Source organism: Budorcas taxicolor, chromosome 11, assembly GCF_023091745.1.
Source record: "Budorcas taxicolor isolate Tak-1 chromosome 11, Takin1.1, whole genome shotgun sequence".
Lineage (NCBI taxonomy): Eukaryota > Metazoa > Chordata > Mammalia > Artiodactyla > Bovidae > Budorcas > Budorcas taxicolor.
In genome coordinates this window covers 45,251,203-45,322,360 of record NC_068920.1, presented here as the reverse complement: position 1 = coordinate 45,322,360, position 71,158 = coordinate 45,251,203, and the positions used below count along the sequence as shown (strand labels likewise).

The 71,158-nt window shown below is 50.2% G+C and overlaps 1 protein-coding gene and 1 non-coding gene across 2 annotated transcripts; one reads left to right on the top strand and one right to left on the bottom strand.

Annotated features, from left to right (window-relative positions):
- Positions 1 to 13,936: 13,936 nt before the first annotated feature.
- On the bottom strand, positions 13,937 to 56,747 carry LRFN2 (leucine rich repeat and fibronectin type III domain containing 2). The gene is made up of 2 exons (XM_052649390.1): positions 55,348 to 56,747; positions 13,937 to 14,900 (listed from the first exon to the last, which is right to left on the bottom strand). Exons 1-2 carry the CDS (start codon positions 56,745 to 56,747, stop codon positions 13,937 to 13,939), a joined length of 2,364 nt encoding a protein of 787 aa, XP_052505350.1.
- LOC128057047 (U6 spliceosomal RNA) lies at positions 30,261 to 30,367 on the top strand. The gene has a single exon (XR_008200240.1). It is a non-coding gene; the product is annotated as a U6 spliceosomal RNA (small nuclear RNA).
- Positions 56,748 to 71,158: the final 14,411 nt, after the last annotated feature.

Genomic DNA, 71,158 nt, shown 5'->3' with positions numbered 1-71,158 from the left:
GGCTTGTGGGAATCAAGGGGCTGGGCAGTCACCCAGGCTCCCCCAAAGCCTCTCAGACCACTGGTAATGTGGAGAAGTTTAATAAAGATGTCATTACTTCTTGACTGTTGTAGCTTGTGTTCAGTGTGCTGATTCAGAAGTGAAGACTCATAGGGATCCTTTTTATCCTTCCCACTCAAACCAGGTGGAAGGTGTTGCATCCCCAGGGAAATGAGCAATGAGAGGTGGGTGGAGGGGATGTTATAATGGGCACCCCAGCCTGCCCACCCCTGCCTTTGAATAAAGCTCATCACTGTCTCCTCTAGGGACCTGGAATTACCTGCTTTACTAGACACCTGGCAGAGTTTTCTGAGCATTTGCATTGTAACAGGGCAGGAACTAAAAGGGAACAAATTTATCCACCAGAAAGTCAGGTCAGAGGAAGCAGGTAAACAGTGATTCATATTAAGGCCCTAGAATTTTATTAGTTGCTATTTTTATAACTTTGTTCTTTTAGTCCTTGATTGAGGATAAAGGGAGAATTGTAAAGGAACAAATTGCCGGTGGGAGAAGGGTGGAGGAGGGGGTCGTTGTCCTCATTTGAGCAGGGATAGAAGAGTGCAGGTGTCACATCACTGGCCTGTGATGTGCACCTGGGAGGTGTGGGCAACATCCCTGGATCCCGCAGCTGGGTCCCAGAGCACAAACATCTGCTCCCCAGGGCCTCAGAGGTTGCCCAGTGCCTCTGCCTCTCCCCTGCCATCTTCCCCATGTACCACGGATAGCAGAGCTGATGTGGCAAGAGAACGGACCTCCCTAAGACTTTCCATCTGGGGCCCTGGTACTATGTTTTTCTATGTCAGTGATGATCACAGAATATTCTTGGAGTTGTCTTCTGTAATGGCTCTGGGCACCTTTTAAGGAGGAGAAATGGTGGAGTCTGTATAAACCTGGAGCTCCTTGAAGCACAGAGTATGTGTTCTTCACCTGTTCTGTTCCTTGGTGGACTTAGGAATGAAAGGTATGGACCTGTTAGTAATCATGCCACCCAGCAGGAATACTGGTGAGTGGAGGAGGGCTTCTTTGGAAACCTCTGATCTCTCCAGCCTTGAGACTCTGGGCCTCATGTCCAACTCTTTGCGACCCCATGGACTGCAGTGCACCAGGCCTCCCTGTCCATCACCAACTCACAGAGTCTACTCATTCATGTTCATTGAGTCAGTGATGCCATCCAACTATCTCATCCTCTGTTGTCCCCTTCTCCTCCATCAAGGCTATGGTTTTTCCAGTAGTCATGTATGGATGTGAGAGTTGGACTATAAAGAAAGCTGAGCACGGAAGAATTGATGCTTTTGAACTGTGGTGTTGGAGAAGACTCTTTGAGAGTTCCTTGGACTGCAAGGAGATCCAACCAGTCCATCCTAAAGGAGACCAGTCCTGAGTGTTCATTGGAAGGACTGATGTTGAAGGTGAGACTCCAATACTTTGGCCACCTGATGCAAAGAACTGACTCATTGGAAAAGACCCTGATGTTGGGAAAGATAATAATCACTAGTGGCCTGAAATCTATAACAGTGTTACCATTGATCCATATCATTAATCATCATGAATCTGCTACTGCTGCTACTGCTGCTGCTGCTGCTGTTAAGTTGCTTCAGTCATGTCCGACTCTGTGCGACCCCATAGATGGCAGCCCACCAGGCTCCCCCATCCCTGGGATTCTCCAGGCAAGATCACTGGAGTGGGTTGCCATTTCCTTCTCCAATGCATGAAAGTGAAAAGTGAAAGTGAAGTCACTCAAACGTGTCTGACTCTTAGCGACCCCATGGACTGCAGCCCACCAGGCTCCTCTGCCCATGGGATTTTCCAGGCAAGAGTACTGGAGTGGGTTGCCATTGCCTTCTCCGCCATCATGAATCTGTAACTTCTCAAATCCTATGGGTTATTTGTGCTGTAGAGAGCTCTGTGATTTGGAGGTAGATACTATGGTCGTTTTACAGATGAGCATTTCTGAAATGGGAAAAAGACCCAACTCCTTTGAAGGGAGGGGTGTGCAGTGTGCTTGCCTTGTTGTTCTATATTACTTCTCCCCTCTTTCTAACACTTACACTTTAGAAAGTGAAAACAAACAAGCAAAAAAAAAAAACCAAACAGTGACATGGGGCTTATTTAGTGCTTAGTTTGTCAGGACAAAGTTTGACTCAGGAAGCACAGGGAAAGGCATGGAGAAGTCACCAGATATTTGCTCAGTGCATCTCTCCATGTCTTCTACTTTTTAATGTCAGAGTCCCTCTTCATTGCTCACCTTCCAGAAAATACACGGAAATTCTAATGTCATTAGCTGTTGCATAGGTTACTTTGGGGGCAACTGCAGTTATTGAGTGATTAAATCTCCAGCCCTCTCCCTAACTGTATGTCCTGCAGCCAGTCATTAACATCTCTGTGTCTGTTTTCTCAGAAAATGGATGATCTAACCCCTAGGTCACCAGGATGGGTGAAGACTATGAGGAACAATACATGAAGTATATGAGATGCTTACCACACTGTTTGGTAAATAACACTAGTTCCCTCTCTCCTGCTTGGACAGTCCTTTGTATTCTGAAAAGAACTAGCCTATTTAGGGTGTATCACAACCAAAAGGAAGGCATCCCAAGTCCTCCCTCCCCAAGCTGGTTCAAGGCCAACCCAGATTCCATAAAGCTTTCTGAAAGATTTCCATCTTTCTGTGCAGCAGCCCTCTTCCCAGAAACTGGCTGTGGCAGGTCAGTGCTTTCCGGAACAATCTGAAAGGCCTGGGCTCGTCACCTTCCATCATTCTCCACTCATCCAGTCTCCAGCCATCCCCTCGTGGAGACCTGGAAGAGGCAAGTGGATTTGATGGTGCAGCTGTGACCCAGAGCCTCCAGCAGCATGGAGAAGCCAGCCCTTTCTTCCTTCAGTAGACCTTGAAATGCAGGTGTAGACATAGCCACGACTTTTCAATGGGCTGCTCTTACTACATGGGCCAAGAATCTTTGCCAGACTGGTTCCTTTGAGAAATCAGAGCCTCAAAGCATACAGCACACTCACTCAAATCCTAAAAACAACCAGCTCCTTGGTGGGCCCTGCTAGCCTCCTGGCTTCACTAGGTAGAGGGCCCTCAAGGGCACTCCTTGTGGAGGGCACCCCAGCCTTCTGCTCCTTCCGCCTCATCTAGATGAGGATGGTGGATGGCCTGGATCTGCACCTTGGGCCTGTACAGCTGTCCTCCCACCTGCTCTTCTGATCCTGCCTTGCATTCTTGTCCTACTCATCCTTGCCTGGACCCCTCTCACATCCGTTCTTTTTTGCTTATCCCAAGATGGATTAGAGTCTATGACCCCTCTCCCATCTGGGCTGTCCCCAGAGGGCCAAGCCTCATATCCACATAGAATTCCTGCAGAGCTGCCCTTCTCATCCCCATCTCTCAACTCCCTAGAGTCCTGTAGCCTTTGTCTGCCTCTCCAAGACCTGCCTGTGTGGTTCTCTTTCCTACCTCCGGCTGCCTGCCTTCCTGTTGCGGCAGCCAGCACTGTGATGGCTGAGTGTCAGCGGGTGTCATGTGAAGGGAACTCCAATTGTGGGGTCAGAAAACTTAGTTTGAGACCCACTCTGCTTCATAAGCTCTGTAAGAACTTGGGAGGAAATGGGCAACTTTCATCCTCAGTTTGGAAAATCTGTAAAGTGGGGAAAGCAGTAATGTATAAATTGGAGTTTTTAGGTAAGGAATGGAAGGAATGATAATCCACGTGAAAGAATTCATTTTTGATAGTGAGATGCCGTACAGTCTCTCTAGCTCTGCTGCTGACTTTATGTATCATGAATGTCTCCAGTTACATTTCATCCTCCACCATGCTGCAGACAAAGTTGGATGTAGGGAAGGAACATTGGTTGACCACCCCTGGAATTGGATACTCTTTAATTAGAATTTTATTTATTTTTCCCCTAATTATAATTTTATTTCTCTTTCCTCAATATTGTATTATCAGTGTTATATAGGTACCTTCAACATGTTATGAACCCCATGATACATTGAAAGTACTATTGTTTTAAACAGCAAACAGTCTTTTAAAGAGTATGAAATGAAAATGTTGGAATTTTGAAATTTTACCATTTATACCATATCAAAGTATCAAATTCCTTGGAATAAACCTAACAGAAGATATACAAGCCCTCTATGCAGAAAGTGGAGGAAATATTGGAAGAAATTACAGAGACCTAAATTAGTGGAGTGAGACGCCATGTTTGAGTTATGAGTCAATATTGCAACGATGTCAGGTCACTGCTGCAATTTGGTCTTCAGATTCAGTGCAATGCCAATCAAAATCTCAAATGTGTAGAAGTGTATGTGTATGTGTGTGATTTTAAAATCTTAGCCAAGGCACCCGAAAAAGAACACAGCTCACCAAAGAAGATGGTGTGAGTGAGTGCTCAGTAGCGTGCAACTCTTTACCACTCCACGGCCTATAACCCACGAGGCTCATCTGTCCATGGGATTTTTTTCCAGGCAAGGATACTGGAGTGGGTTGCCATTTCCTCCTCCAGGGTAGAACTAGATACGCTTGCCTAGGCCCCCTCCATCTTGTATTTTACTCCAAACCAAAGACGGAGGCAGCTCAGGCAAGGGGATTTTATCATGCCTGGCACAGACCCCCATTTTCCCATAAATCTCAAGGAGGACGGAAGGCCCTAGAACTCAACAGAAAAGTCCCAGGAAAAGTCCGAGCCTCTGCTTCCCTAGCAGGTCAGGGCTGAATTAACCTACAGCGTTTGAAGGATATCTCAGAAGGCAGAATCTCAACAGAAGGCTTGAAAGTGTGAAGATAAAGGAGGAATGAGGCCCCGCGATTGCTGTTGCGGTACTCCCTACCTCTTCCCAGAGCTCTAGGGTGAGCCACAGTTGTCTCTATTCGTGTTTCGACATGGAAGCCAAGCTCTTGGGGTGTGGGGGTCACTGATCCCCGGAATTGTGTCCCGTTGCCCTTCCTGAAGCACCTGTGTGCTGGTAGCTCTCACGAGGGGCCTGTCCAGCTGTGCACACTCCAGCCAGCCCCTCCACCTCCAGAGTGGGTGAGATGTTTCTCTAACATATTTTTTTCATTCAAGCTGGGACCAGTGTGATGTTTCACAAGTAAAAACCAAACTGGAGCCAATTATGATTCTTCCACCTCAAGCAGATGGATGTTTTTGCTACAGGAGACCTGGATGTTAAGGAGAGGCAGAGAGGGCTGGTGAGAGGGCTGCCTGGGGCCATCCCACCACCCCTTGGAAGTACTCGCCATCTGACTCCAAAGAGGACCCTCTGGCCCCTCTACTTTCTTGAACAGAGCCAGCCTCTCCCTGGGTGGTTTACCTGGCACCTGACAGAGTCTTCCTATAAGTATTTACATTGTAGAAGGGTCTTTTCACCCAAAGGAATAAGGAAAAGCCAGTGGGAGGTTTTTAGTGGTAGCACTTGTCATTCCAGAGCCCTGATGGTTTGATTTTCATCATTATGTCAGACCTGGGACAAGGGTGAAGGGGGAGCAGGGATTGGGGAATCGATGAGTGAAGGAACCTAGGGGAGAGGTCTGGAATCTTCCAGGTCCTTCTAGCTGCTGGGACAGTGGATCTCAGAAATTAAAGGAGCGTCAGGGACTGCAGTGGAGAAGGCAACGGCACCCCACTCCAGTACTCTTGCCTGGAAAATCCCATGGACAGAGGAGCCTGGTGGGCTGCAGTCCGTGGGGTCACAACTGAGCAACTTCACTTTCACTTTTCACTTTCATGCATTGGAGAAGGAAATGGCTACCCACCCCAGTGTTCTTGCCTGGAGAATCCCAGGGGCGGTGGAGCCTGGTGGGCTGCCATCTATGGGGTCACACAGAGTCGGACACAACTGAAGCGACTTAGCAGCAGCAGCAGGGACTGCAGAGGCCACCATGTACTTTCTGCTCCTTTTCTGCCTCCTTCCTTCTCTCAATGGCATGACCAGGGTTGATTCAGCAAGGAAACAACAGCTCCTCCCCTCCCCTGACTGCACCCAGGGGAGATTTTCCCTGCAGGACTGTGGCTCTATACCTGGTTTCCTACCACTGTTGGGCCACAGCAGTCTCTCTGAGCTACTTTTTCTCTGGGCTCTGGATTTCTTGTGAAGGAAGGAATGATGGCTCTGCAAGGGCCCAACAGGAAGCACAACCATCAGGCATTGGTCTGACTGGAGTACAGGGAGCCACTCCTTGTCTGGGGTGAATGCTGAAATTCATCATGCACGAGCTTGCCGTAATAAGATTATTAACAGTTTTCATGGATATTGAACAGGTGATTCTAATGCCCATTGAGGGAGGCTAGCATGGATGACCTCTAATAGCTCTGTGAGCCCTGAGATTCTGTGAGCCTGAGATCGCTAATATTATTGCTAATATGCTGTAACTTATAATGCTGTTTTCAATGATGCATATCATTAATAATAATGACCGTTATCACTCTGCCTTTCCCAACCCGATGTGTGATCTATATAACTAAATGGTAGCTCCTCAGGCGTACTTACCGGAGATGATACTTACCACTGTTACTTTATAAGAAAGAAAACTCGGGCCAAAAAACAGACTCTGAAACCAGCTCCTCGTGCTGGATGCCCCTCCTCCTCCAGGAGCAGGTGCTCCTGCCTCAGGCTATTCAGGACCCTCCAGTTCTTCGCAGCTGTCCATCTGCCCTCTTCCAGGCCTCCTCCCAGCCACCTCAGAAGCTCCTGGGATTGCCACAGTTGTCATCCTTCTGACCCTGTTTGTCCGGTACAGGATTCTAGTCCTGCCTGGGTCCCTTTGACCCAAAGCTGGTCACGTCACCATGCTGGTCCCTTTGGAACTTAAAATCTAGTGAATTCTTCCAGTCAGAGGTGCCATGTGGGCTTGAGGCCAATCCATCCACCCATACGTCTCCTCCTGGGTAGTATATCTATAGGTTATCTTAAAAGGAGTGAAAATAGGCCATCTCTGTAACACCAGCTTAAGCCCTGCCCCTTGAGGAAGTGTGTGAGGCCCTCCGGTGCACGCCCAGTGTCCTTCACTTTTATTTTGATTTCTCTCCATACTAGGGAGTGCTCGGCATGCAGTAGGTGAGGAAATGCTTGCCGGAAACACCTAGTGCTGATTGCTCCCACTCTCTCACTTTCTCTTCTGGATCATTTTCTCAGATTCAAGGTTCACATACCAAGATTCAGGCTCTGACCTAAAACACAGCAAGCTCTGTATCTCTAATGGTCTCTGCAGGTCTGTAGGTAACTTCAGTGTAAATCAGTTTATTGAATGTTTACCCAGCTCTGCCACTCACTAGCTGTGTGACCTTGGGCAAGTTACTTAACCCTTCTCTACCTTAGCTTCCCCAGTGGGGATGATAATAGTAACCCACTTGATTGGATTGTTTTGATGATAAATTGAGACAATCTATAGGAAGCTCTTAGAACAGTGCACGGCACATAGGAAACTCAATGAGTATCAGCCATTATCAATGTAATCTTGCAGTTCAACATCAGCTTGGAAAATACCAAGCTTGTGTCAACCTATGAAGGGATGAGAACTTTCCCATAATTAGTCAGGGTAGTTAAGGCAACCAGCCAATCCCTGGTAGAAAGGCAGAATATTATCCTTGAGAGATCCCCCAAGGAATGTGTGGAAAGGGTATGAGAGGAAACCCAGGAGGGTAACATTCAAGATTACTGGATATAACTGAAGGCTTAATTCTCTTCTTCTTGGCAATATTCCTTCTCAAATGGTGAACAAGATACTTGCCTGTTACCAGGACATGCCAAGTCAGAGATGGAGAGGACAGGTGTGGGGCTCTGAGGTTTCGTCTCATGAGAAAGTGGGTTTGGTCACAGAAAGGTCAGCTGATAGATGTAACCATGGTTTTGGGAACCGAGGACACCTCAGATACAGCACTCAGATTCAAAGGAAAGACATTCACTCTGGCAAGACATATAAATGCTGGATTTATATCACTGCTGGATGTGCCAGAAAGCACCAATGAACACACGTAACAGAGGAGGTGACAAAAGAGGGGGTGTGCTCATCATCACCAACCAGAGGGGCAGCCTGGACGGGGGGGCCCAGGGCTGCGGGAGGCTGGTCAGTAAGCTGACTGGCTGTGGACCAGCTGGGCTTGGGGGTCCCATGGAGATGGGTGAAATTCCAGATTCACCCTCTCATCAACAGGAAACCAAGTAACTGCAGGCTGCAGTGACATCCCAGGAAGGGCCTGGATAGTGAGATCTTCCTCAGCGCAGCCCCAGAGAGACTCCAGCACTCAGTGGTGGAGAGAATGCTGGCTGTGATTCACCAGGAGTATGCTCAACTGTTGGCTAAACGGATCAGAAGATCCTTATCCCAACAAAGCAGGACAATAACCAGACTAGAGTCTGCAATCTGGTTCTGTTTCCCCAGAGTCAGTGAGCAGAAGAAAGACGCCAAACATTGTCCCAAATAAGATCATGGGACAAGACCACTGCACTTCTCCGAAGACGCTGCATGGCCCTTCTGGGGATCACAGGTAGCTGGAGAGGGAAAGGTCAGCTTCCCTCCTTGGTCTGTTGGGAAACATATCAATTTCCCTCTGCTAGAGGCTGCAGGGAAGGGAAACTTATGAGCCTTGTAAACATTCACTGCTGTGAGCTGGGGAACCTGAAATAAGAAAATGAAAGCTGAGAATCTAAGATCTTTGGTTGAAAGGCTGAAAACACAAACAGATATTTTTAGACTGAGAAGAGGGTAGTGTTCCTTTGAGATGTTTGCAGAGCAACTCGTGTAGGGGTCTGATTTTATTATTCAAAGGTAGAAACCTCAGTTGTTTGCCTGTGAGAAGCCTTCTTTTCACAGCAAACTTTTCCTGCTGCCAACCGCATCACACGGGTCTGGGGATCTAAGCGTGATGTGCAAAACTATGTGCTCAGATTTTGCCTGCTCCTTGCCAACAGTCTTTTCTTTCGGATACACGCATGCTTAGTCGCTCAGTCATGTACGACTCTTGACAACCCCATGGACTATAGCCCACCAGGCTCCTCTGCCCATGGAATTCTCCAGACAAGCATACTTGACTGGGTAGCCGTTCCCTTCCCAAGGGATTTTCCCTACCCAGGAATCAAACCTGGGTCTCCTGCATTGCAGGCAATTTCTTTACCGTCTGAGCCACCAGGGAAGCCCTTTCTTTTGGATAAGTGTGTCTATTTCACCAGCAGCAGTTGCAGAAATCCCCATGGCTTCAAAAACAGAGGAAGCCCCACCCAGTTTACTGAACCCCTGAGACCTTTACTGCAAACACACTGAGAACAGACAACAGAAGACACAGAAGTACTCAGCCTGTACTTACGAAAAATCTATACCCACAGACTCTGGGAGAAAAGCTACTACCCATGTGGGAAGGCAGACATCTGAGACAGTGATCTTCCTCTTACCTGGTTAGAAGTGATATCACTTAAAAAAAAAAAGCAAGTCTAAGTTCTTTTGGAATTTTTTAGTGCTGTAATCATGGCAAAATGAAACAAATCTCCTTTGAGGAGAATCTTTGGACTGTATCAATTTGTGGACTGAACTTGGGGAGAGAGGGTTGAAGTCTTGCCAGAAAGATTAATAATTCAGCCAGGCTCAGAGTGTATCAGCTACCTCTCTTCTGCAAGAGATCAGAGAGCTACAGCCTTCTGTCTATCAGGAAAGAGGATCTGGTAGGCAAACACCTCTTCAGTTAGAGGTTTTTGAATTAGGAAGAGACAGGAAGATGGTTTGGTCTTTGGAGTGAGCTATTGTGGGGTTTTCTGTCTTTAGGGGACAAAGTTACAGGCTTTCAGGGCAGAGAGGACCAGACGAGGCTGGAGGTGGAAAACTATTAAACAAGGGACCTCTAGAGGTCACCAGGCCAGGAAGAGGAATGGTAAGGTCTGGGCAGGACCATCTGAAGCCTGGGTGGGTTTTCCTGGCCAGAGTAGGAATGTATACAAGCCAAAAAAAGCCAAAAAGACTAACGCGGGGTCAGAAGAAGCCACTTAACCAAGAGGACCTTGAGTCAACATTCTGAGAATTTTAGTCCTTGAGGCCAAACCAAGGGCTTGCAGATCAGACTATAAGTTTGACTACTTCAGCCAGGACAAAATAACTGTCTGAAACGAATGAGTCGAAGGGAGGAAGAAAGGGTGGGGGAGGTAGTGTGATGTCATGGGAAGAGCTAAGGGTTTGCAGCCAGACTTACTGTGTGACCTTGTGCAAGTTACTTGGCCTTGCTGAGCCTCGGCCGTTCATCTGAAACACTGGCATAATTTACCTTGAGAGGCTGCCGTGAGGGTTCAGGGATACGTGCAGCTGCAGCAGCAGCATGGGACCTAGAATGGTGGGAGATCAGGAACTGTTAGCCTCCTTCCCCTTCCAGAAGCTGTGCTTGCACGTCAGTGGCTGTACGTGCAGAGCTGACTGTATGAGCTCCGTGCGGTTCTCAAGCACGTTAAAGTCAGTTAGTCTGAACTGAGATGTGCCGTGTGACACACATGTCAGATTCCCAACACTATTGTACAAAAAAAGGGTGCAATAGCTTATTAATAACTCTGTAGTGATTATATGTTGAAATGAAAATATTTTTGATATGTTGGGTTAAATAAACTATTTATTAGCTTCACCTGGTTCTCTATACTTGATTTAACGGGCTTCTAGAAAATTTAAGATTGCAGTGCAGCACAGACTTTATACCTCTTAGGCAGTGCTGACCTAGGCACTAGAGGAAGACAGGGGTGGGGAGCTGTGTTCCAGAAGCTCGTTTGTTTCTCTACCGTGGTCTGTGCTTTGGTTTGCTGTCTTGCGCACACGCGTGCCCGGTCACTTTAGTCGTGTCAGACTCTTTGTGGCCCTGTGGACTGTAGCCCGCCAGGCTCCTCTGTCCATGGGGATTCTCCTGCCAAGAATACTAGAGTGGGTTGCCATGCCCTCTTCCAGCAGATCTTCCCAACCCAGGGATCGCACCTGAGTCTCTCGTGTCTCCTGCATTGACCGGCGGGTTCTTTACCCCTAGCCCCTCCTTGTTGTCCTGCTTCGCCAGTAAAAGACCCTTTTGGAAAAAAAATGCCATCTTGGGCTCACCCAAAGTGGGTGGAAGGTACTCTGGCGCCCCTAGTGGCTACGTGTGGTGGTGGCCACTGTCCAGGAAAAAGGAAGCAGGGCGGAGGGTGAGAGGACGGAACCACAAGGTGGTAGGCAGCCTGGACAGACGGAACTATTCCTTCTTAGCCTGGAGCTTCATTCCAGACCCTCTACTGACCTTTACTCCAAGAGGGCAGGCCCATTCTCTCTTAGTTCGGAAGGCTCCCGTCTAATATGTGAACTTGGCAGGAAGCAGGCTCTCACCAGGCAGAACCAAACACAGCTGTGAGAGAAAGATGCCATCTCAAGGCCACCTTCAGAAAACCACAGAGTTTCCAGAGAAATAAACAGCAGACTTCACAGACACAGGAATGTTCTTTTTTTTTTTTTTTCTGTCTCTCCGAAGAAGTGTGGTTAGTTGTTTTAAAACTGTACATTTTACTGTACACTATTTTTTTGTTTGTTTTTTTTTAGCAAAGGAGAAAGTTGGCATTTGTAGTCTGCCCACAGGGATGTCACTTTCCAAACCTGACAAACACAAGTGCTAGTACATATCATGTCATGACAGAGCTTGGAGCCGCTGACGAGGACAGTTGGTTCCCCTCGCTTCCCAAGCCTACCACTTTTCCTCGAGGCGTCTGAACCCAAAGGCAAAAAGAGAGTGGCATTTGGGGTCACCTCCTCAATGGCTACATTTAGAAAAGGCTGAGTGAGAAAGTGCAGAGGGAAAAAGGAGAGGAGGCAAGTGGGGCAGAGAAAGAGGGAGGGTGAGGGAGATGTTCTTTCACGTCACCGAGGCTGGAGGTCTCCCATGGCTGCGGAAAGCTTCTGCTCCAGCACTGGGGCTGGAAGTGAGCTTGTGGTCTCAGGAAGAGACCGGCCCGGTCTGTGGATGACCTAGTCTGGACCAGAAAGGGACTCGGGGGAGGCAGAGAGGCACCAGCGGAAAAGGAATGAAGGCAGGAGAGAGGAGGGAAGGTGAGGAGAGAGAGAGAGAGGAGGCGGGCAGGCAAGGAGGAAGGCATGGGGTCTGGAGGCTCCTGGGCGGGAGCCAGAAGGCAGTCCTGCATAGACGGTTCCCCGCCCTCTGCCTGTGTGTTCTGGGCGGGGCTGGGGGGCCACCAGCTCAGCTCCAGGGCTGAGCCCATCAGAACGTTTCAGCCCCAGATGGACTCACCTGTATGCTTTGTAGGCTGTGTGGTCGGCAAGTGGCAGAAGGAGGGAGAATGAGAGACGGAGGCCAGAGCTCTGTGGTGGAGGTTTGGGAGAAGAAGGAATGAGGTGGGGAGAGGTAGTGTGTTGACAGTTAGGCGAGACCTGGGACAGACAGGGACCAAGAGAGACAGAGGTGCGGGGGAAGGCCTTCCAGATGCTTCCGGATGCCTTCCCCTGCACCGGCCACACGTCCTCGGCCTCCTCTCGCCGGAGTCTGTGCGTGCGGGGTTCAGTCCCCAGATGGACAGGAGCCCGTGGGCCCCTCCTCGTCCTGTCGTTTCCAAACACATCTGCCTCCTGACTGGCATCGTGGAAGGCAGCCCCCGTGTCCCTGTGTCCCACCCTGAGCCACCTCCTTCAAGAACAAACAAAGGACAGGCTCTAGACACAGAAATGCCCTAGCCACGGTGAACACTTGGTAACAGACTTCAGGCACCACCCCCAAGAGGCACGTGGCCTCAGGCCCTGCCCTGACTTGGTCACTAACTCACTATGTGACCTTGGGCAGGTCTCTTGGACTCTGGAGGGAAGGAGAGAGAAGGTTAAGGGTGAAATGATCGCAAACACCTCTTCGAGCTTCAAAATCCTACAACTCATTTAGTCATGAAGAGTCCTTAGTCCTTTGAGCTGGAAGGGAGTTGGAGATTTGGTACGCTCTCAGTATTTTATGAATTAGAAGCCTGAGGTTCCACAGAGAAAGGGTCTTGCCTGCTGTATTCAACTGGGTATTGGGTGGTGGCTCTGAAACCCAGACTCGCAGCTTTGGACTCTGTGTCCAGTGCTCCTTCTGTTCCTTTGAGTCCACTCCCCTTAAGAGAAAACCTCTTGGCAAGCCCCTCCCAACCATGACCCGCCCCACATCCCAGCTTCCCTTAAAAGAAGCAAAAATCCCAAAGCACCTCCATAAGTTAACATACCTTATACCCATGGGTCTCATAAAACCCTTCTCCCTCTCCCTCATGCAGAGTCCTGGAAATTACCCTTCTGGTTTAAGCTGATGTGCTAGGTGTGGGGCGTTGTGTTTGAGAAGCAAAGGAAGTTGGGCCAGTGATGAGGGGTTCACTCACCCTCCCCGAGTGTGGGGACTTGCGAGTAATGAGGGGGTCTAGGCAGAGGACTTCAATCTTCCCCCAAACAAATGTGCCACCCAAATCATTCCCTGCTTTGCTCAGCTGGCAGCAATTGCCCACCACCTGCTGGGACCTGCTTTTGTGTGTGGCATAAATTCTCCATTATCTGTGTCACTGAAGAGGAGGAGTCTGGGACATGGAAGAAATAAATTAAGAAACAAAAACAACACTGGAACCATCCGCAATCCAAAGCCGCTTGCTTATAGGCTACATTTGTGATTAGAAGGGCAGGAGCCCTGCCTTTCCAAACACTCAGGGCTCAGTCTGACATGTGAGCGATCGAGTCCGCTTTCCCTGAGCACACCCCAACGGGTGGTGGGGGACGGGCCTGGGAAGGTGTGTGTGGGTGGCGTAGTGGGGTGGGGGGAGGCCGTTGATAGGGAGACAAAATGGTCCCTGGATGTAAACATCACCATGGAAACTCCACAAAGACTTGTGGGTAAAGATGCTTCCCCTTCTCCTACCCTGGCAGGGTGGGAGGGAGGAGGCCCACCCCCAGGCCTACACCGTGCTCTCCATCACCCACTCAGAGCTGCCAAAAGTTCCTCGGGCCCCCACCAGGCCACTCTCCTCGAAGGGCAAGAGCATGCCATTTACAGAGAGGCTGCGCTTTGTCCAGATGTTCGAGACCCTCCGTGGGGGGCTGTAGCCACTGGGGGCGACCCCGCCCGCAGCCGCGGCTGCAAAGTCCCCCATGTCGAAGGAGTGGCTGCGTTTGGCCTTGCCCTCCAGGGGCAAGGGGAGCAGGCTCCTGGCCCTGGCCGCGGGCGGCCCCAGCAGTGGCTCTCGGTCTGAGGGGTGGCCCTTGGCCGACGTCCCAGACCCCCTCCCGCCTGGAGTCCTGGAGTCCAGCAGCTCCTCCTTTCTCTGACTTTTGAGGTCCAAGGAGGCGAAGGCCCCCATGAGGCGGTCAAGGTTGGGCTTGGGGCGGGGGGCGGGGGGTGGGAGCCTCCATGGGCCCCGTCCCAGCCCCTCCCCGATACCCAGGGAGCTGGAGGAAGAGGAGTCGCTGCCTCGGGCCAAGCTGGCACTGAAGTCCATGAGCTCGTTGCGCACCACCACCTTGGGTGGTCCGGGCACGGGGGCCCCACTGGGCACACTGCCCAGAGCGGGCGGCTGGGCCCCGTTGGTCTGAGAGTGCACGTTGGTGACGGCAGCTGTGGGCTTCCCTGCGCCCTCCTGGTTGCAGACCCTGTAGCGCACCATGAGGATGACGATGAAGACCAGCAGCGTGGCCACGATGATGCCGCCGATGACCAGGATCATGGTGCCGCCCAGGATCTGGCTGTGCATGGACTGGCACTGCGGGTAGTCGGCCTTGGTGAAGAACTGGGCACAGCCCACGATGTTGGTGGCCGTGAGTGTGGTGGCCGTGTCGTCCCACATGGCCAGCACGCACAGGTCGTAGCCAGTCCCGGACACAAGGTTGTTGACCACAAAGGCCTTGTTGGAGGCTGGGATCATCCTGGGAGGTGAAGGGGATAGGTCCAGAGCGGGAGGGATGGTGAGGAACAGTAGGGTGATGAGGGGACAGGGGCAGAAGCAGAAGAGAGAGGGTGACAGAGAGGAGCCATGGAGAGGGAGAGAGCCACAGGCGCAGAGAACGAGGCAGGGAGGAGAGGTTTAGGTGGAGAGGCAGGAAAAGGGAGAGAGGGCGAGACAGAGAGGAGGGGGCCCAGGTAAGAGAACAGAGGTGGGGGGAAGAGAGAGGAAGATTCCGGGCCAGGGGGTGGATGTGTCAGAGCCAGGTACACAGAGAAAGAGTCGTCGGCAACCGGGCGTGGAAAACACCCCGGAAGATGTGGAAATAAATCGATGATGAGTGTGACCAAGAAGGGAATGGAACAGCAGGTAGTTGACAGTGGAAAGCGGTTAGAGTTGGAGGTTTGGAGACCAGAGGGGAGAGATTCAAGGGAGAGCAGAGAGAGGAGGCGTGGGGGAGGGGCGGGGGGGAGGCAGAGAGATTAAAGATGTGAAGAAGCAGCAGTTAAAGAAAAGGGACTCCCCGCCTCCCCGCTTCTGCCTGGAGCGCTTCCAACAGCCCCTCAAGTCTCTGGGCCGTGGGGGTGAGAGTCAGGTCAGCCGTGGCCGCCCAGCCCGAGGGCTGCCTCCACCCGCTGTCTGTCCTGGGAGATTCCCCAGCACTGACTGAGCCCCGTTCCGAGCCTGAGCTGAGCTTAGTCCCGGACAAGGTCCTGTCCTCAGGGGCCAAGGCCATTCTCCTCTCCAGATGGCTTTCTCACTTCTCAGGAGGGACAACTTCACTGCTGCAGACTGGTTGGGGTGGGTGGGGGTCTAGGCAGAAGGAAACTGGAGGTGCGAAGAGGGGTGTTGCTTGGAGGGGAAGGGCAGGGTGCAACGTTGAAGACTGGGAGGAACTCTGCTTCCCAGAGGGAAGGGAGCGGTCCTCCGTCACTGCCATAGCAGGCCAGGGGCATCCAAAGACACCCCGGGTAGTATCACTGGTTGGGGAGGCCTCGACGGCTCCCTCCACCTTAAGGTAGGGTCAGATTGGGCAGCAATTTCCCCACACTGGGGCCAGACCACCCTAGCCTCGGCCCTTCCTGCATGCCTTCTGGTGGGAGTTCCTAGAAACGACGCCTGTCTCATCCCACATACACTCTTGCAGAAATACTCACCTCGGCAGAAAGGAGCCACATTTCCCTGCAGCCTCCCCCACCGCCCCCCAGACCCCCAACTCCCAAAGAGCCCAGTGTGCTTCTGTCCCCTGCTACTCCAGTGCCATCTGTGCCCGTCAACGGCTCACACCCAGGGCCCGGCAGCGTAATTGAGACCTCAAACATGAAATACTGGAGCCTGAAGACTTCCACCTGGGAACCGCGCACGGAGGCTGGGACTGACAGGCAGCTATTGATGTCCCGTCAGTGGGCAGCCCTGGAGGCTCCTGCCTCCCGCCTCACTCTCGGCCCCTCTAGGCTGCTAGGGAAGCCACACGAGGAAATTGAGTCCTCTGCCCCATGCCCACTTCCATCCTATAGCTACAGTGCGTGGGGCAGAAGAGGTGAGTGGAGAAGTTGGGGGCCTGGACCCAGCAAAGGCACTGCACCCGGCCCCTTAGGTCTGTCTGTTCCACCTGCGCATCACGGCAATCCTGGGCCCTCAGATCACAGAGGACTGGCCAAGGCTCAGAGAGGTTAAGTGATTTGCCTGAGGTCACACAGCTGGGACTGCCAGGATGAGGTAGTTGGGGCTTTGACACTAGCTTCTAGATCCACAGCCTGACCTTATTCCTTTCCACAAATGAGGATGATTTTCTTCATCTGAGTGAAAACCCTGCCCCGGCCTGTTGCAGATCAGCCAGCCCCTTTCTTGGAGCAGCTCAGCTCACTGAGGCTCACGCTCCTCCACAAACAGAACCTCGGTTCTGCTGGGCCCACTGCTGTGCAGAGTCCACTTCCTTCCACCTCAGGGTAGCGATGTGAGCGTCGTGAGTTGGAGCGGCAGGAGCTACGCACACCCAGAATGGTGCAATAGTAGTGTGTGTGCTTAGTCGCTTCAGTTGTGTCCAGCTCTTTGCAACCCTATGGACTGTAGCTTGCCAGGCTCCTCTGTCCTTGGGGTTTCTCCAGGCAAGAAGACTGGAGTGGGTTGCCATGCCCTCCTCCAGGGGTCTTCCTCACCCAGGGGTTGAACCCGTGTCTCTGTCTCACGCACTGGCAGGCAGGTGCTTTACCACTAGCACCCCGGGAAACCCGACAAAGGTGGAGCAAATGCTCCAAGGCAAGTGTGTTCAGGCTCTGCTTTAGCAACCCCATGTCTATCAACTCGCTTAGCCCTACGGCGACTCTCTGAAGCAGCTGCTGTCGTGGCCTTTTTTCTGCAGAGGTGTTAGGCAAACGTAACATGGCAGGGTCGGCATTCAAACCCAGGCAGTCCAGCTCCTGTCCACTCTGACCCACCTCATTCGGCCACCTCTCTGGGTCATGAGCAATAAACGAACATATCCCTTCAGGGAGGGGATGGGTTGGCTGGTTTATTGAACCTCTGGTATGTGACAAGGGTTTTCACACTCAGTATTGTGTTTAAACCTCACCACAATCCCAGGACACAGGAGAGGGACTCATAGCCTAGACATCATCTCAGTATTTAGGCGTCTTATCCTGGAAGCAGACCCGGCTATTACTACTACTACTACTACTATGACGACGAAGAATAGCCAGCATTGAGGGCTTCCTCTGTGCCAGGATCACTAAGAGGATTAACTCATTTAATCCAGCAATTGTTGGGAGGTCATTATTATTACTGTTTTACATGTAAGAACCTGAGGCACAGAAAGGTTAAGCTGCCTGCCTGAGAGTGCCCAGCTAGTAAGTGGCAGAGCTGGGATCCGAACCAGACAGTCTGGCCCCAGAGCCTCCGCTCCTAATCGCTATACCTTGCTGCCTCACAGCCCTGTCTTCCTGCCCTCCCTGGGATGATATTGTGTGGATCCTGCCTGGCCTCTCCCCATCCCCCTTGCTTCCCGAGTCAGGGAAGATCATGATGAGATGAAGCTGCAACTGGGCTGCTGTTAAGGGAGGTGTTATAGGGTGAGGCTGATCCTTAGCAAGCAGCTGGCACCGGCGATGAAGGGTCAGGCTGGGGAAATCCTTGCACTGTAAATGGTCCATCAGAAGCAAGGCCAGATAGAAAAGCCTGCTTCCCAGGATTAAGAGCAGAAAAGCAGCTCTTGTTTTCTCTGGGGGGTTGGGGGGTGGGGGTGGTGTGTGCGTGTGTGTGTGTGTGTGTGTGTGGACTTAACAGGAGAACTAGAACCAGCTGGCTCAAGCCGCCTTGGAAGTCAAGCTTTCCTTTGCTGACAGTAATAACCAGCGTTCACCAAGTGCTAACCTTGTGCTGGGCAGTTTACATGCAGTACCTCATTCAGCCTCCTGACAATGATAAGCTATCATTCCCACTTAGGAAAGGAGGACGCTAAACAGTTTTCACTTTCCCTTGGGGGAATGGAGCTGAGACCAGATTTGGATCCGGGATTCAGAGCCCAGTTCTTAATCACAAGCAAGACTGCTCCCCACTCCAGGCAGCGAAAGGACGGCCTGCATGAGAAAGTCGTGTGAATCAGGCACTATTCAAACTCTAGTGACAAAACCAACCTCATCTCCTGCCCATGTGGCCATGTTTGCCCCATTTTGTTCCTGACTACTGACTGCCCCCAGGCTAGATCTGGGGAGCCTGGATCCCTCTTTGAGACAGACTGGGACCTGGTGCCCTTCACTGCAGTGCTTGCACCTGGACAAACGTCTTCTCGAGCAACGGAATACAAAGAAGATTCCCTTCTCCAGGGGATCTTCCTGACCCAGGGATCGAACTGGGGTCTCCCACATTGCAGGCAGATTCTTTATCATCTGAGCCACCAGGGAAGCCCTACAAAGAAGCTGCTGCTGCTGCTAAGTTGCTTCAGTCATGTGTGACTCTGTGCGACCCCATAGATGGCAGCCCACCAGGCTCCCCCATCCCTGAGAGTCTCCAGGCAAGAACACTGGAGTGGGTTGCCATTTCCTTCTCCAATGCATGAAAGTGAAAAGTGAAAGTGATGTCACTCAATCATGTCTGACTCCTAGTGACCCCATGGACTGAAGCCCACCAGGCTCCTCTGTCCATGGGATTTTCCAGGCAAGAGTACTGGAGTGGGGTGCCATTGCCTTCTCCAACAAAGAAGCTACAAGGGACCGAAAGTAACTGCGTGCATGAGCAGTTGGGGCAAATGATGAACAACAAGCTACAAAAAGGCCAAAACCCAACCGCCACTTCTGAGGTGCTGGAAGCAAAAGCAGGGTCCTGTGCATGATCTGTGCACGCAGCACCAACACAGGGGTGGGCAGACCACCCAAGCCACCCCTTGAGCCTGACCCACCAATCTGTCCCACGCTCGTCCCATTTAAGGGACCAACTCAACCCCCCTCCCCCCACAGGGGGTGAATAAGGGCACCGGTACTTGTTTCTGCTTTCTCATGCTGCAGCAGGAGCCCCAGTAAAGCCTTGCCTGAATTTCTCATCTGGCCCTTAGCAATTTCCATTGATTAAAGAGTCCAAGAACCCAGGTTATTAACAACTTCACTCCTACCCACACCCTACTAGCACTCTGGCTGGGAGGCTGTACCTTCCGAACCTCTCCCTCGTTCCATCACCACACTCATGCTTTTGCTTGGGCCCCACCATTTCTGGTCTGGATGGATGCAGAGTGTTCTCCAAACTGGCCTCTCCGCCTCTGGTTGTGCTTCCTTGAAGTCTGTGCTCAGCACCATCATCTCCAGAGTGCTCCAGCTAAAGCACAACTCTGGACGTGTCCCCTGGCCGCTGAAACAGTCTTCAAGGGCTAATCATGACCTACAAGGGATGTCCAGGGTCCTGAGCTGGGCTCCCAATCCAGACTTCCCATCCCATCCTTGTCCTTCCACTCACACACCCTCATCCTAGCCCACGTTCTTAAAACAACCCAGAATCAGTCAGGCCTTGTGGTGCAGAGGGCGCACTCACAGAGCAATGGGATAATAAAGGACCACTTGTAAAGCGGCTCATTACAAAGACGTGGACATAGGATGGGGGCCCACAGTGCACAGGCAGTGACCCAGGGCTAGGTGCAGCCAAGCTGTTTCCAGATTCAGGAAGCAGACTTGCACAGGTCGGCGCTACTCAGAGGGTGCCCCACAGGTGGGTGGTCATTCACGAGCTCTTTTCTCCTGGTCCATGATCAGACAGCACAGACATTGAGAGTAAGCTTTAAGAACGTTTTAGGGCCATTTAGCACTGGTTGTGACTCCTAAATGAGTGATCATTTTTTTCTGATAAAGTGTTTCTATGATAGTCTTACAAAAGCACTGGTCTGCAAAAAAGAAAGCTGGTCGTTCACCACAAATACCTTGAGAAGCACTGACCTGGGCAGAGCAGGGTGCCTCCGCCTTGGCACTGCTGACACGTGGGCGATGAGCCCTGGTGGTGGGTCTGTCCTATGTACTGTATGTGTTTATTAGCAGCATCCCTGGGCTCTACCCGCTGGATGCCAATAGCCCCTGTCCCCATTTATGGCAACCAAAGATGTCTCCAGACATCACCATGTGGGGACAAAATCACCGCCTGCTGAGACACATCAGTCTAGAAAACTCGGTTGAGGGACAGAGACAACCAGTGGGAACTGTACAGGGTGAGGGCCAGACGAACAGGTGCCCCAGCCTCAAGTCTCTTCCCTCTTCCCAGGCTTCTGCTACTGCTCCCCAGGACCGAACCCAGCTGAAAGCCAGAGTTCACAGGCGCACACTGGTCAGCCCTTCAGGGCACACAGCAGTGGGCAGGACGGGCAAATGGATCTGGAGAGGCAAGAAAAGGGGAAAAAAAAGATATCTGGCACAACGATTGGGTCACAGCCCTCTTTATGAAAGACTCATCCTGAAATCCTGATAGATTTCTTTCCATCACATAAACTGGCGACATCTCTTTTAGTTGAAAACATGAATTGCTATTTTAAGTTGCTCCAAAGTGTTAAATTTAATTAAGCTCATACGCTCTAAAGCGCAATTTAAAACTGCCACCCCAAGCGCTTACCCAGGAAAAACAAAACAAGCCTTAAGTGGCTGCTTCTGAGCTGTTTTTCCTCCTTTTTTTTCCCCCCCTATTAATATTCTTTTGGTATTTGTTTATTCGGTTTGACACTAGTAAATAAATCTACAGCTGATTTCTACAGTTGATAGCAGAGGCTTCAGAGGAAATCACACAGGAGCATACTGGTCACTCTCTCATAGTGGTTACCATTCTCATACTGGTTATTCTCTGTCTTCCCTTCACCTGCCCGCTCCTGAATGACGAGGAACTACATTTCCCAGACTCCCTTGCCTGTTCCCAAGCTCCTTTGCCTCCCAGGTAGAGTTGGCCAATGGAGGCCCTAGCAGGTAGGAGGAGGGGAGAGCCAGGTATTTCTTCCTCTTTTTCTGCTTCAAGTGATATCTGCTTGTCAGCTCCTGAGCCTCCTCTGTGATCCCACCTTCAGGGGTTCTAGCTCCTGCCAGATAGACCTGGATCTTAGGCTCTGATCAAACCATCTCCTCCGTGTACCTGAAGTCCTGGGGTGGGGTGGGTGGTGGCAGTGGCTTCCGGCTGTAGCTAATCTCTGTGATGCTGACCCCTCAGCAATTCCATCACCTGGAACCCAACCCCAGTACCAGATTCCGTCTTAGATCTAGAGTGTTCATTTTTTCCCGACTGAATCCTAGGTGACACAAGAACATACACTTTACACGACAAGAAGGAAAAGACTGTTTTTTCCTTGCATTTCTGGAGAAAACTGTCCTTACTTCATGTCAGCGGCATCACATCTATCTAGTAGAACTCCAGCTGAAGGAAGCATTTTGCCACCTTCTCGAAATCACTCATCACTCCCCAAATCTACCACCTGGCACTTTGCACAGAGTGGACCACCATCCTGGAAATCACTTGTGTTTTCCCACCTGGTGACCTCGTCTTTCAAGGCCCGACTCAGCGTCACGTCCGACCCCACCTCTGCTCTCTGCTCCCACAGCCCCTCCTGCCTTCCTCCAATAGAGCCCTTCTCCACGGAGGCCTGTGAATCCCTGGAGGACTTGGGCTGTGTCTTCATCTTTGTATCTCTGCTGCCAATCATAGTATCTGGCCTTGAGTCCCTGCTGAGTAAATATTTACCCTGTGGTTGAGCAGTGAATGAAAGAGTGCTTTGCTAAATGTTAAGGCCTGTACAAATTTGAGGGATTCTTAGTTAAATATAATACGATGGCTGGTGACTCTCAGACACTGGCTGGTCTTAAGGAAATCTTCCTGGAAAGGCATTTTTCTACATCTTTGAAGGGCACCCCTGACAATCTTTATGAACTTGCATGTAGATACGTGTTGGACTGTGTGAGTGTAAGTGAATGTGTGTCTGTGTGTGTGTGTGAAAAGATGTGTGGGGGACATGACTGTGTGTCTATCATTTGAGAGTTGACTGCCTGAGTATTTGTGTGTGTGTGTGCATTTGAGAGTTGACTGCCTGAGTGTGTGTGTGTGTGTGTGTGTAGGTGTTCACATACAAATGGTAAACAAAGGTTCTGGTTCCATAGTGTTGGTCCCTGCTAGGTCCCTCTTCTACCCAGCTTCCTCAGTGCCCCAGAGACTCCACATGCCCCCCAGTACTTCTGAGGGGGCCCCCCAACATGGCCTCTCCCAGAGACGCTGCAGGCCAAGTCTACTCTTCCCCAGCTGCTGCCTTTAAAGCTGCTAGCAGCTCTACTACCATTAAAGCTATGCCATTCCTGGAGCATCTGGGAATGGGGGTGAGAGAGGCTCTTAGAGGCCACCTGAGCCTGGGGGCAAAGCCTGTGAGTGGACCACCGATGACGACTGCCCCCTTTTCGTGGGCTCACTCCAGGCCACACTCCCCAGACACCTGTGCCCTGGGTGCTGTCCAGGTGGTGAGTTCTGGCGAAGGGAACACGGCAGCAGCAGTGTGCATACCTCTGGGTCAGGCCAGGAAAGAGGGGGAGTCTCTGCTCCATTCTCCCTGGACCTGGGTGCGGTGACCAGCCTTGGCCCACCCGAGGGGCACTGGAAACCTGGTGCCCAAATCTGCATGTGAGGAAGGCCTCCTGACAAACCCGGGAGACCACCCTGAAACAACAAACTCCCCCGTGCTTGAGCCTTTTGTGTTTGCCTTCATTCGCCCCAGGAGCTGGCCTCTCCTGACTAATCCAGCCCCCTGCAGATATGATGAGGTGACCCTGAGGAGTTCATTATGTGTAGGCGTGTGACAGAGAAAAAGAGAGGGGGTGAGTGTGTATGGGGGGGCGGGTGACTGAAGGGGAACGTGTGTGTTTGTGTAAGAGGAAGCAGTCGGTGCTGGTGTCTACACAAGAAATGCAGTTCTTGCCTTCCTGGAGTTGGGAGCAGACACCACGTCTTTCAGCCCAGCCTCCATCCCCTCAGCTCCCAGCACGTTGAGGTGCTCCCCCTTCTCTCTCCTCCCCCTCCCCTCCCCCATCAGCAATGCACCGGCCTCCTGCTGAGCCCCGGCACTAATTTGGAGACCACGTCAAGCTGCCCCCACTCCACTTCGCTGGCTCTGCACCCTCATTACTGGCTCTTCACAGAATCACCAGCCTGCCAAGCTCCCTGGCCGGCCATGACATCTCAGGGCACATGAAAGGGCCTCATTAAACCAAGGCAAGCAGCCTGGCTCCCCAGCCTCTCCCTCTAGCTGCCAGTCCCAAAGGGGCTGGTTGGCTTCCCTGCACAGCTGCAAGGGAGCAGAACCCCTGCGGCTGGGTCTATCTGGCATATGATTTATTGAGTACATACTATGCACCCAGCACGTGATAGGCAAGGTCTCTCTGTTTCTGCACACTGACTCTGTGAGTAGGAATAATTATCCCCACACTACAGATGAAGAAACTGAGGCTCAGGCAGATCAGTCGCCTGCTCAAGTTCACACAGCCGGAAGGCTGCTGAGCCAGCTTTGTAAGCCAGGGCTGCCAAGGCCACCCAGCATGATCTTCCCGATACTGTATTATTACCTTGAATTGAACTGGGCAGAATCAGCTCATAGCAGAAACAAATCTCAGTGTCTAGCTAACTGTTTGACAGCAAGTAAAACACAAAAACACAAACGTATACTACTACAATGGTGGCTGACATTTATCGAACACTTACTATATGCCAACCAGTGTTCTGAGCACTCTACCTATATTAACTGATTTAATCCCCACAGCAACTCTATGAGGGAGGTACTGTTATTACCCTCATTTTACAGAAGAAGAAATCAAGGCTCAGAGGAGTTAAATGATCCGCTCAACAGAGAAAACATTTGTGCCTGGCCGAGATTTGAATCCAGCACTCTAAATCAATGTTCTTGATAACCCTGAAGTACCTTTCATAATAATGCTCCCCATTTTAGAGATGAGAATTAACTGAATCGACCTGAAGCCACAGAGCTAATTAGAGATGAGCGTTCCTTGAGTGGTAAGTGTTGTCCTACTGCTTCTGAAAGCTTCTGGGAGGCCTGAAGGAAATGAGGGGGCTGCCGGGTTCTCTGTGGGCAGTTTTCCCATAGAGGGAGCCACCACCAGTGCAAAGGCCCTGAGGCAGGGACAGTGAGAAGACCGATTTGGCCAAAACAGAGTGAAGGAAAGGGAGAGTGGTGGGAAATGAAGTCACCAAATCAGCAGCCAGGAGCTGGGTTCTGGAGGCCTTGTCTTGTGTGCCAGCTCCAACGATCAGACAAGCACTGGTGTTGAGAAGAATCCTGAGGCTGTGTTCAAACTCAGCAGGACAGACTGCTGTGGGTCTGTAAGGACCTGTCTTTTGTATTTGTCGTTTCTGGTCTCGGGATCAGAGAGCAATTAGAGAGAAGGACTGTAATTACCAGTATGTATCACAGAGTCCCCTCTTCTGGTGCTCGCCTTCCCTGAGTGATAACAGGGGCAGGCCTGTGGCTCCTCCTCAGAACAGGATTCCCATAGAGCCGGCTCGACTCAGTGAGGGCTCTGAGGATCAAGAGCCTCTCATTAGCTTCTGAGAAGGGCCAGGGGCCAGGCTCGGTCACTGCCCCACAGCCTCTGCCCCTCCTGAGAACACGGGGGCTCACCTGGGTGCCTGAGGCACTCTGTCTTATTGGCGATGATTTTGCCCATCAGGAAGTAAAGCAGCCGCATTCAACAGGAGTGAGATTCTGAGGCAGAGAACCCCAATATCCATTCCCACACCCCTGAGGACAGCAGGCGGGGCTGGGGATCAAAACTCCTGATTGCAGCGGCCTCAGATGACCTCCCTGGCTCCCCACCCCCACCTCTCCTCTACAAACAGCCAGTGCATCCTGTTAAAGCCCAGGTCAGGTCAAGTCCTTCCTCTGCCCAATGCCCCCGGTGAGGCCTGTCTCACCTAGTCAGAGTCTTACGTGCCCCACAGGCCCTTTGTGATTTCCTCTCACCGCTCCCAGTTCGCCTCATCCTACTCAACCCACCCACTCTGCACCAGTCACCTGGCCTCCCTGCTACCCCTCAGACTTGCCAAGGGTGCTCTTGCCACAGGGCCTTTGCACTGCCTGTTGCCCTTACCTGGGTGCTCCTCCTCCAGACGTCATACACTCCCTGCCCCATCTCCTTCAGCTCTGCTCCGATGTCACCTCCTCTAACTGCCCTATTTAACACTGCCAGCTTCCCCGTCTCTACCTTGCCCCCTGCAAGCCCCTTACTCTGCTCTGTCTTTTCCCACTGCATTTTTATGGCCTGACAGACACTATCATTTGCCTATTTACTAGGCTTCCTGTTAATTATCTCCCTCTCTCTCCTTCCACTAGAATCTCAGTTCAGGGTTAAGATCAGGGTTTTCTGTCTCCTTTGCTTCCCGATATTTCCTCAGCGTTTCAAACAATACTTGGCACATAGTAGCCCCTCAGAAACATTTTGAATGAAGGGGATGTTCTGTATTGACACTTCCCAATACAGTAGCTGGGCTTCCCAGGCGGCTCAGTTGGTGAAGAATCCACCTGTAATGTAGGAGGGTGGGGAAGATCCCCTGGAGAAGGAAATGGCAACCCACTCTGGTATTCTTGCCTGGAAAAATCCCACGGACAGAGGAGCCTGGAGGGCTAACAGTCCACGGAGTCACAAAGAGTCAGACACGACTGAGCAACTAACAGATAAAATAAATACAATGCAGTAGCTATATGTGGCCTTTTAAATTTAACTTCAAACTAATTTAAATGAAATTAAAAATTCAGTTCCTCCGTCACACTAGGCATATTTCAAGGGCTCAACAGTCGCAAGTGGCCAGTGGCTGCCACACTGGACAGTGCAGCTGGGAAGCAGCCCACCATCTCAGAGTTCAGCTCAGCGAGGCTCTTACTATGCCCCTCTCCAGCAGGTGGTAGGAATCCTGCCATCTCCCATGTGAGCCCTGGCACTCCCCAAAACGTGGGCCCAGCACACAGACACTCTCCAAAGAAGGACAATTGATCCTGTAGGCTTCAATCCAGGCATCCGAGCTTCCTGTCTTCCTTGGAAGAAAAGTTATGACCAACCTAGATAGTATATTCAAAAGCAGAGACATTACTTTGCTGACTAAGGTTCGTCTAGCCAAGGCTATGGTTTTCCCAGTGGTCATGTATGGATGTGAGAGTTGGACTGTGAAGAAGGCTAAGCACCGAAGAATTGATGCTTTTGAACTGCGGTATTGGAGAAGACTCTTGAGAGTCCCTTGGACTGCAAGGAGATCCAACCAGTCCATTCTGAAGGAGATCAGCCCTGGGATTTCTTTGGAAGGAATGATGCTAAAGCTGAAACTCCAGTACTTTGGCCACCTCATAAGAGGAGTTGACTCATTGGAAAAAACTCTGATGCTGGGAGGGATTGTGGGCAGGAGGAGAAGGGGACGACCGAGGATGAGATGGCTGGATGGCATCACGGACTCAATGGACGTGAGTCTGAGTGACCTCCGGGAGTTGGTGATGGACAGGGAGGCCTGGCATGCTGCGATTCATGGGGTTGCAGAGTCGGACACGAGTGAGCGACTGAACTGAACTGAACTGAACTGAGGCCTTCTCTCCGTGACTCTGGAGAGTTTCAGCCCTTCTTTTCAGCTCTTCCAGCTTCCCTTGGATCCTGGGACTTCTAGGTTCCCTGGGGTCTCTCTGGGGCTCCCCCAGGCCTGACTCAAGCTTGTCGCCCCTCCCCCACAGTGCTCTGACTCTTTGCCTGTCACTCAGCCTGTGGTCCAGCCCCTTTCCAAGCAGCCTCCCTTTACCCACAGTCCACAGGCTGGGCCAGCCCCAGGCCAAACCAGAGAGGCTTTGGGCCCTCTGGTCCCCCTTGCTATAACGTGTGCCTGCATTCCCACTTTTCATCTACTAGCTATCCTTAGACTTCTGCTGTGTCTCTGTTAAGAAAAGTCCCTGATGAATCCAATCACTATTATGACTGTCACCCTTCTCAGGAGTAGACACCTTTAGAAAGAGAGGTGGTAGAGGGCCATGGTGACCCTGGAGATAGACAGATGCTGGGTGCACACACTGCTTCTGCCCCTTCGTAGCTGAAATCACTTACTGGTTCTTTACCTTTCTGGGCCTATTTTCCTAGAAATGTCCTATTTCTGTAAAATGAGGCATTTATAATCTCCGCTCTATGGGGATGTTATAAAGTTTAAGTGAGTCATGATTCATGAGGAACCTGGATCAGTGTCTGGCACACAGTAAGAGCCACTGGAGGGTTTGTTATATAAAAGACTGGGTGATGCTGAGCTAAAAGTAACGTTTATCTCTGACAGTGGAAATCCAGGCCTCAAGGATTCGTGGCTGGCAAATCTCTTGCAAGCATCTCATGGGAGATGTGGGAGGTGCCTGGATCCTGGCTGGGCCGACAGGAGGCGTCGTGGCTTCAGCAGCATGTCTCCCCCTACCCCGTCCCCCCTGCTCTGGCCGCATGTGACTCCAAAAGTCTTTTTCAGATGACACGTGGTGACAGCGTTCGCTCAGCCCTGGCTGAGTGATTGCAGAGATTACTGGAAAGTAAACCAAAGGGAGCCAAGTCCCAGCACACTGCCTCTTCACCCACCTCCCCAGAGTCAGGACTTACCTGATGGCAGGTGAGGATCTGACCTGGGGAGGCCCTGCCTTTGCTCCCTGACCCGGCACTTGTGACAGACCCAGCTACCTGCCAAGGGTTTGGGAAACCACCAGCCTCCACGTTCGGCTGAGACCACAGTGTCAGGGCAGGAATTCCTCCCTGTTCCATGGCACCCCTTCATCGAGAGGGTAAAGCCGAGAGGTCAGCGTGTGAGCCTGGGGCTGGACCCCCAGGGTTCCAAGCCCAGTGCCACCACTCACCTGCGCTGTGACCTTGGGCAAGCCACTTAGCCTCTTTGTAAAGGGGGACAGAGAATAGAGCCTCCCTCACTGGATTGCTATCAGGATGAAATGAGCCAGTGCCTACAATTGAAACTGTGTCCCTGGTCCATCACGAGCTTAGAGGATGCTAACAGTTCTGACTGAGGGGGGTCATCCGGTCCCAACGAGGCCAGGGATGAATCCACAGCCTGAGGTTAGATTAAATACTAGCTGGGGAGCAGGCACACAGTCCCACTCTAGGCCCGCTGGCCGAGCTCTGACGGCCGGACTCTGCACTGGCCCAGCCAGCCCTCCGGCCCAGCCCTCCAGCCCAGCCCATCTCCGGTTGACCCGCCATGATGCTGCAGCTCCTTCTGGTCCTCCCTCTGCCACCTCCACTCAGAGATCACAGGAAGGGTGGGCCGAGGAGGCCATTGACCCCTCTGGCTGTTGGCCCTCCACTCACACACTTCCACGGACACACCAGACAGCCCTGCCTCCAGCTTCACACAACTCTGAGCAGCTCAGAATTCCTGCTCTCGCTGCTGAGGTCTGACAGTTGCTGCTTGGTCCCACCGGCCCCAGCTCAACCCCATGGGGACACCCACGGGACAAGGCATTTCTTTCTTGAACATATGTTGGCACTTCCCAAGTTGTGCAGCCTCTCTCTCACCCCGCCTTGTGTTTCCACTTCTCCGGAATGAACATTTCCATCCCTCCCCACCATCTCCTCGGGACTCGCTCTCCAGCTTGCACCCCAGCTGCGCCCCTCTGATCACACACCCATCTATCTTTGGCCCTTTTCTCTGCATGTATGAGTGTTGGGGGTGGGTTTGAACTCTGAGAAAAGCGTCACTTTCCCCCAGGTAGACCCTACTTTTCCTGAGGCCCCCCCCACCCCAAGACAACACTCTGTTCGGAAAGCGGCATCGCACCCACAGCTCACCCTGAGCAGGCGGCTAATGGAAATGCCCTGAGATTCCCCACATTTAACCCATACTGCTCCCATCCTGCTCCCTGAAGTCACGTCTCTACCACTGTTGGCTGAGCCCACCCAGGCAAGGCCCCCTGCCCACACCAGGCCTCTCTCTCTCTATCCTTCTCTCTCTCTGTCTCTCCGCATCCGAGTTTCTGGGAATGTGGAACTTTTCTCTGCATTTAACTGTCCTTAGCTTCCAACCCCCAAGGATTGGGTCAGCACAATACAAAATGCAAAGCGCTAGTCACTCTGTCGTGTCTGACCCTTTGCGACCTCATGGACTGCAGCCCACCAGGCTCCTCTGTCCACGGGATTCTCCAGGCAAGAATACTGGAGCGGGTAGCCATTCCCTTCTCCAGGGGATCTTCCCGACCCAGGAATTGAACCCGGGTCACCTGCTCGCAGGTAGATTCCTTATCGTCTGAGTCACCAGGTCAGCACATCGCAGGGAAAAAAAAACTGTGGGCTTTGGAACCTGGCAGAAATCTCTCTTTGAAGGCTAGTTCTGCCCCCAACCAACAGTGTAACTCAGAGTCACTTTTTTCCTCTTTCTGAACCTCAGTTTGCTCAATGAGAAATGGGGACAGCAGTACCAACCTCCCGCAGTGAGTGTGAGACATGATGTGTGCTGGGGAAAACACTACTGCCCCTCCTCTCCTTCCCAGGGCCACTTGGTACCCCAATGACGATGACGACGGCGATGATCATTGCCATTTATCTCCTCGAGGAGCTGAGAAAAACTTGCTCAATAACAATTCATCACTTACAGAAGAAACACAGAAGGTGTCAGACCAATTATACCTCGTTGTAAACACAGGAGTGAACAAAATGAAGATTCCCCACCAGCCGCCTCCAAATGCACTAGAACAGCCAGCAGATGCCAAGTCAGTGCCACCCAGGGATGTACCTGATCAGACAACCCTGCCCAGCCAGCAGATCTGTGATTTCCCAGGGGCACTGCGCAGAGGCAAAGTCACCTATGGCACCAACTCCTTAAAAATGTCATGACGGTGCTTGCTTCAGCTACACATATACTTGAATTGGAATGATGCAGAAGAGATTAGGATGATCCTTGCACAAGGATGACACGCAAATTCATGACACATTCCGCATTTCTATGAAATGTTGACACATGTTACAGCTTGGGCGAATCTTGAGGACATAATGCTGAGTGAAATAAGCCAGACACAGAAGACAAATATTGCGTGTCTCCCCTTACAGGAGGTACCTAGAATGGTCAAATTCATAGACTGACAGTAGAAGAATGTTTGCTAGGGGCTGGGGGAGGAGGGAATGGGGAGTTAGCATCAGATGGGTACAGAGTTTCAGTTTAGGATGATGGAAAAGTGAAGATGGATGATGGTGATGGTTCTACAACAATGCAAATATACTTAAGGTTCTTGCACTACAGACTTAAAAATGGTTACAATGGTACATTTTTATGTTATGTATATTTTAGCACAGTAACAAAGTGGCCAAAAAGATGCTTGCTGCCTTTTGCTTGCTTACTTGCTAAGTTGCTTCAGTTGTGTCCGACTCTGTGTGACCCCATAGATGGCAGCCCACTAGGCTCCCCCGTCCCTGGGATTCTCCGGGCAAGAATACTGGAGTGGGTTGCCACTTCCTTCTCCAATGCATGAAAGTGAAAAGTGAAAAGTGAAAAGTTAAGTCGTGTCGGACTCTTAGTGACCCCATGGACTGCAGCCCACCAGGCTCCTCTGTCCATGGGATTTTCCAGGCAAGAGTGCTGGAGTAGGGTGCCATTGCCATTGTAATCCCCTCCCTCTATCAGATCAGAAGCTTCTTGAAAAAGGGAACTGTATCACTCCCCAGGTTAAGTCTGTGCTAGGGTGAAAAAAGCTTATTGACCATGCAATGTAGGTAAGTCACTTCACATCTCTAAGTCTCCCTCAGTTTTCTTGCCTACAAAATGGGTTAATAGCATGGATCCTACAGTATCTTTTTGAAACTTAAACACAATAGTATTTGTTAAGTACTGAGTGCAGTGCTCAAGATATATTTGTGCAATAAAAAGCAGCCATCAGTAGGAATTCACACATTTTAAATTAATGCTTCAACAAATTTTTTTAAAAAGCAGTAATCAGTATTACCTTTAGTAACTTAGCAATAAATGTTTCTCTGTGCTGTTTCTTAGAGGTCTCAGAGTTTACTGGGAAAGAAAAAGCAGTCATGATGATACTTGGATTTGGTGCCTGAAGATCGAGTTCAAACCCTGGCCCTGACAGCTACTAGCTGAGTGAGACTAAGAGATTGTTGGGAAAACCTACCAAGCTCCTATCTGCATGTGGTAAAGTGCTTGCAAAGGTGAGGTGTCATTTTTTTTTTTTTAATGAGGACCCTCAACAGCTCTGCATGGATGAGGAACTGAGAAACTGACAGGTTCTCCAAGTTACAGGCCTGAGGCTGGACCCGGCAACCGAGGGGACTGCTCGACTTCTGGCTCACTGAGCTGCAGGGCCATCATGCTCGCCGCCTTACCCCGCAGAGAGAGGCCCTTTCAGCTGGTGGTCTCGTGGAGCCTGCTCAGCACTTCTCCAGCCTGCACTTCTGCTGATCCTGCCCTGGACATCTCTGCCTCTAACAAGAAGGCTGACCAGGAAGGCATGACTCAGGGTAGGCAGAAAACCGCTGTGGGCAATGGGGAGGCCACTCTGTCCAGTGGATGGAGAAGCAGAACCGTCCACACCCACCAAATATTCTCCAGTCCAGCTGGAGGGACAGGCTCTAACCCTGGCTCTCTCATGGACTTGCTGTGTGACCTTGGGCAAGTCACCTTCCTTCTCTGTGTCCCAGTGTCCAATTCTGACATCTAGAACTCCACAAGAATATCACTGGGAGAGAGGTGATGGGAGTGAGGGAGAGGCATGAGGAGGGAAGGCCAGGCACAGCCATCAAAGGGCTGTGGGAGTTCGGGCACCGGGTCCCCAATTCTGAATGGGATTTGACATCAGAGAGATCCGGGCTCTGGGCTTCGGTCCTGACTCACATCTTACTGGCTGCATAATCTTTACCCAGTGTTTAACTTCCCAGAGCTTAGTCGTCTTGATTGTAAAAGCAGTCTGCAAAGCTAATCTGCAGAGTTATATGAGAATTAGAAATAAAGTAAGGAAGGTGCTGACATGTGATATATATTCAATAGATCATGTACGTCTCTAGCGAATGCTTACTTTATCATCTATCCATTTATCATCTGTTTGTCTATCGTATCTATCTATCTGTCTTCTACCTATCACCCAACTAACTATCATCATAGTTTCTATAGAGAGCACAAACACCATCCAACCCACCCACCTCCCAGTAGGACCTCTTGCAGTGGTGAAGGTGAACTGCCTGGGGTCACTGGTGGGGTGTCTGGGGGTTGTGTGCCCCTGCACTGAGTGGGAAGATCAACTTCGCTGTGGGACTTCCACACGAGCTGGGAGTTTTCAGGTGAGGCTGGCCTGGGCCTAGCCATGCATCCTCATGGTTTTAACTGGGAACAACTAAAAGCGGTATTCGTATCTTCCCCTCCCTCACCCCCTCCCCCAGCCTGGGTCTCTGATCTCAACAGCGAAGTAATCCTATGAGCACAGCACAGACAGGTCTGGAGCTTCCTGGGAGTCTCTCCAGCGCTGTTTATTGGGGGTGCACAGGCCCGAGGCCCCAGGCTCACTTCCTCCCTCTCCCGGTCGGGCCGGGGAGGGGCCCTGCTGCAGCTGCAGCGGGGGCAAGGCTGGTGAGCCGTCTACTACTCTCCCAGCCACACAGGCGGGATGGAGGGTGAAGCCTGGCGGGGCAGCTGCATGCGTGTCCACTGACTGGTGCACAGGTGCGTGGGTGTGTTGGGTGTGCATGTCTACTGACTAGGGTTGAAGCCTCATTAGTGCATGAGGAGATGAGAGTGCTGGCTTTAGGCTGTCAGGGAACGTGAACATTTCAATGAGACGAGCATTTGAACAAGCCACAGCATGGGGAAAACATGCTCCAAGTGCCTGCAAGGCTCCACGTGGTCTGGCCCCATGACCTCCCTGCCCCGTCTCCCCGACCCTGCCCCTCCCTAGCTCCCTCTATGGCAGCCACCCTGGCTCCCCAGACCTGCTCCACCCTTGAGGCCTCACGCTGGCTGTTCCCTCTGCCTGAAATGCCCTTCCTGCACACCCCTGCTTGACTCACCTCCTTCAAGTCGTTGACACATGTCACCTTCTCAGGGAGGCCAGCCCAGCCCCACTATTTAATATTGCCATCTGCTCACACCCCTCCCCAGCCCCGTGCCCCTTACCCTGCTCTGTGGATGGATTCTTCTGGGCAGAGCACTCTGACTGCTCCCCGCACGTCTATAATCTGCCCATTCATCCTGCTTGTTGCCGGTTTCCCCATGAGGCTGAGGATCTCCGGGTGTTCTGTTCGCTGACTGCATCCAGAGCACCCAGAACAGTAACATTTATTTTATGGCGTATTTGCCTCCGTTCCTCATCTGTAACATGAGGACCATAACAGAAGCTATGCACTTTGAAGAGCTGTTGGGCAAGGGAAATGAATGAACTGCCTAAAAGCACCGATAACAGTGCTTGGCACAGAGCTCAGGCTGGCTGTGACCACTACACTCCGTCACAGCCTGGGAGATGGAATTGAGTGAATGATCCGCGCGAGGGTGAAGGTGCTTGATGCACACTTACCGCCTCACTCCCCCTCCACCCCTGGAAAACTCCCAGGAAGGAAAATTCCCTGACATCCTCCAGTCATGGAACCCATAGTTTTGGACCCCTTAGGGGTTAGGAACCTAATTATCAGTAAATTTACTATCTGTTTGGGTTTTTTTTGGTTGTCATTGTTTGTTTGTTTGTTTTAATCAAGGGAGGAAGCGAGCCAGACCCCAGCCCATCCCACCCCAGGCTGCACGGCTCTGGGGTCCTACCAGTATTTAATAGCATGTGACCAACAAGCGCGTCCTCTGATGGGCATGAGAGCAGCCTGGACCGCACAGCACCTGAGCCCCCCAGAGGCAGGTGCCCAGGTTCACCTCCCAGCTCTGCAGCCCGCACTAGGCTGGATGGCCTGGGGCAAACCCCATCCCGGATCTGAGTCGCCACTATTCCCTGGTGAGAGGTTGTGATTAGACTTTTGGTGAAGTCTTCCCAGACTCATCTGCTCATCTGATTTTCACGGGGCATCTATCTGTCGTGTGCCAGTGCCGCTGCCGGGGGTCCAGCCGTGGGCATGAGACACAAGTCCCCACCCCATGGAGCTGACCCTCCGGGCAGGGAGAAGGCAGACAGGAAGTGATGAACACAACTGGTAAATCACATAATATGTTACAAAGTGGAGTGTGCTATGGGAAAAAGAAAAAGCATAGCAGGTTAAAAGAAGGTGAAAGGGCTGGGGGCTGGTAGGGAGGGTAGACTCAGCTCCATGTGGGCTGGTCAGGGGTATTCAGAGGTGGCACTTGAGGCAAGGGACATCTTACACTCCACAAGCCTATGAATCGCAGGGGTCTTGGCACCACTCTATTCCGTTAGGGTCCCCTGGAGTCCCCATCTCTTCTTTCCCGTCCTTCTCTGAGTATCCTGAGCCCCAGCTCACCCAGTGGGTGATGATGGGGCCAGAAGACAGATCAGCCAAGTCCCCAGCGGCGGTGAGTGATTTAGCACCGTCTTTATTCACACTCTGATATTTCACAGCTCCCATGGCTCTGCCGGAATAAATATGACCTTTTATTCTTCACTTTGCTTAAGACTCAAGGTCAACAGCCCAGCTGTGATCTATTGGCTGCTCCCTCCACTGCCTTCTGTGAGCCAGGGAGCCCCAGGGCTGTCAGAGACTCACGGCGCCCCCTCCCCGCCCCGCAACCCCCTGGCCCTCGGCGCTAGGCCTGGGCCTTGCTTGGCCGAGGAGGCAGCAGCCACGGTGGCTCCGGGGGATGATGGCTCACACAGGGCAGAGACCAAGCCGTAAGTCTCGCTCCTCTCCCTGGAGCACCCCAGTCACCAGGGCTGGACTCACGACTTGGGTTTCATTTCAGCCCTGGGAGGAGGCAGCCGTGGTTCAAAGGGCAAGTCACACATTAGAACACCCAGGGTACGGTCATCAGTTTTTTTTTTAGCATAAAGGAGTAAAGAGCCTGCCTGCCTCAGATGGAACCCTCCAGGCCCTTCAGGCAGCCGAGGCCTCTTGCTCTCAAAGAAGCCTGGCTTTGCTCGCCAGACACCACCAGGACTGCCTGGAAGTTCTTCCCTATGTCTTAACTGAGACCCCTCCCTGAAGCAGCCCCCTCTCCGGCCTCTCCTCTAGGTTCCTCCTTATGTGTGCATGGGGGTGGGGGGGGTGGTCTAGTCTGGTTCAGACTCCCCCTGTTTCCTCCTGGTGCTTCTGAGTGACCTGGGTTTGCTAATAGACCAGGTGGCTGGGAAGGAGAAGCTAGACTGTCTGGAAAGGAAATGTGGTCACCAACCACTATTCTGAACACACCGCCTGTGACCCCGAGACACTTGCCTTGCTCTTCTCCATCCTAACTCATGTCCTGGGAAGGGAAGGAAGGATCAGGAGCTCTCTGGAGCACAGCCAACCTAGACTTGAATTCTGGCTCTGCCACTTCCAAGCTGGGAGACCTTAGGCGGCTTACTTACCCTCTCTGATCCCAGAGATTCCTACCCTGTTAAGCCGTCTTAGGCGTAACAGCTGCCTCTCAGGGGTGGTGCACATGCTCGGTGTCCTGCGAAGCACACAGCAAGCACTCAGATGCTAAGTACATATTATCAAGGCCTTGAGGTGTAGGCTCCGGAGTCAAATCCCAGGTGGGACACCTTGACCTCTTCGGGCCTCAGTTTTCTCATCAGGATCATAACAGCACCTTCTTCATTGGGACGTTGCAAGAATTAAATGAGTTAATGAATGAACTTAGATGAGTACCTGGCACGTAACCAATTCTCAGAAAGGTAGGTTCTCACTCTCACTGTCGTGGCTGGAGAAGAGACCGTCCACAACCACTCGGTACTTTTGACCTAACCCCCACCAACTGACTTTGTGACTTATAATTCCACTCACCACTGACCGGAGCAACCAGGGCTATCCTGGTGGCTCAGATGGTAAAGAATCCGCCTGCAATACAGGAGACACGGGTTCCAGCCCGGGTCAGGAAGATCCCTTGCAGAAGGGCATGGCTCCCCACTCCAGTATTCTTGCCTGGAGAATCCCATGGACAGAGGAGCCTGGCGGGCTACAGTCCATGGGGTTGCAGAGTTGGACATGTCTGAGTGACCAAGCACACACACACATATGACCCTCAACCAAGCCCATACAAGGACTTGCAACATAAAAATGTATGTAAAACAAGAGGAGTAAATCTTTAAAAGTTTTATGGTGATCAAAAGTCATTAAGAAGGCTTGAACTCGAGGACCCCAGGATGTTTGTTGTGATGTCCAAACACTGACATCACTTATAATACCCACATACCAACCAGGTGGCCACACATCCCTGGGGCCACTTCATCCTGGGAAGAACCCAGGGAGGAGGGGGTGTGGGGGCTGCAGAACATGTGATGGGAGTGGCTTTGTAGGCCACCTTGTCTGTGTGGGAGTTGGATCAGAGGAGACCAGGGGGCCTGAGGCTGCCTTCAGATGCGGGGGGCCCTGGCCCATGAGGAACTGCCCCAGTCCACTCTGCTCTGGTCAGGCCGCATCCAGTTGCTGGATCCCACACATGCAGGAGGGCATGACCTGACATGCATCTGAAGCAAGGGACACACCCCAGGTCCCTCCTTGCTCCAGGGACAAACACGGCAGTCCTTTACCTGCAGTCCCACCCACATTTCTTCACTGATTGAGCTCCTACTTGACCTTCTGGGTCACCTCCTCCAGGAAGCCTTCTCTGACCTCCCCAGGATCTGCTCTTGCCAAGCCTTACACAGCTTATCACAGCTATGGTATCTGAATCAGTGACTACACAAGTACACAGTCCTTTAATGCCTCCCTCCCTGGGAAATATGAGCTGCAGAAGGGTGAAGGTGTCCTGTGCCCAGCTGTCTTCCCCACGAGTGGCTCAGACCTGGCATCATAAGCAGCAGATGAGCACCTCTAGAATGACTAAAAGTGGAAGGCAGCAGGGAGGGAGGATCTTGAATTTGAAAAAACAAATAGTACTAGGTTAACCAGAAGAATTATCTGCAAAAATTAAATATTGTGGAAGAAGAATGAGTGTTATGCCTGATGAGGATGAAGACAGAATCTAAGGCTAGGTGGCAGAGAAAGGTGAAGTTTGGGGCCTGTAAGGGAGGAAAAAAAAAAAAAAAACCTCTCAACTTAAAGGCACCCAGCGGTGGTCTGGGCTCTTGAATAAAAAGGAGGGCGGGTTCTTGTGTCTGGAAGTTATCCCCCATGTGGGGCCAGTCAGCATTCCAAGAAGGTGGTAGGGGTGGGGGTGATGGGTAGGAAGGGTGGTGGGCATTGCAAGGATTGGTGAAGAAATGAGAAGGCGGGCCTGGATGACCTTGAACTGTCCCCTTTTCACTCTGGACTTTTGTCAGTCTATGGGAGTAGCAAGAACTATGCCCATTTTAAAGACAGAAGAACAGAGTCACAAAAGAGTTTTAAAGAATGAATAACCAAATTAGTCCCAAGACCTTGACTTCCCTCCCTCTCCCTGAACTCTCTCAAGCCCTTAGCAATATGTCCACGCAAGGCAACTGGGCCTCGAGGTTTCCTAACGACCCCTTCCTGACTCTCCCTGCTGCCTCCTCTTAGACCCTCCACGGTGGCCTGTTATGTCTGTATCCTCTCTGTCAGTCCCAGAGGAAACCGCCTGAGTGAGTGTCTCCCATGACAGATGGAAAGAAACACACCTCTAACGGTGCAATGTCAGACCTCCTGATCTTACATGAAGGCAGTATTTCTGGGTGGGATTCTATTCCTAGGCCCCCTCTAGGAAAGATGAAGGACAATGGGGGGACTCCTTTCCTGACCTCAGGAGGGCGGGCTCCACCCATCACTTTTGCCGCAGGACCGAAGCTTCTTTCCAGCCTCTCTGCCAGAGGGAAAGGACTGCGGAGCACCAGCCTAGCCAACCTGGGAATTTTCAAAGCCTCCCTGTTCCACACAGACCTTTCTTTGATCGACAATCAAAGCTTGAGGGAAAAGCAGCCTTTGGAAGCAGCCCTTGGCAATGGCTCACACGCAGTGGCATTCTGACGGGTGGTAAAAATATCTCTCTGGTGTTCAGTGCCGGCTGTTGCCACTGTCGCAGTTTCCAAGATCCTGTCTCCATGCCCAGGGCCTCAGCAGCCTCCCCACCTGTCCACACACACACACCCCAGGAGCCAGAACACAGGTAACCCAGCCCCTGACCACCGGCCACCCTCAAACCCACAAGGGTCGCCCCAATCGCTGCGGCCAGGCACCAGCAAAAACGCTCTTAAAAGCCACTAGAGAGGGAGATTTAGTCTCAGAAATACTGTAGCACATGCCTAATGAGCTAATTAAACAGGAACATAAATAATTACTCCCCTATCAGAGTGAGAGGACTTGCGGGGAGAGGGCGGGATGCTGACTGGAGGAGTTGCGGGAGAGATGGGTGAGCTGTGATGCTCTGGAGGAGGAGATGGGAAACTCCTCTCTCCGCCGTGCCTGTGGGCTGGGCCTCGGGGAGGTTCCCGGGCCAGGCAGACGCAGCTCCAAGGATTCTGCCAGAAAAATCATCACAAGATGCCATTTTGTTTCCTTCCTGAGTATTTCCTGCTCACTCACATCCCCACACCCTGACCTCCCTCCCACTATCATAACAAGCCCAGGAGGGGAAATTTCAGTGGAAGGGGTCCTTCTCCCATTTTATGGATATAGGCATTAAGGAGCAGGAGGGTCCGACAACCACGGTGTACCTGGTCTCCCTGCGTCCGCCCCTGCCCGCTGTGGTCTCCAGATTCTGTAGTCAGCCAGAATTGTCTTTCTTAATCGCATCATGCCACTCTCCTGTGCTCATCCCCGCAATGACTCTCGTCTCATCCCACATAAAGCCCAAGGCCTCACCGTGGCCTGTGAGGCCCTACCCGATCCAGCCGCATCCACTTCTCTGACCTCACTCACTGTCACCCTCCCTCCAGACGCAGGGGAGTCTGGCTGCGTCTCCCAACAGGACAAGGACATCCTACCCCAGGGCCTTTGTCGTTGCTCTTTCTCTCACCGCATTCCGGTCTCCGCTCCAATATCACTCTTTAGAAAGGCCATCTCTGGCCACCCATATAAAACAGCGCTCCCCTGTGCATCCTTACACTACTTATTTCTTTTCCTAGTGCACATTTAAAATTTTTCATCCCTCTCCTCCATAAGAACGTAAGCTCCTTGTAGACCAAGGCTTTGCTATTTTGTTCTAACCCTATGGTCTTGAGTGGATTCGACCCCAAAGCCGGCACTCAACAAGTATTTACTGGTTGAATAAATAAAAAACCTAGATACCGAGAGTCAAAGTGCAGTTTGTGCCTAGACCATCCGGTTCCAAATCAGTTTTTCCATCACAGGTCGTTTCTCCCCTCAGAGCTTGACACTGGCTCCCCACGGCCAAAAGGAGAAAGCCTGAAGTCAGGACAGCTACAAAATCTAGCTTCACCACCTCCAAGCTGGGAAATCTCGTAAGTCACAATGCTTTCCTATCCTTCAGAGTCTTCACCCATCAAATGGCAATGCCACAGGCTTAAAGTACCACGTAAGAGAATGAAAGACACAGCCCATCTTTAAAACAATACCTGGAATGTAGTTCAGCTCAGTTCAGTTGCTCAGTCGTGTCTGACTCTTTGCGACCCCATTTATCACAGCACGGAATGTAGTTAGGGCTCAGTAAATACAGCTACTGTGCGTGACACTCCAGGCCATCCACAGTCTACTCTCTTCCATTCTCTCTGAACAAACCTCCTATTGTTTCCATAGACCAGAGGGTATCAAAAAGTGGCCCCGGATGGACAGCATCAGCACCACTGGGAGAATATGCTAGAATTGTAGATTCTCAGACCCCACTCCAGACTGAATGGGTCAGAAACCCAGGGGGGTAGGGCCCTGCATCGCTGTGCTAACAGTGCTAAGTTTGGTGGGTGATTCTGATGTGTGCTCAAGTTTGAGACCCACTGCACTAGAGATCGGAGAAGGCAATGGCACCCCACTCCAGTACTCTTGCCTGGAAAATCCCATGGACAGAGGAGCCTGGTAGGCTCCAGTCCATGGGGTCGCTAAGAGTCAGGTACGACTGAGTGACTTCACTTTTACTTTTCACTTTCATGGACTGGAGAAGGAAATGGCAACCCATTCCAGTGTTCTTGCCTGGAGAATCCCAGGGACAGAGGAGCCTAGTGGGCTGCCATCTATAGGGTCGCACAGAGTTGGACACGACTGAAGCACCTTAGCAGCAGCAGCAGCAGCACTAGAGATAGCGTTTCCACCAAATAAGCCAGGTGTGGTAGACTGAGCTGTTGAACCTATTCCTTCACTTCTCTTTAACTGGGCTTTCTCGGTTGTTCAGTGGTAAAGAATCCACTTGCAATGCAGGAAATGCAGGTCTGATCCCTGGGTCAGGAAGATCCCCTGGGTAAAGGAAATGGCAACCCACTCCAGTCTTCTTGCCTGGAGAATCCCATGGACAGAGGAGCCTGGTGGGTTACGGTCCATGGGGTCGCAAAAGAGTCAGATATGACTGAGCAACTAAATACCAATAAAATGAAATCTCCACAGTCTTGCCATGGCCTGACTGTGGGTGATGTGCACGCCCTGCCCCTTGACTTTGGGCTTGGCCTTGTAACTTGTTTTGCCGGCAGAGGCTTGATGTTTGCTTCTTCACCTCCCCTCTTCATTTATGCTATCACCATGAGAAAAATATACTCTGGATGACCACTGCCCCCATACCTGAGCTCCAGAACAAAACACATGGAGAAGATTTAAACCAGACTTGGAGCCTGGAGCCCAGCCCAGCTGAGACCCAGCGAATTCCAACCAACCTGTACACCCACAAGGAAGAAGATTCAATAGGCTGTAAGCTACTGAGATTTTGGACTTGTTTGTCACGCAGCATTATTATCGTGGCAGCACTGACTGATACACCAGGGTTTTCAGGGGTCTTGACCAGGCCTGATCATTCCTGCCTTGGCCTCTTTCTTATTGGGTCCACCTAAAACAGCTAACCCCTCCGCTCTTCCTTCCAAATCCCACCTACTCCCCAGGACACAGCTTATAGCCCACTCCACCTACTTACAGAAGCTCTGCCCACCCAGCCACAGAATACACCCCTCCCCACCCAGGCTTGTGAATGCACTTCCATTAGCTCATGAAAAAGCTCAAGTAGATCAACTTCACCAAGCAATTCATTTACATTTTCATCTTTTAGGTGGTCAGTTACTAAACTGAACAGCCCCCTAACTTAGTATCATCACTAATGAATTACCTGGTTAGAAGGTTGAGTGTTTAATAGTTCCAAGTGACATTTAATTTCTGAACAGGTACCTTCTTGATAAGGCAGTAGAAGTTGAGTTCCCACATCTGGACCCATATCCACCCCCTCACAGCATCAGCACTGCAGCCACAGCTCAAGTGGGAGGCCCTCTCTGGAGCCCACCCCAGCTAGAAATAGCTCTCCTTTGTAAATAGTTAATGAGCTTATTCATCCGTGTTGCACGTCTCCGTGGCCCCGCTCTCACCCTGGGCTGGCACATCACAGTCTGTGGTTTTGTGTGATCCTGCTCACTCACCACCCTCCACCACCTCTGAGGCTCTGAAGATGATGGGCATTAATTTGACTTCACTTCTGGAGCCCTTCTGTCACCCACAGGGTGCCCACTCTCCTCACACACACACTTGCCAGATCATAGGTCTAATTGGCAAAGACTCAGACATCCCCTCGGCTTCTTTCTCTGTCTCAGCATCTCTAGAGATGAGAAAAGGGCGCTTGCTCACACAGAGGAGAAAAGCAGCCCAGATCATCTCCCTTCCCCAGGCTGGATTCAGCTACATGTGCAGGCTGCTGGCTCCTGGGATGGTGTGGGCAGGTAGATGCCAAGAGATGTGTATGACACTGATGTTTCCACCCATAGAGCTCTCTGGGGCTGCACACCGGCCGGGCATCCGTCCTCCTCCCCTGACTCCCCAGCAGATCCCTGACTTTATTTGGGAAAGCAACATGCCTGAACAAACAGCCAACTGTCTCAGCCTCTGATGCAGCTGAGGAAATACAACGGACAGAAGTGGGAGTCGTGGGGTGGGATTCCTGGGGGACTCTTTCAGTGGGCTGACTCAGGGACTTCTCTGGCAGTCCGATGGTTAAGACTTCACCTTTCAATGCAGGGCTTGTGGGTTCAATCCCTGGTTGCAGAGCTAAGATCCCACATGCCTCCCAGCCAAAAACAACAACAACAACAACAACAAAAAACTAACATAAAACAGAAGCAGTATTGTAACAAATTCAATAAAGACTTTCAAAAACTAAATAAATAAAGGGGCTGACTCATCTGAAAGGTTGGTGCCTGTCTTCCTTCATCTGGCTTTCCTGGGAGCAGACTCTAAGACAAAGATTTGAGTGCCAATAGTTTATCTGGGACCAGGACTCTCTTCTTTGGTGGAAGAAGGTCCATACAGGGTAGGTATGTCGCTAAGCAAGTTACCATCATGAGCAATCTGGGTTCAGTCGTATCGGGACCCTCTGGGGGAGTGCATAGATTACGCTTCAGCTATCTTTCTTCCCTACCTAGGGGAGGAAGCTGGGGTGTTAATCCTTCCTGGCATAGACTGGGGCTGCTTCTGGGGACATCAGCTCTCCTCCACTTCAGCAGCCCTCTCTGTGGGCTGGGCACGCAGGAGGAAGTCCTGGGGGGAAGGGTCAGTGAGCACAGAGGCAGAGAGCCACATGTTAAAGGTTGTGCAACTTGAGAAGGAGCCTCAGTTCCTGAGGTCCATGGAACTCCCATGCCAGCCCTGAGCACCAACCCTCTGGAATTCCATTACATGACAGAAACAAATCCCCAGTTTGGTCAAACTGCTATAGTCAGATCTTTGCGATAAGAAGCACTTCGCACTATCTGAAACTGCTCTTCTTCACGCCTTACATCTCGTCCCATTTCACAACACATTTGGGAGTCACTAGCATCCCCATTCTGCAGATGAGAAGCCTGAGGCTCAGAGAAGGAAAGGGACAGGAGATGAGCGCCCACATCTGGAGTCCCTGATTCTAGCCTCCTGGTATTTATCACTCAGCCTCAGCCAAAGGGCAAGAAAAATGACTCCAGCACCTAAAATGCACAAAGTGCTTTTGTTTCCTAAATGTTTCACATACTTCATCTCTTTGGAGATGACCCTGTTTGAAAGAGTTTATATTTCAGTGTTATAGATGAAACAAAGTCTAAGAGAGGTGAGATGATAAAGGCATGGGAGAGCCGGGATGGGAACCCCAGTCTTTTGACTTCTCCCACCAGAAGTTCAGATACCAAAGCCCCAGCTGTGGGATTTATAGCAGCTCACCTCCCAGCAATGTCCACTCCCCAGGCACAAGGGCCCCATGTGGAACACACATCAGAGTCGCTGGAGGAGTTTTGAAAACACGGATGCTTGGGTCCCACCTGAAGCTGGCTTGGGATCTCCTGGAGACAGGATGTAGCTCCCCATGGATTCCAGCACAAACCAGGCTTGGGGAACACCAGGGTGATGGGAAACCTCAGGTTCGGTGTCAGAATGCCTAGGTTTCACACCTGCCTGACTCCCGGCTCTCCTGGAGCTGTTAGGAGGCTAAAAGGAGCTGACTCTCTGGTTCTCCCTTCACTACAAGGGGGAAAAGCCACATTCCAGAAGAAAAGCAGGCTGGATACACACTGTAATAATTTTACTCCTGTTAATTTTCTCTCTTCAGATATGTCTTCAGACAGAACTTTTTGAGACTAGAGGGAATGACACGTAGAGAATTTAGTCACCTCTGAACTGATGCCCTGAAGGTTTTGCATCTGAGTGGTGTTCATCTTGTGTGGACCAAGAGGGGCAGAATGAGAAAGTAGTGATGTGATTTGAGATGCTCCTGGAAGGCACCCCTGAAAAATATCTCTCCTATGCTGAAACCTGCTCTGGGCTTTGAAATTACACCCTTAGAGATTCACTCTTTGGGGTCTTTCAGAGCTTCCAGTTGAACTACAAAGATTTCTGAAAGGGACTATGTCTTACATCTTGATCTCTTAAAACATTATCAGATTGTTTTCCCAGTTTACAGCTCTCTTGGAGTAAGTTTTGAAGAACGGAGCCACAAGAAGAAGCCTGGAGAACAAGGACAGGAAGAGGGGGCTAAGTAGGGAAAGTTGTCGGACTCCTAATAACAGTAAGTACTGACATGTTTCTGATACTTCATAGTTGACCATGTAAATGTGCTTCCAAATATGTGATCTCATTCAGTTCATGCCACTAGTGGTATAAATATGAGAGTGGCTTAGTGATTTGCCCATGATCCCAGCACTAGTAAGTGGTAAAGTTGGGGTGCAAACTCAGGTTCTAGAAGTGCTATATTACTGGCAGTGCATTTGGCCTAGCTTTAAAAAACTACATTTCCCAGCCTCCCTTGCAGACAGATATGGCCAAAAGAGATAGAAGCAGAAGTTACTGGAGGGAGAACCTCCCCTCCGTTGCCCTCTTATCCTGCTTTTCATCTTTCCCACTGTATAGAAAGGAGATGTGATAGCTGGCACGCCAGCAGCCATTTCTCACCATGAGGAAACCTTAAAGACAGAACCTGTGTGCTGAGGATGGCTGAGCAGAAAGGTGGGAGCTGGGTTCTTGGTGGCCAGGCTGCCCAGAAACCCAGACTAAACTCCCTTCCACTGACTTCTTTTACACAAGAGACATAAACCCTTATGAATTTAAATCTCTTTTGGTTGAGTTTTCTGTTCATCCTAATTGCTATGGCTAGGCCTTAGAAATGTGAGGAAAGCAACTAAAACTGGAAGAGAAAATCTCAGCAGCCTCCCAGTGAATTACCCCATCCTTCTGAGAAAAAGAAGTCACAGTTGGTGTCCCTCAGCCCAAGTTTCCAGCCTTAAGGAAAACTCCCTGGGATATTAGTGAGAAGTTTCACACAGCATGTACCTGGCATTGGATGTGGGCATGATATTTCTAGTCTTTGCTTTGTGGAACATTGGGAAATCTCCTCAATTCATTAAAGACTCAGTTTCCTGAGCTATAAAATGGGTATAATATTTGTCTTGGCCATCCCTGCTTGTTGATGTCAGATTTCAATAGTCAAACAGTGTAAAAAAACATAAAATCCAAGGCAGGCTGATTTTGGCTCTAACCAGGGAGTTCCCGGGAATCTTTCTGCCCCAGTCACCCCAACTTTCTCCTTTACACATTTTTCCCCTAACAGTGGGGCCCAATCCAACCTTTCAGTAGAAGCTGAGATGTCTGTGGAGGCAGCTGAATCAAAGAATCCTCCCCCTGCATAGATGGGAGCTCTTATATCTGGTATGGCCCTCCCTGGCTTCCTTGGTGGCTCAGATGGTAAAGAATCTGCCTGCAATGCAGGAGACCGGGTTCAGTCCCTGGGTCGGGAAGATCCCCTGGAGAAGGGAATGACTATGCACGCCAGCATTCTTACCTAGAGAATTCCACGGACAGAGACACCCGGTGGGCTATAGACCATGGGGTCACAAAAAGCTGGACACGACTGAGTGACTAACACTATAGGGAGCATCCTCCCCAGAAGTTTTTCCCCATATCCACAGGATCGTAGGTTCATTAGGAAATTTCCCTCTACCCTTTCGTGGAGTTCCAATTTGCTGCATTTTCATGGGGTAGGGGGCAGAGGCAATCTCCACTGGGGTATTGATTCAAAATGATGGAGTAGGCAGATTGAATCTGCCTTATTTTTTCCCTAGATGGGAGACAGACCAACAGTAATAATAATAGTAATAATAAAATGCCCCACTCTAGCCCTGCAAAACTCAATAAGGTGAGTTCAAGGTGGGGATTATGTCATAGAGGAATATGGTACGGGAAGTTCAGTTCAGTTCAGTCGCTCAGTCGTGTCCGACTCTTTGCGACCCCATGGATCGCAGCACGCCAGGCCTCCCTGTCCATCACCAACTCCCGGAGTTCACTCAGATTCATGTCAATCGAGTCAGTGATGCCATCCAGCCATCTCATCCTCTGTCGTCCCCTTCGCCTCCCCAATCCCTCCCAGCATCAGAATCTCTTCCAATGAGTCAACTCTTCGCATGAGGTGGCCAAAGTACTGGAGTTTCAGCTTTAGCATCATTCCTTCCAAAGAAATCCCAAGGTTGATCTCCTTCAGAATGGACTGGTTGGATCTCCTTGCAGTCCAAGGGACCCTCAAGAGTCTTCTCCAACACCACAGTTCAAAAGCATCAATTCTTCGGCGCTCAGCCTCCTTCACAGTCCAGCTCTCACGTCCGTCGGTTAAAGGTGAAGTTGCAGCAGGCCATAGAATGGCTACTATCTCCCACTGCCTTCAGGGTCTCTTGCCTCATAAGCCCTCACTTTTGCTATGTGGAGACGATGACAGCAGAATAAGCCTCACGAAGACAAGGCTGCATCCTGGCTAATTCCATGCTGTGCTTTAGAAGTACGCTGGCTGTTCCCCTGGCCCTCCCGGGGACTGTTACAACATCACGCCTGGTGACAGATGTTCTTGATGACTCTTAGAGACAAGTGTTTGCAAATGTCACTCGGGTTGATAATAACATGCGGGACACTTACCCTACCAGGTCATACCAGGGATGGGGCACAGCTGGGATGGACTGTTGCTCTCTTCTTGGGGAGGGGAGGCCCCCTTCTTTCTGACTCCCCTCTCCCAGCCCTCTTCCCCTCATTGACTCCCCCACCTCTGACACTGTCCCCATGAATACCAGTCACTTCCTGAAAGTGCAGGCCCTGGGGCTGACAGATGCAGGAGTCAGTCTTCCCCAGTCACATGGTCCCACTTGTGGACTGTCTGTGTCTAGTATGACCCAGAGCTGCCTGCAGGGCTCCATTGTGGTTACTCAGGGAAGGCAAATGCCTTGGGAGGTCAGCAAAAACCCTTAGATAATTAGAGAGCTAACCATCTGATAATTTAAAAAAAGCAAGACACTATTCACAGCCAAATTCAAATCCTGAGTTATCCATGGTTTGGGATTAGCCAGGCCTCTGCTTCCCCTTCCTGGTGTGTAGATTGTTGTTTGTCGTAGTTCAGTCACTGATCGTATCTCTTTTTCAACCCCATGGATGACAGCCCACCAGGATTGTCCATTGGATTTCCCAGGCAAATCAACTGGAGTAGGTTGCCATTTCCTTTCCCAGGAGATCTTCCTGACCCAGGGATCAAACCCGCACCTCCTGAACTGCAAGCAGATTCTTTTTACTGCTGAGCCCTGAACTGCAAGCAGATTCTTTACTGCTGAGCCCTGAACTGCAAGCAGATTCTTTACTGCTGAGCCCTGAACTGCAAGCAGATTCTTTACTGCTGAGCCACCAGGGAAGCCTAGGTATACAGACTAGAACCTGATGGTTCACACACAGCTCCCAGCTCCCAGGGTTTCTGCCGGCCCATGGTGTCAGTCAGTGGTCACCTGTCAATGACATGTCCAATCTGGCTGGACAATTAAGCCTCCACCAAGGTCCCTGTCTGCAACCTCAGGCCCTGGGCTCAGACCCCTATGAGACAGGGCACCCTAACCCCGGGAGGCAAGATGCCATGTGGCCCCAATTGGCAAAAGCAGGTGGATTTAGCAACTGTGGTAAAGACCATATTGTCTTGATCATGGGATAATAAGCCTTAAACAGAGTCACAGACCATCGGGGTGGGACCGTTTAAGCCAAATGTTACAGTCAGGCTGCCCACTGGGCATCCCTGGTGTGGAATCAGCTTGAGTTGTCCTGGTATGGGCAGCTCGCTACCTTGCGGCAGCTCTTGTTTTGTGTGCTGTCGGGCAGCCCTGATGTTCGCTTCCATTCTGTTCAGTTCACCAGATATTGACCCACTAGCTGTCACGGGTCAGGTCTCGCTAGGAGCGGGGGATACGGAGATGAGAAGGCATGCGCGGCACACGTTAGAGAGGAAGAAAGACACAAGCCAAGTCATTCTGCAGCCAGATGGAGAGCAACGAGACAGGTAGGCACAGGTGCTGCTCTTGGAATTTTTTTGTTGCAATGGGCCGATGCCTGCTTTAGAGTGTGTGTTTGTGTGTGTGTGTGTGTGTGTGTGTGTGTGTGTGTGTGTTCTCTTCTACTCGTACGTTCTGTGAATAAATTAAAGGATATATGACTTCTTTCCCAAATCCTGTCATCACCAACCTCTGCCCATCTCACAAGATTCTAGAATCCCGTTCTTATCAGTGGATCTCTGGATATATTGCCACTGGTGAAGATAATCTCTGAAGACTGTGTTTTCCTGTAGTAAATGTGTTACAGCTCTGCTTTGACCAGCTCAAAATGACTCAGTGGTTAAAACTGCAACCTCCCATGATCTCAGCACTTGACTTCTGTTAACACAGCCCCCAATTACAGGAGTCTTTTGGCAGCTCCATCCCTTTTCAGCCACAACATCCTTGAGATCAGCTAAAACTCTCAGCTGATGCCACACAAAACTCCCATCAAGCCAGATTTTCTTCATCTTGAACTATGACAGCTGAGTATTTGAACCAAAAAGAATACATATTTTCTGTGTCATTATCCATGCCAATAAGAAAATATTCTGAGCAGCGCAGAATGGGGCAGGTGTGGAGGTACAAGCCAGAGGCTTTCTCGCATGTGCACAGCAATTTGGTAAGCAATCTGGTCCCAGAGCACTGGGCTGAGCTCTCTGCGCTGTGCAGCAGCTTCCCACTAGCCGTCTATCTACACGTTAGTGTATATTGTGTCAGTGAGGGTGGGGTGGGAGGGAGGCTCACGGGGGAGGGAACATATGTATACTTACAGGCGACTCACCCAGTCGCATGGCAGAAACTGACACAACGTCGTAAAGCCATTATTCTCCAATTAAAACTAAATTTTTGGGAAAAAAGGAACTAAAAAATAATCTGGTTGACAAGTTCATTTCACAGTTTACACATCTCCGTTTTCGCCCAAACTCAGGGTGGGGTTTTTGTCACCTGTCCTTTACAGTTGTGATGCACTCTGTTTATGGCAGTGAGTCTCAGCCACTGGAAACCCGCTAGCATGTTTTCCAACAGCATGTATCACCCCAGAGGTTCTGGTCCACCTTCCCCCATGGAGACGCATGGGGATGAATGCATCTCGTGGAGAGAATCTCACGTCAGGAGGGATGTCACTGGGAAGGGCTGTCCTTGTGAATGATGAGGGGGGCAGATGAAAAGAACTACTGGGTCAGAAAATAGTGAATATAACGTAAGAAAGACTCACAGGTATAGAGAACAAACTAGCGGTTATACCAGTCGGGTGGAGGGGCAAGATTGGGATAGGGGATTAAGAAGATTAAAGATTTAAAGATGAAGAATAATTTAAACTATTACATTTAAAATAAATAAGCTACAACGATGCATTGTACAACACAGGGAATATAGCCAGTATTTTGCAGGAGCTATAAATGGAACATAACCTTTAAAAACTGTGAATCACTATGTCGTACATCTGTAAATTATGTACATCAACTATACTTCAATTAAAACATGAAAAAGAAAAAGAACTGGGTCATAGTGTCCCCTGAAGACAACTCAATACCTAGGCATGATTTAGCCCCTTGGGAGTCCTTGTGGGGTTCTGGCAATTGGCATTCTTTGCCAAGGGCTTACAGCCATCTGTTGAGCAATCCCTTCTGGAATTTGGAATGTCCACGCCCAGCCTAGCATCCTATGCTTTATATGAGTCTAGTCTTCAAAAGCAGAATATCTGCGCTTTTCCCATCTTGGGCACTCCTCTTTCTGTCCCTGCTGTCTCAAGCTCACTCCCACGGGCTTGGAACCTTGGCTTGTATTCTCTAGTCCTGGGATGTGACCCTTGGGGCCTGGGGACCAGAACAAACGCAGGGCGGTATGACGTGTCTCTGTTGACCTTGAGTCCCTCCCTGAGTATTGGTCTTGCCCTTTCCACATGGCCTGGATTCAAGTTCTGGCTCTGAAACCTTGAGACAGTTTCTTATATGGGAAATGCAATAACGGTAGTTCTCAACCCCCCGGGGTTTTGGAAAAACTGTTGAGTTCATATGTATAAAGTCCTCAGAATAGTGCCTGGTTCAAACAAGCTCTTGATGCAAATTTGCACCATTACTGCTGTGGCTGTTCTTGCCGGGGAAAGGGAGGCAGTTTGGAAACTGTGGCTTTGCCTGCTGCTCTTGTCCAATCTTCCTGCAGCCTCCTTCTCAGCCAGCAGGTTTGTCCTTCCTGCGACAAACATGGATTAAAAGCCCTGCCGTGAGCATCTCTGTATCGGATATTGTTGTTGTCTAGTCACTCAGTGCTGTCCGACTCTTTGTGACCCCATGGACTGCAGAACGCCAGGTTTTCCCGTCCTTCACCATCTCCCAAAGTTTGCTCAAACTCATGCCCATTGAGTCAGTGATTCCATCGAACCATCTCCTCCTCTGTCGTCCCCTTCTCCTCCTGCTTTCAACCTCACCCAGCATCAGGGTCTTTTCCAATGATTCGGCTCTTCCCATTAGGCAGCCAGCGTATTGGAATTTCAGCTTTACCATCAGTCCTTCCAATGAACATTCAGGGTTGATTTCCTTTAGGATTACTAGTTTGAGCTCCTTGTTGTCCAAGAGACTCTCAGGAGTCTTCTTTAGCACCACAGTTTGAAAGCTGAAATTCTTTGGTGCTCAGCCTTCTTTATGGTCCAACTCTCACATCCATACATGATTACTGGAAAAACCATAGTTTTGACTACACGGACCTTTGTCAGCAAAGTGATGTCTCTGCTTTTTAACATGCTGTCTAGGTTTGTCATAGCTTTTCTTCCAAGGAGCAAGTGTCTTTTAAATTCATGGCTGCAGTCACCATCCACAGTGATTCTGGAGTCTAAGAAAATAAAATCTGTCACTGTTTCCACTTTTTCCCCATCTATTTGCCATGAAGTGATGGGACTGGATGCCATGATCATAGTTTTTTGAGTGCTGGCATATTCATCTTCGGGTAGAAACCTTTCTGCCCCTCTTGTGAACACGTCGCTGTTGACGGCTGAGCATATCACAGAGCCACCGTGCAGCCCGGTTGGTGTCTCTTCTTTCCTGTGGGGACAGTTTGCTTTCTGAAAACCTACTGTTCTTCCTTGGAGTCTCCTATTTGTCCTAACAGCCAGTTGTACTGTAAGGATGAAGGCAGAATGGCCACGGTGGCTGAATTTCGGAACTGAAGTCAGGGGCGCGGCCTTGGGAGAGTTTAATTCTTTTGGTCTTTTATACTTCCTGGTATGTCCAGGAGAATGAAATGAGATACTTACTTCTTGGAAAGCTACGTGTAAAACCCACAGTAAGCTGGCAAAAATGCTGTTTAGTGATTGTCATTACTATTAACTGGCTACAGACGCACACTGGCCTTCTCCTTTAAATTTTGGAAATCTGGCCTCTTAAAGATTGAGCTGTGTATCTAACCTTCCTCTTCCCTTTGCCCCCCAGGATGGCAGACAAGATAATGGTCTCACTCTCACCATTACTGTTACTCCTACCCCTATTGCTAATAACAACAACAATAATCACTTGTATTGCCTGAACACTTACTACGTGCCTGCACGATTCAGAGAGCTTTCCATGATGTTTCTCTTCTAATCTTCAAGACCTCAATAAGGGGAAGTCAGCACTGTTATCTGCATTTTTTTCCCTAAGCTTCCTGATGCTTCCATTTACTTTTCTTTATTGCACTTTGCTTATTACACTTGGCGAATGCTGTATTTTTTACAAATTGAAGATTTGAGGCCATGCTGCCTTGAAGAAGTCTATAGCTGATGTTTTTCTAACAGCATTTTCTCACTTCATGTCTCTGTGTCACACTTTGGTAATTCTCTCACAATTTCAAAAGTTTTTCATTATTATTATATTTGTTATGGTGTCTGTGACCAGTGATCTTTGGTGTTACTACTATGATTCTCTGAAGGCTCACATGATGGTTGGCATTTTTTAGCATTAAGGTATTTTTTAATTAAAGTATGTACATTGCTTTTTGAGACATAATGTTATTGCACATTTAATAGACTACAGTATAGTGGCAGCATAACTTTCATATGCACTGGGAAACCAAACAATTGATGTGGCTGGCTTTATTGCAATATTCGCTTTATTGCCATGGTCTGGAACCCAATCCAAAATTATCTCCAAAGTCTGCCTATATTTCTATTTATAAAGCTAGTGTCTCCAAGATCTCAATCACCAAATAAAAGTGGTTTGAATTCAGCTTTGAGTGACTTCAGAAGCATAACTCCGACCCCTCTTGGGGTCCTCCCAGGATTTCTGAGATGCCTCAGGGAGGGGCTCCATCTTGGCAGTCTTGGCTTTTTGCCACCTTGATGCCAGCATCTCTTCCCTTGCAAACTGCATTTCCTTTCATTCTATGCCTGTGTAGGCCTCAGAGCTGGTAGCTTTTCGCCTTTACACTTTATATCAAAGTCAAAACCATATAATAAATTCACAAGTGAAGCAATATACTTATTTTCAAAAGGTCAACCTCACACGCTATCAAAGAAATGCAAATTAAAACAAGTTCCATTTTTCACCCATGAGATTGGCAAAAATGAAAGTAATTATATATCTATAATTGGCAAGGGTGTGGTCAAAATGGGTACCTCTCACTGGTAAGAGGACAACTAAGTGTTTATATGCAATGTATAAAGATCATTATTTACCTATGAAACCAGTGACTCAACCCCTAGGAAAATAGGCTAAGGAATCACTGAAGTTTTGCATAACTATATTTATGTAAAAAGATACATCCATTGCTGCTTTACTGCTTTTTTTGCTTTTAATACTGAAAAATAGAAACAGCCTAAATGTCCAAAAATAAAAGATTGATTAAATAAATTATGTTATAGCCAAATGAAATATTTTAATATCATGAGATCTAAGCAAGGTACAATGTTGAGTGAAAGAATTAAGAAACAAAAGGACATATTAGATTGATCATGAATATTGTTTTAAACTGAAATAAACCTTAGAGACCAAATGCTCTGGCTAACTGTGAGTGGTGGGATTACAGGCAATTTTTCTCTATCTCTTTATCATTTTGTCAATGTTCCAAATTTTCTACAAAGACTTACTTTTGTAAGCAGAAAAATACATATGTATATTGTTTAATTTCACATGTATGTCACATATATAACAATATGTATTATTTAATTTCATATATATATATATGAATGCATATACTTCAGTTAAGTTCTACTGCTGTTTTCGTTATATCCTGAGAAGGAAACTGCCCCCCAGACAAGCCACATATGTGACGCAAGGTAAGGGAAGTTCCTTGGCTCCACCAGGGTCCACGGTGTTCCCACCCTCCATCTCATGAACTTCATTTGGTGAATAAATGCCTTTCTTCATCCACACCTTCCCATCCAGAGACCTATTCATCAGGTGAGAAAGTCAGAGCTGGAAGAAACCTCATCAATGGATCAAGGTTCTTGAGCTCTCTTGCACCATGGACCTTTCAGCTGTCTGATAAAGTCTATGGGATCCCTTTTCAGAATAATGATTTTGAATGCATATGATAAAACACACAGGATTTCAAAAGAAACCATACATTCCTTGAGCTGTAAGACTCTAAGGCACATCTGTCATGTTTAACATAAGCCAGAATCTGGCTGCAAAGGAAACATACCTGTGGTCAGACCCTGACCCTTTAGCTTGGATTCATCATCTGATGGAGCCTTCCTTCTGAACAACTTAAGCAGTTCTGTTGCAGCTTTTGAGTCTTCACCTCCCTTCTACCGGCCTAAGAAATGACCTTTTGATCCTCACAGCAGATCAACAAAGTCAACACTATTGTCTCCATTTTACAGATGAAAAGACTGACACCTGGAGAGGTCAGGACAGCTAGGCAGGATGACCTAATATCCACTGGCTCACATGACCTGCTCTGGTTAATCAGAGCTCATCCAGGACTTTGGAGGAACAACTGGGACAGGGAGGCTCTTCTTCTAGGGCTGCCCAGAGGAAAGAGGTGTGTGACGGTGAAGGCAAACCCAGAAGAAAACAAAACTTAGGGAAGCAAAGAAACTGAGTGCAGGATGCATGTGGGCCCTTTGATCCAGCTGGGTCTGAGGCAGGATGCCGAGTTTCAGTTATGGGAACCAACATGTTACCTCTTCCTTTTTCTTCTTCAGCCAGTGTGGGCTTCCCTGGTGGGTCACACAGTAAACAATCTGCCTGCAGTGCAGAAGACTCAGGTTTGATCCCTTGGTTGGAAAGATCCCCTGGTGAAGGGAATGGCTATCCACTCCAGTATTCTTGGAGAATTCCAAGGACAGACGAGTCTGGTGGCTACAGTCCATGGGGTTGCAAAGACCTGGACACAACTGAGCAACTAACAGTTTCACTTTCACCAGCAGACTAACGCAGGTGTGGATTATCCCCATTTTACAGATGAGGAAAACTGAGGCAGGGCAAGAGAATTAAATGATTAGCAAATGGCAGAGTGATGATCTGAATTCTACACTTCCTGATCTTACCCATGACTGCCTATGAATCTAGGTGAAGGCCAGATTCATCCTTCGTTGGAGGAGTCAGATCCTCTGGCCAAGAGATCTGCTTATTGTTATTGTGTGTCCTCCATCTAAGGCTCAAATGTGGCTGATACATGTTGGTTGATGTATGACAAAACCATCACAATATTGTAAAATAATTAATTTTAAAAAAGAAGAAGAAGAAAACTCGGAGCTCATAGTCGTTGAGACCACCTAGCACCGCCAGACCTCTGGGAGGCACCGTCCTCCCCCACACACATCTCTTCAGGCTGCACCTGTAGGGCACCCTCTCCTTAAACTTGTACGTAATGTTCATTCTGTTTCCTCTCACCTGCACAAATGGCACAGTTTGTCCCTGGAATCGCACAAACACCTCTAGGGGGTGGGGGTGGAGGGCGGCATAGGTAGGAACAGCTCTAAACCCTCCCCATCGCTTCCTCCAGGCCCATCTGGACACTTCCCTGCATTGCGGCAGCCGCGGCTCACCTGTAAATCAGTACCTCATCGTCGGAGCAGTTGTACTGCAGCTGGTACATTTTCACCCGCGGGGCAGACTTGCTGACCGACCACTTGACCAGGGCCGAGGTGGTGGTCACGTCGGACACCAGCACAGCCCGTTCCGGGGGGCTTTTGGGAGGCTCCCCGCCCCCACTTCCTCCACCTCCGCGGCTGGTCTTGCTGGAGCCGGTGATGTCGGAGAGGCGGGACTTGGGGGGCGCCGCCCGGCTGGTGCTGTTGCTGAGGTGCGGCAGCTGGACGATGGAGACCTCCACCGTGGCCGTGGCCTCCCCGGCGGCGTTGGCGGCGATGCAGGTGAAGGCGCCGCTGTCCTGAGACGTGGTGATGAGGATGTCCAGGGTGCCATTGTCATACACGGCGGTCCTGGAGGAGTTCCCCACCAGGCGGTCATCGGGAGCCACCCAGTGGATGAGGGGGCTGGGGTCCCCGATGGCCTTGCACTTGAGCGTGGCTGCCTGGCCCTCCAGGACAAGCAGCTTGTGCGTGTGCTGGGTGATGAGCGGCGGTTCGCACACAAACTCCTCCTCGCGCACGTGCCAGAAGTAGCGGCCCTTGAGGCTCCCCGGTGAGCCGCAAGTCTCCAGGTCGTCGTCCCGCTCCAGCCGGCGGAGCCAGAGAAGCTCGCAGTTACAGTGCAGCGGGTTGCCCCCAAAACTAAAGGACAGGGGTGGGGCGAAGGGCGTGGCGGTCAGAGCCGAGGCCTGGGAGCGGGCGAAGATGGGGTCCGGGGGCAGCTTCTGCAGCCGGTTGGAGGTGAGGTCCAGGCGGGCCAGTTTCTGCAGGTCCGCGAAGGTGCCCTCGGCGATGTGGTCCAGCAGGTTGTGGTCGAGGCTCAGCTGGTGCAGGTTGATCATGCGCCGCACAGAGCCCCAGGGCAGCCCGTGGAGGTTGTTGTAGGAGAGGTCCAAGTCCTCTAGCGTCAGCAGGAAGTCCTCGAAGGCCTCGTCTGCGATGCCGCCCAGCTGGTTGTTGTTCACGATGAGATGCTGCAGGTTGACCAGGCCCCGCAGCGTGTCCTCCCCCAGGCTGGGCAGCCGGTTGCTGTCGAGGTGCAGGGAGCGCAGGCTCTCCAGGTCCAGGAAGGAGAAGGGCTGGATGTGACTGATGGTGTTCCTGGACAGGGTCAGGTCCACCAGCCCCGTCATGTTGGCGAAGTCCTGGCGGCCGATGTGGATGATGAAATTGCCGCCCAGACGCAGCTCCACTGTCCGCCGGTCGATGTCTGGCGGCACGAAGAGTAGCCCCTTGGAGGGGCACAGGGTCCCCAGTGACTCAGACAGGTTCTGACAGACGCAGTACTTGGGACAGGCGTCGACCACAGCAAACGCCATGCCAAATGCCAGCAGGCCGCCAAGCAGGGTCTCCATGGTCTGGTCACTCAGGCCGTGGTGCCTGGAAGAGAGGGAATCAAGGTCAGGGTCGGGAGGCGACTTCCTAATGCCCTATCCCGCAGCACCCTCTCCCACACCTACCAGCTGCCCTAGGGAGCAGTGGAGAATGGCATCCGCTCATGCAGGAGTGATCTCTTCTAGCAATCCTGCTGATAACGGTTCTAATGTTTCCTTTCTCCTTAGCTCTTATCGCCTTGGAACAGCCTACTTGATTTACTTATTAATTATGTTTATGGAGTATTTTCTATCTCCCCAACTGGAATGTCAGTTCCAGGAGGGCAGGTGCTTTTGTCTGTTCTGTTCATTGCTCCAATCACTTCCCAGGTGGCTCAGCGGTAACGAATCTGCCTGCCAATGCAGGAGACACAAGTTCAATCCCTGGGTTGGGAAGATGCCCTTGAGATGGAACTGACAGCCCGCTCCAATATTCTTGCCCGGGGAAATCCCATGGACAAGGGAGCCTGGCGGGCTGCAGTCCTTGGGGGTCACAAAGAGTCAGACACGACTTGGTGACTGAGCAACAGCAGTGTGTCTAGCACAGTGCTTGGAACACAGTAGGTGCTCAGTACTTGTTGGATGCATGGATGGATGGATAATTCCATACCAGTGGTTTGTCTAGTAATCTTTGGATTTGAAACATACATTATAGCAGCCTTTTGAAGCGGTTTTGCCTTCTTAACTGGATTAGGCTCACTGTGAAATCAGATCAGACCAGCATTCCCTAAGAACGAGAAGGTGGACAAGGAGAGAGCTATCCCTGGGAGTCAGGGTAAGTGGGGAGCTGCCTTTGGATAAATCCTTTATCATGGAGAATCCACAGAGTGGGTAAGTCTCTGGGAGCTTAGGGGAGTGAAGAAGGGGGTGGGATGGGAAACCAAGGCACAGACTTCTGAGCACTCAGTATGTACTGGTCCCCTGCCCAGATCTTCATATACGTCACCTCATCTGGGCTTTGGGAGCACCCTTCACAGGGAAGGACTTATCAGTGTATATAGATGAGGACTTGTCCGCAGCCTAAGAACCTCCTTCAGGTCCTTATGAAAAAGTCACTTTCTCTCCGAGGCCTTACCCTCTGTGCACATCCCTCTTCCTTGCTCTGCTTTCACCTTGGAATTGATCGCTATCTACCTTACTGTACATTTCATCTATGTGTCTTGTTATTGTTTGTCTTCTTAAATGACAACACAGCTCCAAACAGTTGGGACTTGTTTTTAATTCACCACTGAATAAAAGGCTTAAAGCACCGCCTGGCACATAGAACGTGCTTTTGCAAGAATGGCTATCCAGGGAAGGAAGGGATGGGGCTTTGGTTCAGGTCTTTGAACCTTCAAATCTTATAGTTTTCTCACTATTCCATGTTGCACGCAGTGTGGCTCTATTTACGTGGTGCTAAAAACTTCCACAGAGCTGGACTTTTGGAAAATTATCCACACTGGTTTTGTTGCATCACGCAGACCAGCACCTCTCAATTTGCCTTCTAGGAGTGTGAATTGGGTTCTACAGGAAGACTCCTAAGGCCAGTGAATTGGGAAGTACAGCCCTCTCTTACTCTTGTGAAAGCTCCCTATGCACTAGCAAGTTCAGAAGGGTTGAGAAATTCTGTGGCAGTAAAGAAATTTGGATTAATGTTTAATTCCGTGTGGCTTCTTTTTTTAGTTAAATATACTCCTTTTTTGCATAACAACTATTAATATCTTGAGAAAGCAGAGCTCCATTGCTCCGTTTGAGGAGCACAGATGCAGACAACTAGCTGATACCAAAAGAAAAAAAAAAACAAACCAAGATATATAGTAAATTTAAAAACCCATTCTAAATTAATTTAGAATAATTAACATATTTGTCAGAGTCTATCTTCTATGAAATATGAGACATCTCTTTATATAGCAAGACTTTTTTTTACATCTCAGTAAATATTTATGGTTTTCTAAAAAAAAATGCTTTGTAAATAAAAAAACCTATTCCAGTTGAATATTACTTTACTGTGAAGATTTGAATTCCATCATTGTATCTCTTTAAAGGTAAATCTACTGCCTGAGATCCTTTAGGGCTAGAAACTTACTCTACATTTCATCTGTAGGATTAGTCCTGAATAACACTGTCTAATAGAAATGTACCATGAGCCATAAATGTAATTTTAAATTACATACATATTAAATTACATTTAAATTATACAGCCATATTAAAAAGGTGAAAAGAAACAAGTGAAATCAATTTTGATCAGGTATTTAATTTAGCCTACTGTATCTAAAATATTATTTCAATGTGTAATCAATACAAACAATTATGAATGAGGTGTGTAGAAATCTTTTTTATTTGTACTAAGTCTTCAAAATCTAAGAGTATTTAATACTTAGAGAATATTTCAAGTGCTCAGTAGCCTTATGTGGCTATGGGCTTCCACACCGGACAGCATCATTAGAGCAGGGGTTAGCTAACTGTATTCCAAGCACTAAATATAGCCTGCCACCTGTAGTTGTAAATAAAGTTTTATTAGAACACGGCCTTGCACACATCTGCATATTGTCTATGGCTCTTTTTTTCATGCTACAATGGTGGGAGTAAGTAGTTGCAACAGGTAGAATGGGGCCAGCAAAGCCTAAAATATTTATTGTCTTGCCATTTACAGAAAAAGTTTGCTTACCTCTGTTCCACAGGATATCTCTCCTTTTCATCTTCCTTATGGTCACCCTCATTGAAAGTCTTTGTCAACATGCCTAATGGCATGCAACTCTGCTCTGAAGTCCCGTGAGCAACTGCCCACCTTGCCAGTCCCTGCTCTCGCTGACCTCTTCCAGGAAAGGTACCAGCCTGCCCTGACCCTGGTACCACCAGGCACATCCACCCCAGAGGTGTCTGCCTGCCACTTTCTCAACATGCAAATATGTCTGACCTTCTAGATTCACACTTAACTTTGTCCTAATAACACAAACAGGAATCTTCTCCATCTACATTGACCTTCTTCTTATCTTTTTGGCATAAGAACAAGTCTTTGCAAGAGCTGGTTCTGCCCATTTTTTCACTTTACTTCTCCCAACTCTCCCTTTGTTCTTCTTGCTCCAACTACATTCAACCTCTTTCACTTATAAATGCAAGGCTGCTCTTCCTCTGGGACTTCCTCCTTGCTCTGGTCTCTCCCTGGCTTCTCTCCCACCTCCACTCCTGGCTAACCAAACTCCTAGTCCACCTCTAGGCTCAGCTTAAACATCTCCTGCTCCAGGAAGCCTCTCCAAAACCTAGACCAAAACGGACCCTTCTGCTATTTGCCCCTTAGTACCCTATACTCAAAAAACCTAGACAGCATATTAAAAAGCAGACATTACTTTGCCAACAAAGGTCCGTCTAGTTAAAGCTATGGTTTTTCCAGTGGTCATGTATGGATGTGAGAGTTGGACCATAAGGAAGGCTGAGTGCCAAGAATTGATGCTTTTGAACTGTGGTGTTGGAGAAGACTCTTGAGAGTCCCTTGGACTGCAAGGAGATCCACCCGTCCATCCTAAAGGAGATCAATCCTGAGTATTCATTGGAAGGACTGATACTGAAGCTGAAGCTCCAACACTTTGGCCACCTGATGCGAAGATCTGACTCATTAGAACAGACCCTGATGCTGAGAAAGAATGAAGGCAGGAGGAGAAGGGAACGACAGAGGATGAGATGATTGGAGGGCATCACCAACTCGATGGACGTGAGTTTGAGCAAGCTCTGGGAGATGGTAAAGGACAGGGAAGCCTGGCGTGCTGCAGTCACAAAGAGTCGGACATGGCGGAGCGACTGAACAACAGTAACAGCCCTCTACTTGTCCTATGTATCACTCACCACCCTTACATAGTTCCTTCATCACTTACATGTCTGCCTTCCTAGACCGGAAACTCCACGAAGCAGGGAATGTATCTATCACGTCCACCGGTCACTGTATCTTAGCACCAATACCACACCCGCCTCATAGTAAGTTGCCCAATCACGACTGCTCACTGCAGTCATGGAATATGCCCCTGGCCACTGCATCTTCTCAAGGAGAGGCGAGAGGTATCCCCTATACTCATGGGGGACACAGGGACAGCGACAGCCACACCCAGGAATGAGTGAATGAGTGAATGAACCATGGTGCTGAGCCCAGTGAATTTCTGGCATTGTCACTGCGTTCTGAGTTCTGTATCAACACTGGCCAGAGCCAACACTCACTTGGCTAATCAGCTGAGAAGACCATCTTTGAGGGGTGGCCTGGTCACACAGAAGCTTCAGAAGCATCTTCTGCCAGTCATCTGCTATGCTCTCCAGGTTGGCTCACTGCAGTCATGGAATATGCCTCTGGCCACTGCATGTGCTCAAGGAGAGGTGAGAGGTATCCCCTATACTCACGGGGGACACAGGGACAGCAACAGCCACACCCAGGATGTCCCGTGCTAGTTAAACTGGAGGGGGCTGCGTGCCTGCGTGCATGTATGTATGTGCCTGTGTATGTTTATGGAGGAAGGGGGCAGGCTTTGAGAAAGGCATCCTCCTCATGAGCTCTTGTCACACTGCATTTTCTTTTTCTTTTAAATTGTTTATTTAGTATTGGGAGTGTAGCTGATTAACAGTGTTGTGATAGTTTCAGGGGGATGGCGAAGGGACTCAGTCATACATATATGTGTATCCGTTCTCCCCCAAACTCCCCTCCCATCCAGGCTACCACATAACATTGAGCAGAATTCCCTGTGCTATACAGTAGGACCCTGTTGGTTACCCATTTGCAATACAGCAGTGTGTACCTGTCCATCCCAAACTCCCTAACTATCCCTTCCTCCCACCCTTCCCCTCCGGCAACTATCAACCCTGCATTTTTGGAGGCTCAGCAGCACTTCCCAGTGTCTCCCCCTCATAACACACACAGCAAATGGTAATAATCACTGTCAGATACATGTGAGTTCAGGGCTGAGGCTGCTGGTGGCCTGTGGGGGGTATCTTCCACTGCCCCTCCAGATCCTCTCTCCACCCTCTCCAACCCTGTCCTGTGTTCTGGAAGGCTGATCAGTATGGCAACATCAGTGTCACATGGACTGACTGCCCTGTCCCACGGCATCCTTGTGCCTTTCAGTCCTGCCTCCATTGGCTGCCCTCTGGGGGAGCGTGACAAAGCATCAGCAAGCAGTAAAGATATGGACGCTTTGGGATGCATGGAGCCCATGGTTTCAAACAGTTTTGTCCTTGCAAATTATGCTAAACAAACCACAGTTTTTTAAAAAAAGTTTGTTGAGGATTAACAAACGTCTAATGAATTCAAATCAATGACATAATAGAGCTGGATAAATATATTTTAAGTAATCAGCATGGAAGATTACTGACAGAGAAGTGACTATTGAATCTTAATTAAAATTGTATTCTGAGAACTGTCACTTAATATATGACTCTCATAGCCAACAAAAAGCAGCTTAAACCCCAAGTTGGGAGGGAGGTGAGAGGAACAGGGTGAATAACAGGCAATTAGTGCACACCCTAGGGGGCAGAGGGCTCTCTCTTTTGAGAAGGGATTTTAGCAAATGCTAGAAGGAGCAACCCAGGTCCCTCTTAGCATCTCGGAATGATGTAGGTGGTGGAGGGGACCACGGAGGGGTGGAGATTAGGAGTAGAAGGCTGGTATCAGGAACAAAGAAGCCGATGAAAGCAGGCAGGAGGGGCCATAGGATTATTTGTGGGCAAAACTGAGAGAGGTGCATGGAGATCTGAAGGAGGCTGTGAAATGGATGCTGGTATCAAATGTCAGAATCAGCCTTCATGGGAAGAATCCATCTGCAAGGGAGCCAGACCTTGTCTGCTCAGAATGTCTATGAGCCAGGACTGGGGGAGGGGAGCGGTGAGTCGGGAAAGTTGCCAGAGAAACAGAGGCGATGAGCTGAAGAGGAAGAGAAACAGTCTCCTCTGGACCTGCAGTGCCTGAGAAAATCAGCACGTCTCTAGGAGTTTACCCAGGGTAGGAATGGCATCTCCTCTCTCCTTCCCTAGGTTTGCACTTGGTTTTCACAACTCTGCAAGGTGAGTGCTAAGGCTGGCCCAACGGTGCTCTTGTGTAATTAGAAAGGGGTGTCCCCACTGGCGGAGAAGGCAATGGCGACCCACTCCAGTACTCTTGCCTGGAAAATCCCATGGACGGAGGAGCCTGGTGGGCTGCAGTCCGTGGGGTCGCTAAGAGTGGGACACAACTGAGCGACATCACTTTCACTTTTCACTTTCACGCATTGGAGAAGGAAATGGCAACCCACTCCAGTGTTCTTGCCTGGAGAATCCCAGGGACGGGGGAGCCTGGTGGGCTGCCGTCTATGGGGTCGCACACGACAGAAGCGACTTAGCATCAGCAGCAGTCCCCACTGGGCATGTGGAGAGCTCCTTAGCCGAACAGGTTTGTCCAGTGAGTAACCTGCCCTACCACACCTGATGACCTGAGTATCACTACCCCTATTTTAACCACCAGGAAGGTTCAAAGAGATTTGGACCTGCCCAAACTCTCCCAGCTCCCCCGAGAAGAACCACCATTTGAACTCAGGAGAGTCTAGCTCCGGGCCGCCCTAATAGTAGAAGAGGAGAGAGAAGAACCTGATAGAGAAGAGACACTCCAGAGGCTTCCACGTGCCTGATGTACATAGAAACTGGCTGCCTCTACTACGAGATTGCTTAGTAACCTGGGACAGCCCAGCTGTTCAGCTAAATTTGGGCACTTGTGTTTCCTGCTTGGGGAGGGGCCTAGAAGGAATGCTGGTGTTCTCAGAAGCTGAGGCTTCATTGGCTCAGGAGGACCCACCTGTCAGGCCCAATGGTAGTGAGTCACTCACGCACACACATACACAGCGCATGCACACAATTAAATGTACTGGCAATGAATTTAGAGTTGTGGAACAAGGCTGGTGGTTTGCACAGAATCTCCAGATGGGATTTTACATTTAAAACAAAAGGGAAAAAAGAAAGATGAGGACAGAAAGGGGAACGCTAAGGGACATGGCAGGCAAGGTGGCGTAAAATGAAAATTCCCCTTCCTTCACTTGATGTGGAGACCACAGACTTCCCTCCCCCACTTCCCCCAGCCCCTGGGCCTTGCTTCCCCGTCAGAACCACCTCAAGCTGTTCCAGACAGAAGAGGCAACATTTAGCAGATGGCTGGCACGATATATGTGATATCTCTCCACCCTGATTTCCATTTAAAAGATACCTTAGCAACTAGCCGAGGAGCCACCCGCCCCTGGAGCCTGTAAATCAAGTAAGATGCCTGTCTCTGCTTCAGGTAAAAAGAAATGGCCCCTCCAGGGTGCTCCAGGCTGATGGGAAAGTGTGAATTAATAAGAGTGGGAGGGGTCTGAATCTGCTAGGAGAGGCAGCCGCCTGCGTTTTGCCCTCACAGAGAGCTGGTTGCTCCCCATAAATCACACCACTCAAGACAAGCTCTGAAGGGACCGACTCTGGAGCCAGGGGACGAGAAGAGGAAACTTGATTTCTAGACATGGGCTTCCAGAAGACGCTGCTTCTCTGGTCTAGGAGTTGCCAGGTGGTGACTCTGCCCCCAGCCTGGGGTGTGGTTCCAGTTGGACACTTCCAGCCCTGCCCTTGCCCCATCTTCCAGGCCCACTACCTTCCAGGCCCTCCAGAAGTAACAGTTTGGGGCTTCTTCTAAGGGTAAGAAAAATGAGTTAGTATCAGAGAACTGGCATTCCCCATTCCCCTCTCTGATGCTGCCTTGTATAGAAATCCTTCTAGAACCTTGAGAAAGAAGGGAGGGTGCAAGTTCAGTGAATGTGTTGGAGAGGGAGATAGCTCCTGACTTCAGAGATCTCTCAGTCTGATGGAGGAGGCATAGTCTTTGACCTCATGCTAAGTTGCTTCAGTTATGTCTGACTCTGCAACCCCATGGACTATAGCCTAACAAGCTCCTCTGTCCTTGGGATTCTCCAGGCAAGAATACTGGAGTGGGTTCCCATGCCCTCCTCCAGGGGATCTTCCTGACCCAGGGATTGAACCTGTGTCTCTTATGTCTCTTGCAATGGCAAGCAGGTTCTTTACCACTGGCACCACCTGGGAAGCCCAGTCTTTGACATCAGGCAGCTTCAATTTTGATATTGGAGTTACAGCTTCTAGTTTGAAGAGAGAGAAGGAGAAAGAGACAGAGAGAGAGAGAGGCAGAAAAAGCCAAACCCCCAAGGGATCCCTCTGCCCTTGGAAGGTCCAAGTTCCATGGCTGCAGAAAGACGCTCACACAGGATGGGCAAAAACATTCCCTGTGCTGTCCCCAGGCAAAGCCACAGAGACAGAAACCACATCCTGACTCCCGGGACTGCTTCATAACCTAGCTGCAAAGAGTGGTCTTAGATAGCAGAGGTAACAGGAAAGAGAAGGGGAAACGGAATCTAAAACATCCGAGGGCAGATTGAGCCCATTTAGAGTCTGTGGAAAATTCCATTGTGCAAGGTAAGCAGTTGTTCCGGTAAGTAAGTTATTAAGCTCAGAACTGCTTCCTCTCTGTTCTGGGTGACAGCGCTCTGCCTCCGTGTTCAAGCTTCCCCGGTAGCTTTTATTGTATTGCCGTGTAATTATGTGTTTTCCTGCCTTCTACCTCATTCACCTGGGAACCTCTTCTTGGCAGGGACTGTATTTTGTTTAGTTCTGAATCCCCAGTAGCAAGGCCAGTACCTAGCACAAAGCAAGTAACAGGGACGTTTGAAGAGAGAAGGGATGAGTGAATGACCAAATGAATGGGTGGGTGAGTGCTCCAGCGTACACCTTGGCACCTTTGACACTCTGTTCATGCCCTCTTACTGCAGGAGTGTGCTCACTCCCATCTGGGGCAGGCCAGGCAGGCTGGGGCAAATTCATGCCCTGGAGAGCAGATCCCCAACCAAGGCCAGCAGGGGGGATGAAGGATAAACCCCTCAACTTCCTCACTGGTTGGGTGGGATGACTCCAAAGCACGTTCTGTGCGGTCTCCTTCAGGTCCCCAGTGAGAGTGATCCCTGACGGCCCTTCGCAGTGACCTGCTTCCTGCACAGCCTGTCCTGGCTGTGTCCCCCTCCTCGTCTCATCTTCTTCCTTTTTTCTGAGTGCCCTGCCATCATGGGCTGAATAAACCACTTAAGCTCAAATCCTTGTTTCAAGTCCATTTCTGGGGAATCCAGCCCAGGGGACACTTCTTAATTATAACTCTCAGGATTTAAGGTACCCACTGAGCCTGGACCATTGGGAATTTAAAAAAAAAAAAATTGATCGAAAAGCCATTTACATTCTTTCAAAGACTAACACAAACAGGCCACTCACTGAAGGGAAGGGACTTTTAGTTGCCATGCAAATGGTTGGTATTGAGAGTTGAATGGAAAAATGTCTTCTACCCAATGTAGTCACAACTGGGGTTGTGGAACACGAGTCCTCTTTTGTCTTGAGACCTCTGTGAGCCAATATGCAGATGAGTGTTTGTGCGCGGTGAATGTTTATGTGTGAATGAAGAAGACCTGTGAATGGAGGGGTGTGGAGTGTGAGTGGAGAGGTGTGTGTGTGTGTGAAGAAGTGGGTGTGTCTGACTGAATGTGCCTTTGTGTGTGAGAGAGGGGGCGTCGCATGAATGGAGGTGATGGCTGAGAGAACTTGTGTGCTTGGTGAATGGAGGGCTGTGTGGGTGAAAGAGGGCCTGGTTTTACGAATGAAGGCCGGGATGTGAATGAGGCTGTCTGCGAGGAGAGGGTGTGTGAGGGACGGGAGGCAAGCTTATTCGTTCGGCTTTGATAGGGACAAATACTGTTTTGTGGGCGTGTTGTCAACTACGAATGCATTAATCTCCATGGTTGCCTGTGATCTGGGCCTGCTTAGGGGACACAGACGGCCCACAGGGCTGGCAGCTCGCAGCAGCAGGTTAGGCGCCGGCCTTCCTCCCCGTATCCTCCCGTCAGCGTCCACTCCGGCCCTCAGGTGTGAGGGTGGGGGGGCTCTGGTTCCCCCCAGAGATTTTGTGCTTTTATTCAGTCATGACTTTCAAGACTCTCTTTCTCTCTCTGCGATACCCCCGGCCCCATTTCAAGCATCTTTTCGATCCTGTCACCTGAAGCCTCAAGCAAGGCTTCAGCTCTCGGAACCTGGGTGGCCCGCTTCCTTCTTAGCTCAGACGTGGAGCGTGGAGAATGTGGATACACAGGGCTGCACTTCTAGTCAATCCAGCCTTTCAGTCCCAGCTCTCTCTCCCAAGGACTTCTCCAGCAGATTCACATCCAGTGACCCAGTCTGTCATTTTAGCCCTTTTATTCTTCTCTGCTCTGAATCACAGAGCATCCCCAGGTTCACTGACTCACCAGCACCACCCTCAAGTACCCCTAGCCTCTCCCTAGTCCCCACACTCAGGGGAGCAAACTGAGTGTGTCGTCCCCTCTAGGACCTTGGTGATGAAGGGAGCAGTGGGGTGGATAATTCAAAGCGGCAGATAATCCAAAACTCATTTCCATTTGGCTGGGGAATGTTCACTCTATGATTTACTCTCCTCATTATGTTTGGCTCTGGCTAAAATTAAAATTGGCTTTTCTTCTTCAAGCCACCCAGGCGATAGTGTAGGCAATGGTGGAACAACCCTGAAGTTTAGTCCAGCTAGGGAGCTTAATTACAGGCTAACATCTGACTAGGATATCAGCCTTGAAGGTCAATAGAAGTAGGGGTTGGATTTCACTAAGCAGACTGGGGCTCCCTGAGGCAGGGCTGTGTCTCCCCTCAGACTGGGGCTCCCTGAGGCAGGGCTGTGTCTAGCATCTGCCTACAGTTCTTCCTTCAGGATGAGGATTATTAGCAGTGTCCTCCTGCTCCTCACAGCCCCCTCTCCTCCCCCCATCCTGGGAAGCCGAGGCGAGGGCCCGACCTCCCTGAAGCAGCCCTTCCCGCAAGTCCACAGCTGGGCCTCATCAGAGGCTGCTCGCCGGCATTATATCATGAGAGCTCACAGGCTGCTCTGAGAAGGACGCTGTCTCATTGCCCAGGCCTGTGGTTATTACCCTTCCTTGTTATTGTGCCTTTGGTACAACATCGAGCATAGCATGTTTAATCTTGGACTCCTAATAACACCTCTGATTATTAAAATAAAAAGAATTTAGGCAATCAAATTGGCTTGATGGGAGTTTATGTGGTTATTTGTGGGTAGTAGGGAGGGGGCTGCTGCAATGGGGGACACAGTTACAGGCAAGGATTCCCACGTTGCCACCTCCAATGTCAGGTCTTTAATTGGCCTTGGGACAGAATCCTCATTACCTGTTGGCCAACCTAGACTCACAAGGTGACACACGAAAGCAAGAGGACTTTTCAGGACTTTACAGTCGGGGCTACCTTTGCTAACCCTAACCCCACAAATTCCCTCAGCAGACATAAGTCTAGAGAAAAAGTCTCACTAGAGAAAAGGCCTGTGAGACTGTCCTGTGCCACATGCCCCAGCCGAGCAGCACTAAAGGGGTAGGAGGGGCGGTGAGGCAGGGCTGTCCAGCCCTTCGGGGGGGTGGTGGTCTGGGATGCCAGGCCTGTGTGTCCTCTCCACCTCTGCGTGAACTCCTCCTCACTGTCCAGGTCTAGCTCTAGCCCCTGAGGCTCCTCCCACTTCGTGAACAGTGTCCTCTGTGCCTGCCCATTTCTGAACAGAAGGGACAGGGAGACATCAGTCAGGGGGGAACAGAATCGCAGGTGTACCTGAGGGACGTGTCATGAAGGGACTGTTTACAGAGGTGTGGGCAGGGTTAGACGTGAGTTGGATCCCTGGGTTGGGAAGATCCCCTGGAGGAGAGAATGGCAACCCCCTCCAGCACTCTTGCCTGGAAAATCCCATGGACAGAGGAGCCTGGCAGGCTATAGTCCATGAGGTTGCAAACAGTTGGACACATATGGGCAGGGTTAAGGAAACCCAAGAGGGGTGACGAGGCCCCAGGGGCTGGCAACAGAGGAGGGCTTTTCAAACCCTTTCACCACAGGCCTGAAGGGGTTCCCAGAACCCATGCAGAGTTACAGCCACGGAAGAGAGACAGGGATGGATACAACCCACTGACCTACTACGGCCTGGGAGGGAGCCAGCCAAGGAAACAGGCCCCCTCTCTCTCATCCTCTTTCTCACCTCCTGCTACGCCTCCCAGCAACCAAATGCAGGAAGCCGGAGGACAAAGGATACTGTAGGAGGCAGTTCATATAGGCCAGCTCCCCAGGGCACAGGGCAGGGCAGATGAAGGAGGAAAGTTCGCTTGGAGCAGCAGATGGAAAAAAAATCTGCACACATAGAACAGCCTTCTCTCTTGTCAACTTTCCCAGTGAGATGTCGGATAATAAAAGTACTTGTAAGTGTAAGAACCGGGAGGAAAAGGAGGAAGGGGAGAGAGGAGAGAGACATGAATCCATTGGAAACAATAAACCCCACAGACTCAAGGGCAGTAAATATGAATTCAATTTGCTTTTGCCATTTACAGAGCCCAGCCTTCTTAAGCGCTGACAGGCTGATCAGATAAAAGTCACTATTGCCACCAGGACGGCACATTTAAATTTTTATTGCAAACACCAGGCTCCATTACCCTGGGATTTGCTCTCTGCATTCCTAATGTTGTCTTTCTTCATGTCGGAATAGGAGCACTCTGGCTCCCAGGGGCAGACTAATTCGGCAGGAAGAGTTTGGTGCAGGAGTTTGGAGACCTGGGTCCAATCCTGGCTCTGCCCGGGACTTCCGCAAGCCGCCTCTTCTCTGCAGGCCTCGGTTTCCTCATCTGGGCAATTTGGCTGGATGGTGTGGGGGGTAGGGGGTATGAGGGGTCATCTGCTGAAATCCATTTCCTGCTCCAGCCTGGTGAGATCTGGGTGGGGAGCAGAGGAGACTCAGACCAGCTGAGCACCCTAGCCCACTCCTAACCTGGTCCCTTCCTCACATATGGGAAATGAGAGACCTTGGCTGCCTCTCTCTCCATCCTAATGTCTGAAAATCTCAAACAGCTTCTCTTTTTCCTTTATTTTTTCTGTTTGCAGACTCATCTCTCCCTCCCCTTTACCTCCTTCCATTTCTTCCTGCTCCTCTTCCTCTCATAATCCTCCCCAAGTTCCCTCTGCCTGTATGCTTCATCCTCTCCTTCTTTTCTCCCTCGGCCTCCTCTCTGGAGATATCGGAATCGAGATCTGGAATGGTACAGTCAATCCCTCCCCACTGTGGCCTTCCACCCACCCCTACAGACTTGGGGATGAGCCTGATCCCGCAGCAAGGGCTCAGTCGTTCCATCAGGCTTCGATGGAGTAGCTGCTCTATGTGGCAAGCAGGGCGTGGGCATGAAGGTGGACAGTCAGCTGGGACATCTCCTCTCCTCAAGAGGAGCTTACACACACACATACTTGAATACTGGGAGCCACCAGAGGAGGGGAGTGTATTGAGCGCATCTGGCACTTTACACATGGCATCTCAGTTAAACCATTTGCTGCCACAATACTATTTACCCATTTTACAGGTGGAGAAACTGAGGCTCGGGAAGCTTCTATAACTTGTACAATGACTGAAGACAAAAGAAAAAAGGCAGAGCTGTAATTCCAGTCCAGATATGCCCAACCCTGCCACAGATGGCACTGTCCTCCCAGAATTCTTCAGAAGACATCCCTCCTAACTAGAGTGATGGAATCCCCCTTGGAGGAAGGGGCGTGAACTGTGGTCTTGAAGGATGGGTGATAGGATATCAACAACTAAGGCTGATTCTCTTATGGAGACTATCCTAGAAGAACAAAGATTCACAGTACTCGGTAGACTGAGGAGGATCTTATGAAGCTGGATAATCACAGAAACCTTTTAAAGGGAAGCGCTTCTGAAGACCCCAGTTTGAGAAGCACTGTGGTTAGAAGCTTGACTTGGAGGCATGTGGATTCCAGAGTCCAGCCCCCTTCATGGGCAAAGGGTTACCACTCACAAGCCTCGTGACCTTGGGCGAGTTGCTTCCCTTCCCACTACCTCGGTGTGCTCATCCGTAAAACTGGATGATCTCACAGGGTTGTGAATGCTGACTGGGTCCCTCCATGTCAAACACCTCCGCAGGGCCACACAGAGAGAAATCTCAAACCTGTGTCACCCCCTATAATTCTTCTTCTGGGGATGGTCTTTAAGTCACAACTGGATGATTTCTTAGATTGCTACTAAAATCAAAAGCTAAAAGGTAAAACAGAACTCAGCACCCTCAGGAGACCTCAGCCACTAGTTTAAAAAACCTTGTCATTCTAGGCTCCATGGGAGGCATTAAGACCAGGAAAACTGGGGTCCAAGAGCAACAACTGAATCTTCCTCCAGTCTAGCTGCTCGGATTCCAGGATTAGGCTTGAGGGTTGCTTTGGATGTAGGATGCCTCCAGCCCAGGGAAAATGTAGCCAGAAATGAAGAGAGAGTAATTTTTTTTTTTAAGTGAAGGAAA

Bases quoted from the DNA above. Each gene is read 5' to 3' on its own strand.
- LRFN2 (XM_052649390.1), bottom strand. From the start codon at position 56,747: ATGGAGACCCTGCTTGGCGGCCTGCTGGCATTTGGCATGGCGTTTGCT. The intron at 14,901-55,347 runs GTGAGCCGCGGC...TTCACCTCCCAG, and splicing joins GATGAGGTACTGATTTACAG to GATGATCCCAGCCTCCAACA.